The sequence below is a fragment of the Nicotiana tabacum genome, chromosome 13, assembly GCF_000715075.1.
Source record: "Nicotiana tabacum cultivar K326 chromosome 13, ASM71507v2, whole genome shotgun sequence".
Lineage (NCBI taxonomy): Eukaryota > Viridiplantae > Streptophyta > Magnoliopsida > Solanales > Solanaceae > Nicotiana > Nicotiana tabacum.
In genome coordinates, this window is record NC_134092.1 from 121783247 (window position 1) to 121855335 (window position 72089).

Below are 72089 nucleotides of genomic sequence, written 5' to 3' on the forward strand. Positions count from 1 at the left end.
AAATCCGAAATTACTCCCCAAAAATCACCTGTGGGACCCACGTCTCGAAATCTGACGAAACTCACAAAAATACGATAACCCATCCAATTACAAGTTCAACCATACTAATTTCACTCGAATCCGACTCCAAATCGATATTCAAACTTGAAAAATTCATTTTGTGACATTATAGAAATTTCCTTCTATTTCTCTTGAAGATTCAATAATCTTACATCAAAAATGAAGATTAATTCATGGAATATAATCACAAGGGAGTTAAGAACACTTACCCCAGGTTGTGTGAAAACTTTTCTCTCCAAAAGCGCCCAACCTGAGCTCCAACATCCGAAAAATGGGTGAAAATGTCGAACCCTCGAATTTAAGGTTCTGCCCCAGCGATTTCCGCATCTGTGGACAAGATTTGTGCACTTGCGCATCCGCTTGTGTGAGCAAAATGTCGCATTTGTAGACTCCACTCGCCTGCCCAGTTTCTGCTTTTGCGCGCATCCGTCCGCATCTGCGCTCACGCAGGTGCGGAATTTTCTCTCGTACCTACGACCAATGCCTCATAGTCCTCTGCCCGCATCTGCTCTCCTTCTCGCGTAGATGCGATTCCGCACCTGCGAAGCACCTTCTGCACCTGCACATCTCGCTTCAGCGCACCCATGCTCGCACTTGTGAGCTCGCACCTGCGACTACTTTTTCGCATGTGCGATTACACCAGAAGGCTTCAGTTCCAGCAGTCTTCCAAATTCAAAAATCAATCCGTTAACCATACGAAACTCACCCGAGGCCCTAGGGTTCCCGTACGAACATACCAACAAGTTCCATAACATAACACGGACCTACTCGAGGCCTTAAATCATACCTAACAACCTCAAAAATACGAACTACACACGGATTCAAACCTAATAAATTTCCAAATTCTACAAACAGCGTCGAAACCTATCAATACGTCAGATTTACCTCAAATTTTGCACACAAGTCACATTTCACATTACAGGCCTATTCAAATTTTCAGAATCAGATTCCGACCCCGATATCAAAAAGTCAAACCTCTAGTTAAACTTTTCAAAAATTCAACTTTCGGCAATTCAAGCCAAATTCCACTATGGACCTCCAAATAATTTTCCGGACACGCTCTTAAGTCCAAAATCACCATACAGAGCTATTGGAATTATCAATTTTCGAATCCGAGGCCGTTTACACATAAGTCTGCATCCGATCACTGTTTTAACTTAAGCTTTAAACATTGGAACTAAGTGTTCTAATTCCTTCCAAAACCTCACTGGACCCGAACCAATTACCCCGGCAATTCACACAACAACTATAAAGTACAATTTGAGAAGTAAATGGGAAAACGAGGTTGTAATACTCAAAATGACCGGTCGGGTCGTTACAAGCACCAATTGCAAATCTCGTCGATGTCAGTTCACATGTCACCCTAAATGCAAATTAGGGCGTTGATCCCAAAGGTAGTGTACACAGGGAAGTTCGATCAGGTGGTCAAGGTACGCAGGGAGGAGAAGATGGTGGAGTTAGCCTCCAATTGATATTCGAAATGTTACAGGATCAACAAGTCGCTATAGCACAACTACAGGACAGAGCCTGTGCCGGAAAGGTCAAACGCCAATGAATCGGGACTGACCCCGCCATTATGAAAATGCTCGAGGATCGGGAGAAAAGAAAATCGAGGAAAATGACAAGAAAATAGAGACATGCAACTCTCGGGTTGACCAAATAACGGGGGCATCGTCGATTCTAAAGGGTATGAATTCAAAGAAATTCATACAGAAGCTTTCCCTCCAAGTACGGCTCTGAAACCCATTCCGAAGAATTTCCGAATGCCGGAAATTCCTAAGTACAGTGGTACCACCGACCCTAATGAGCATGTCACTTCTTATACGTGCGCAATAAAATGGAATGACTTGGAAGACGATGAAATTGAATTTGTTTTACTGAAGAAATTCGGAGAAATCTTGTCGAAAGGAGCAATGATATGGTACCACAATTTGCCTCCTAATTCCATCGATTCTTTCGCCATGCTTGTAGACTCCTTCGTAAAGGCACATGTTGGAGCAATAAAGGTTGCAACTAGGAAGTCGGACTTCTTCAAGGTGAAACGAAAAGACAACGAAATATTGAGGGAATTCGTATCTCGATTCTATAAGGAACGCATGAAACTACCACCGGTCACAGATGATTAGGTTGTTCAAGCCTTTACTCAGGGATTGAACGAACAAAGTTCGGTGGCATCACGATAGCTAAAGCAGAATTTAATTGAATATCCAGTGGTAACCTGAGCCGATGTACATAATCGGTACCAGTCAAAGATCAGGGTCGAGGATGATCAATAGGGGACCTCTTTCGGTTCCGTTTATCCAAACAAACCCGTTGGCAGAACTCAAAGGGATATCGACAGAGAACCCCGGTCGAATAGAGATTGGTATCAACCATACAACGCAGATCGTAGAAATAGCGGACCAGGATGCAATCCCGTCCGAAATGATCGAAGGAACGATCGAGGATAGAGCTCTCGAAGGCTCATGAGAAAAAGTGGCTTCGATAAACATGTTGATCCCACAAAAGCACCACTATTATCAGAATACAACTTCAGCATCGACGCATCAGATATTGTGTCAGCCATTGGGAGAATCAAAGATACTAGATGGCCCAGACCCCTACAAAACGATCCATCCCAAAAGAAACCCCATTCAAATATGCAAATACCATGGTACACATGTTCATAGAACCGAAGACTGCAGAACACTAAGGGAAGAGGTGGCATGTCTATTCAACGAGGGTCACCTTCGAGAATTCTTAAGCGACCGAGCTAAAAACCATTTCAGAGACAGTGATACAAACAGGAAAAACGTGCAGGAAGAGCCACAACACGTGATTCACATGATCGCTGGTGGGGTCGATATTCCACAAGGGCCCTTGTTCAAATACACTAAAGTATCAATCACCAGGGAAAAATGAACTCGAGACTATGTGCCAAAAGGCACTTTATTATTCAATGATGAGGAAGTAGAAGGGATCTCACAACCCCACAATGATGCTTTGGTAATATATATCCTTATGAATATAATTAAGGTAAAATATGTTTTGATTGATCCAGGAAGCTCGGCCAATATTATTCGATCGAGGGTCGTGGAGCAACTCGGCCTACAAGATCAGATCGTACTTGTAGCTCGAATTCTCAATGGCTTCAACATGGAGAGTGAAACAACTAAAGGTGAAATCATCCTACCAGTAAATGTAGCCAGAACTATTCAAGAAACAAAGTTCCATATGATCGAGGGCGATATGAGATATAACGCACTACTCGGAAGACCCTAGATTCACAACATGAGGGCGGTCCCCTCAATCCTTCACCAAATACTGAATTTCCCAACACCGAATGGAGTAAAATGGTGTACGGGGAACAACATGTTGCCAAATAAATATTCGCGATCGACGAAGTAATACCGGTATCGGCGCTTTCGTCAACAAAGGGATCGGAGTCCAAAGGAAAACACGAATCTAAATAGCAACTACAACCACCAGCCTCGACTCAATCGGAGAAGAAGGGAACAGACGAGGATGGTGACTACTGGATCCCTAAATCCTTCATAATCCCCGAGGATTCCGACGCCACCAAATCAACAGTCGAAGAGCTAGAGAAAGTCATACTGATCGAGCATCTACCCGATCAAATGGTATACCTGGGTACGGGGTTAACCCCCGAGCTCAGGGAAAAACGCATTAAATTTCTTATCAATAATATGGATTATTTTTCTTGGTCCCACCTAGATATGACAGGGATCCCGCCAGAGATCACTACACATCGACTAAGCTAGGATCCGAAGTTCCGCCCGGTAAAACAAATGAGAAGGCCCCAGTCCGAGGTAAAACATGTATTCATCAAGGACGAGGTAGCCAAACTTCTCAAAATAGGATCCATTCGGAAAGAAAAATATCCCGAATGGTTAGCAAATGTAGTCGTAGTCCCTAAAAAGGGAAACAAACTTATAATGTGCGTAGACTATAAAGATTTAAACAAAGCATGTCCTAAAGACTTGTTTTCTCTGCCGAATATCAATCGCATGATCGATGTCACGGCCGGCCATGAGATCCTTAGTTTTCTCGATGCCTATACGGGTACAATCAAATACAAATGAACCCGGAGGATCAGGAAAAGACTTCGTTCATCACTAAGTATGACACCTATTGTTATAATGTAATGTTGTTTGGACTAAAAATATTGGTGTCACTTATCAACGCTTAGTAAATCGAATGTTCGAAGAACAAATAGGTAAATCAATGGAATTTTATATTGACGATATGCTAGTTAAGTCCCTGCTAGAAGAGGACCATTTGACACATTTGCAGGAGACCTTCGATGTACTAAGGAAACACTACATAAAACTCAACCCGGAGAAATATGCATTCGAGGTCGACTCGGGCAAGTTCCTCGACTTTATGGTATCAAATCGGGGGATCGAAATCAACCCCGATAAGATCAAGGAAATCGAAAACATCACAGTCATGGACAATGTTAAAGTCGTACAAAGATTAACAGGGCACATAGCTGCCCTAGGCCGATTCATCTCGAGGTCTTCAGATAGAAGTCACAGGTTCTTCTCACTGCTCAAAAAGAAGAACAATTTTGCATGGACCCCAGAATGCCAACAAGCATTGGAAGAATTAAAAGAGGTACCTCTCGAGCCCGCCACTGCTTCATACTCCTAAAACGGACGAGCAACTCTACTTGTACTTAGCAGTCTCGGAAATTGCGGTAAGTGGGGTCCTAGTTCGAGAAGAGCAAGGTACACAATTTCCTGTTTACTATGTTAGTCGAACTTTAGGTGAGGCCGAGACCCGGTACCCGCACTTAGAAAAATTAGCAATTTCCCTAATAAGTGCCTCTAGAAAATTAAAACCATATTTTCAGTGTCACCCGATCTGTGTGGTGACTACTTATCCCCTTTGCAATATTTTGCATAAGCCCGAACTTTCGGGTCGATTGGACAAATGGGTCATCGAGATCAGTGGGTACGATATCGAGTATCAACCCCAAACGCCCATCAAGTCTCAAATATTAGCGGACTTCATGGCTGACTTTACGCCAGCCCTCATACCTGAGGTCGAAAAGGAACTATTATTAAAGTCGGGTACCTCATCGGGGGTGTGGACCCTCTTCACAAACGGCACTTCGAACGTGAAGGGGTCCGGGCTAGGCATCGTTTTGAAATCACCCACGGGTAATACAATTAGACAAGCTATCAAAACTTCCAAGTTAACTAACAATGAGGCCGAGTATGAGGCCATGATTGCAGGTCTCGAGCTAGATAAAGGTTTGGGAGCAGAGGTCATTGAGGCCAAATATGACTCCATGCTTGTGGTAAACCAAGTCAATAGAACCTTCGAGGTTTGAAGAGATCGAATGCAGAGGTACTTGGACAAACTACAGGTGACTCTGCATCGGTTTAAATAATGGACCCTACAACATGTGCCTCGAGAACAAAACAGCGAGGCCGATGCCCTTGCAAATTTGGGGTCATTAGTCGAAGACAATGAGATTAGCTCGGGGATTGTCGTACAACTTTCAAGGTCAGTAATCGAAGAAGGCCACGCCAAAATCAACTCCACAAGTCTGACCTGGATTGGAAAAACAAATATATAGAGTACCTAAAGAACAGGAAGCTTCCATCGGATCCTAAGGAATCGAGGACTCTACGTACTAAGGCCACACGATTCACATTGGCCGTAGATGGAACACTTTATAGAAGGATATTCAAGGTACCATTGATAATATGTTTGGGACTAGGAGATACCAACTACGTCCTATGAGAAATCCACGAGGGCACCTGTGGAAATCATTCTGGTGCTGAATCATTGGTTCACAAAGTCATCAGAGCATGATACTATTGGGCCGATATAGAAAAGGATACAAAAGAGTTTGTTCGAAAGTGCGACAAATGTCAAAGGTATGCGTCGATGATTTACCAACCCGGAGAGGCCAATGCTCCAGCATCAGCTTCATACTCTCTAGCCTTTATTATCTCGTCACTAAGATCGAAACCTTGAGCATGGATCTCCTCGAGGGTTTTCCTCCTAGATTGGCATTTGGCGAGTTCAGCAATCCAATGTGCTCGAGTTTGAGCGGTCTCGGCTACCTTTCTTGCTTGGACTTGAGCGGCTTCAGCATCGGCCTGGTAGACGGCCACGATCACCTCTACCTCGGCCTTTGCCTTTACGGCTTCAGATTTGGCCTTTGCAAGTTCATAAGCCAATCGAGCCTCGAGCTCCTCTATTTTCTTTGCCCCAGATGAGCCCTTATCCTTCATGCCTCGAAACTGACTTTCGACCGATGACAATTGGGCTCGAGCAGCCTCTTTTTTAGCAGCAAAGCGATCCATACTTTCTTTCCACCCCAAGGTCTCCGCCTTCATCATGTTGACCTCCTCGCGGAACTGCTCGATCCTCTCAACCTTCTGCTGTAGTTGTGAGATTGAAATGTTAGCCACCGTTCCCGAATCGAGCCCATGAGCTTTTAAGATTTTCATTACATGCTCGATCAGGTCGGTCTGATCTTGGTAAACCTTGGCCAACTCGGCTCAGAAGTCCTTGATCTCCTCTTCTTTTTTCCCACTGAGAAGTTTAAGGGCATTCCTCTCCTCTGTGAACCCTTGGAGGTCGGCTTCACATCGGCTCAACTTTGCTCGGGACTTTGAAAATGCCTCCTGATGGAGTGCCAAAGCCTATACGGAAAAAAGAAAGGAAATTAGACATGAAGAGAAGAAATAAACTAAGTATGATATCGACAAAGGGAGTTGAGACTCACCTGATTCAAGGATTGTTGAGTCTCATCAAAGAGACTCGATGCTTCACTCAGGTCGGTGGCATCCTCGATCCTAATAAAGTAACCATGGAAGGGGTCCTCCCTTTCATGGGCCTCGTCTACTTCGGGAGTCCTCGTAGCTTGGGCCTCCTGAATTGCCTCATCGAAAAATGTAGGGAAAATCGACGAGTCTCCAATATCTATTGCTCCAAGTGAGCCACTCGGGGCATTCTCCTCGCTGCGAAGGGCCTCGGAGCCGGCCTCTTCAGACATACCCACATTCTTCTCATCTCAGCGGGAGGCATCTTCGCTCTTCGACAACTCGAGGACTTTGCCCGATCCCTTTTCCAAGACCCCCTCGGCTCGAAGCAGAACCTTCTCAACCACCACCGACTCAGGGGACTTTGAGGCCTCAATGGAATTCTTCACTCGGGCCACCAGTTCCGAGCCATCGTCTTCATCTTCTTCTTATTCCCCCCTTAGCCGTTGAATCACATCCGCAGGCAGGGCAACAATGTCTTTCTTTGGTTTACAAACCAGATTCTTCTTAGGCTTTGGATCTTCGGAGGATGAGGTCCTTTTCCTTTTCTTATCCTTTGCCGGCTTCTGAACCGGGGTTGAAGTCTCCTCCTCACCAGACGAGGGCCTCATGACCGCATCCTTGCCTAGGCCTGTACACGAGAGAATTGAATAAGTAGAAGAAGGTCATCTTAATCAAATCATCAAATACATAAAAAAGTGGGATTACTATGATTCTTGCCCTCCTATCGGCCCTTTTCTAAATAACGCCATGAGCGCTCGACGTATGTAGAGGTCGAGGCCAGGTTCCGAACCCAACTCTCGAGGTCGGGAATCTCACGGGGCATCCAAGCGACCGCTATATCATGGAAAAAGATATCAATGAGAAAAGACAGAGGAACAAATAATACATGGAAGCTAACAGTGAGACGATACTTACGATTCATGTTCCATTTCTCAGGAAATAGCATCTTTTCGGCTAGGATTAGGTCGGAAGTCCTCACTCGAACGAACCGGCCCATCCAGCCTCGATCCTTATCCTCGTATATGCTCGAGAACAGTACTTTGGTAGCCCGACGTTGGAGTTTTATTAAACAGCCTCGATAGAGGCGGGGGCTATACAGTCTGATAAGGTGATCGAGGGTGAAAGGAAGCCCCTCGACTTTGCTCATGAAGAATCAGAGCAGAATAACAATTCGCCAGAAGGAAGGATGGATTTGGCCTAGGGTTATTTGATATTGACGGCAAAAATCAACGATGACAGGGTCGAGGGAGCCCAGCGTTAAAGGGTAAGTGTAGGCACTTAGAAACCCTTCCACATGAGTGGTGATGTCTTCTTCGGGGGTCGGGACCACCACCTCTTTGACCTCCCAGTTGCAGTCTTTCTTTACCTACTTAAGGTATCCCTCACTTATCGAGCATATATACCTCGAAATTGGCTCGCATCGACCAGGAATCGACGGGGCTTTATCGATCTTGAAATCGGAGTTTAGCGCTCACCCCCCAGGAATACATTCCTCAAGACGGGGTTCCACCGGCATTTTCCCGCCCGCCGGTTAAGAAGATGTAGCAACTTCTTTTTATGGTACCGTTTTCGATGTTTTTGCCATTTTTGTGTTAGTTTGAAGAAGAGGGAGATAATAGTACTTGACGTTTGAGAAAGGATTAACAGCAAATGTAACGACCCGACTTGTCGTTTTAAGAATTTAAGCCCCGCCTGGCGGCATAAGGCCCTGAGAAGCTTCTTATTATGTGTACTGACTTGCGTGCATGGTTGAATTCAGTTACCAAATGATTTGGAGTGATTTGGGACACTTGGTCCCCAAAACGGAAGCTTAAGTCTTAGAATTTTTACCGTAGTCGAAACTGTATGAAGACGACTCCATAATGGAATTTTGATGATGTCAATAGCTCCGTATGGTGATTATAGACTTAGGAGCGTGTCTGGAAAATTATTTGGAGGTCCGTAGAGGAATTTGGCTTGAAATGGCAAAAGATGAATTTTTGGGAAGTTTGACCGGGGGGTTGACTTTTTTATATCGGGGCCGGAATCCGATTCTGAAAATTGGAATAGCTTCGTTATGTCAATTATGACTTATGTGCAAAATTTGAAGTCATTCCATATTGATTTGATGTGTTTCGGCACAAGATATAGAATTTGAAATTTTAAAGTTCATTAGGCTTGAATTGGGGTATGATTCGTGGCTTTGATGTTGTTTGATGTGATTTGAGGCCTCAAGCAAGTTCATGTTATGTATTGGGACTGGTTGGTACGATTAGACGGGGTCTCGGGGACCTCGGGTTTGATTCGGGGTGGTTCCGGATCAAGTTTGGGTGTTTTGATGCTGTTGGTTGCTGGTTCTGGTATTGTTCTTCGCATTCGCGAGGAGCCTCTCGCGTTCGCGAAGAACGATTTTACTGTTAGGACTTTGTTCTTCGCGTTCGCGAAGAAGGGAATTTTGATGTTCGTCGTATGACTTTAGAGGCTCATATATCACAATCTATAAGGAATTTAGAGACGATCCAAATATGAAAGTTGTAGCCCTTTGTGTTTTTCAGAAAGGTAAACTATTTATAATTTGGAGTTGTGTACAAAAAGTTATGGTAGATATACTATAGGCTATCCGGGAAGAGTTTGGAAATCTCTGTTGCACAAGGCTGACTTTGGAAGCTTATATCTCGTAATCTATAAGGAATTGAGAGATGAGAAATGAATGAAAGTTATAGCCATTGGACTCTAGTTTTCAGAATATTAAACCATTCATCATTTGAAGTTTTGTACAAAAAGTTATGACCATTATACTAGAGGCTGTCTAAGAAGAGTTTGAAAATGACCTTTGAAGAATTTGTTAATCGCGAACGCGAGGGGAGTCTCGCAAACGCGAAGAACAAACCCCTGGGCAGTAGAATAAAGTTCAAATTCGTGTCATTCTTCTATTTTTGGACCAAGAAAGCTCGGGTGAGGCGATTTTTTGAGAGTTTTTCAAGAAAAATATTGGGGTAAGAATTCCTAACTTGATTTTGGTTAAATTACATGAATCTATTCTTGTTTTTATCACTAAATTAGTGAATTGGGTTGCAAAATTTAGAAAATCCTCTTGGTTTAAATTTAAGATTTGGAGGTCGATTTGTTATTGGAATTCAATAAAATTGGTATGGTTGAACTCGTATCGGAATGGGTATTCGGATTTCATGAAAATTATGTCGGGTTCTGAGGGGCGGGCCCCGTGTTGACTTTTTGGAATAAATTTCTAAGTCGATGTTTTATTATTCAGAATTGTTTCCGATGAATTTTAATGAAGTTATACAACTGATTTGAATAGATTTGAGCGGTCCGGAAGCCAATTCAAACAAGAAGGCGATTTTGGAATATCGGCATAACTTCAAAAAGGTAAGTGTCTTGCTTAACCTCGAGTGGGAAAAGTACCCCTTAGACATCGAGTCTTATGTGCCATTTGTGAAATGTGAAAAGTCGTGTATGCGAGGTGACGAGTACGTACTCGGCTTATATGTGTAAATTTTATTGAGTTAAAGTTCTGAGCATATTGTGTGGTAAATTGGGTAATTGATTGGTATATATTTAATCATCTATTTGTCGTGCCTAAATCCTTGTTGTTGTTGAATATGTTGTTATATGAGAATTTGATGTGATTGTTACTTGAAATATTTATGAAATTTCGTGAGTATTGTTGGTTTAATATTTCTTGGAAATAAATTCCAAAATGAATTTTCTTATGCAAATAATTAATTTAAGCGAGCTTAAGAATAAGTGTTAATATAATTATCTAAATTTGCATTAATGAAGGTTTTGCTTTATGCTGAGTAATTTCTATCTCTATTAATTATTTTTGGGTGTTATATACATTGTGTGGAGCCTTGGGCTATTTGTTGTGAAATTAATTAATTTTGTTATATCTTTGGAATTTGGTTGTGGCCATTGGGCAAATTGTGATATGAATTGATTTTATTATGTTGTTGTGATAATTTTTCGTGTAAATTGTTGTGTTGTGTGAGTTGTTATTTTGGAGAGATAAGGGTGGCATTCCATGTATTCAGTTAGAGTTCGTGACTCAGTACTACCAGTCTTGGGAGGTTGTACATTCATATTTGTTCCGCTGTTAGTTTTGGTTACTTATTTAATTAAAAAAAAATGGCACCAAAAATATAATTAAAATCGGCTTACCTAGTCTTAGAGACTAGGTGCCATCACGACGCCTGTGGTGGAATTTTTGGGTCGTGACAGCAAAACCTGAAGATTTGTAGAAGGAAAGAACTTAAGAGATATAAAAGTTTTAGAGATTAGAAGGAAGTAAAAGTAAAGTTTGAATTAATGATAAAGGGGCCTATTTATTGGATTCACGGCGACGGTTCAAAGACACTAGTGGCCGACCGCCAACTGACACTCATTAATGACTTGGAAAACTGTATCGACGGGACGTTCCGGTCACTTCCGTCACGAGGATGGCGTCATGACAGGTCGAGGTAGAAAATCGAAGGCTCAATTCGTTTTCTTGTCATTACACTCCAAAAAATGAGGGGACTATCTATATACTGTTGAATCCAGGCCCACCCGATTCTACTATTTGACCGAGACTGGGAGGTTGCATTGAAGGATGGCCTGGTAACGGAATAGACTAAATCACGAGGATAAGGTACCGAGTTCAGAATCGAGGTACCTGTCAAGATCGAGGCTAGTAGCGATCGAAACCAAATGAGACAAATATCGAGCAAGATCAAAGATAGCACAATAATAGAAAGGCGAGATATCCGTGGCTGGTCTAGGATCATGGCATAAATCTCGGAACAGATCAAATCAGAAATGGTTAATTAGCTAATCATGGGATTTCCTTCTGTAATTAGAATTATACCATAAGTGGAATTCCTCTACTATATAAATAGGAGTTCTAATCATTTGTAAAGAACATTGTTCATAGATATAAAAAGCAATATAATTCTCTTTCTCGTTTATACTATTGTTCATCAACTTATTATATTTTAATTGTTCTTGCATCAACCAGTTCAAGGGTATCCAAACTTGAGGGCTGAGTTCCATTCTAACACTGATTTGCTTTACTTTATAGTTTATTTCTATTATTAATCTTCATATTTATCAATTGATATTAAGTGAAATCTCGTATCCTTAGAATCTCATTATAAGTTTAATTGTTATCCAATTTTAAGGGTAAACAAAAGGTTTGTTTTATTTCAATATAATACTACAGAACTCATCCGAGAATATCATTCAATTTTTGAAAAGAAAATGTGATTATTTAAGAATTATTCATAAGTATATATAAGTGAATATTTTTCTAATTTCAAAATAATGACATATATTTGTTCGCAACAAGAATTATTTTTGGTAATATCCATACACAAGTGTTAACATAAACTTACATGATTTCAATGACAACGGCAGATATAGCTCAATATTTCAAAAAATTTAGCCCAAAAAAGTATTTATAATTGTCGGATGTAGGGAGCTTTAATAACCAAGAAAACAATTAAAGCAGCTAAATTTAACTAAAAACCATGCTAATATTAGGTTCACACGAAACATTTTTGCAGCACTAGAATAAAGGGATAATTATAATGTAATCATGGAGCAACAAGCTATTAATCCATTCATTTAAGTAAGATTAGGCTTAAGCAAATATATTAATAATAATAGTAGAAGATAATGTAAATGCAAAATGACGTTAGATTTTTGAAATATTAAATTAAACTTGTTTGCGCATTTTAATTATTTATTTTAGTTCATGAATTGGAGATGAAATGTATTGATTTAAGAGGCGCATATATTGGTGGATGGTTTTGTTCATGTTACTTTAAAAAAAGTGAATTCTTAAACTAAATAAAGGTGCATGTATTCTAGGCTAGATGTATGGTGCTATTCATGACCTATAAATACCCATGTATTCTAGCCATTTTGAGACATTCAAGTTGTGAAATAGAATCATCTCTTCCCCACCTCTTTCCTTGAAATTTTTGAGGGTTTAAAGGTGTGTTTGGTACGAAAGAAAATATTTTTCTATAAAATATTTTCATGAAAAATGAATGGTTTTATCACTTATTTTATCTTGAGTGGGTGGTGGTTTGATAGGGAAAATATTTTCCTCCAATTGGAGAAAAATGAGTTAATGAGAAAAATATTTTTCAAAATATTTAAACCAACCAAACATGAAAAAATTAGAAAATATTTTCCGAAAAATATTTTCATTCATACCAAACATACCCTAAGTGTTTAATTGTTATCTTACTATAAGAAAATTTCTAATATTTTCTTCCTCATGTTGTGTGTTATATAAAAGTAGAGTTCTTAAGAATGATATAATTATATTTATGTTCTTTTGGTGACTTTATGGTAGTACAAACATCTCACATAATATTTTAACAAGTGGTATCAGAGTGTTTATCCAGTAAAATTACTTCTTTGGATTTAAAGATTTGTGAAGAAATAACTCATCGAGAAGGTGTGATTTTTAAAAGACTACACGAGATAAGAAAATTAGACAATATAAGTCTTCTATGGGGTTTTGATGCAACAATCAAAAGTTAGAAAAGGAGGGATGATAAATTACTTATATTTGAGACTATTTAGTTTAAATCGAGATCACCAAATTAATCCTCACTCTAGCTAGGTATAAAATAAAAACGTTTGCCTCTAATCTATTAGGAATATACAAACTACCGTCATGCCTCTCTATAACAACATCTCTATATAACAACACTTCACTATATAAAAGCCAAGTTTTTTTCGGAATCAATTTTAATGTTATGTTATAATATATATTTTCTATAACAACACTTCTGTATAACATACAAAAATATTTGGAACAAACGAACCTGTTAAAAAAAAAAGGTTTGACTGTATATAATTTATCATCCATTCAAAATATATCTTTTACATTTGCACTACTTATAAAAGGAAAGAAAAAAAAAGATTAATTCCAAGCTGGTAACCTACGAACAAAAAGAAAAAGATCTGAGTACCCTACGAAAAAAGCAAAAAATCCGAGGGTATTATACAGAATCTTGAAAAAGGTGCCTTTTGAGTTTTGATTGGAAGATATAAAACGCCAAAAAATGGAGAAAAATATCACTTAAAAGTTAAAGTACACTGTACACTGATTAAATAAGTTTGTTCACAGTTTTCATTTCCACTGCTCAACAGTTTTATATTACACTCAGATTCATATTCCTCTCTCTGCTTTTTCCATTAATTTCCCAATGAATTGCCTTCAGAATCTTCCCAGGTTTGAATTCGATTTTCTTCTGCTAAATTCTAATTTTTTTTCTATTAATAATTCAATTTAATTTGGTTCTCAGATCCTCTGGTTTATCACTGAGAAACTTCACAGGCACTACAAAAAAGCCTTATTTCCCCGTTGTTTCACTGGTAATGATCTCTTGCATTTCTTTAATTGCGTCATTTTTAATTTTGATACTCTCTCTGTTCTACTTGATGACTGGATTTGATTGGACAGACGTTAATTTGATTTGTATATTATATTAGTTAGTCATATTGGAAGAAAAATATATTGGGTCCATACCATCCCCATTTGGTAGTAATTGACTAATCGGGCCAGCTTCCGCACATGCCAAGTGAAGAAATCACCTAGAATTTTTTTGTTCGTTCGCTAAAATTTGAAATTGAGACATGATTATCCTCCCACTTCATTGGCCATTAGGCCATAATATTGAGTGGGACCAAGTTTGGTTTGTGTGACAAAGTCTTGGAATTTTTCGTTTTCCTTTTCTACTAGTTAGAGATCACACTTTTGCCATTTGTTTTTGATGAAGTGAGTAGAATATATCATAAAAGGCATCAAGAAGATGCAAAAGTTACAAAAGAAGTGAGTTTGGCAGCTCATTTACAATTAAGCGCTACAAAACTAGAGAGCTGACAAAGTCCAAGAAAACATCAGAGTTATTTACAGTAGTAAGGTTAGCCCAGTGAAACAAATTAACCAAACATCTAGCCTTTAAGCAACCTATTGAAGTTGATAATTCATCAAAACATCTACTATTCCTTTCGACCCAAATACACCAAAAAATGCTTGCAGGTACCATATTCCAGAGATCACACTTTTGCCATTATAAAAGGGGCAGCTCTTCTCATTTCACTACACATACAGTGAGAAAGAAAATAGTCTGTCAGAAAAATTGAGAAGGTGAGCGATGTTATAATAAGTTGTGTAATTCAAAAGAGAATTATTTCTTTTAAGTGTATTGTGGTCTATTAAGTATTTTACTCGAGATTTTGAAGTGTAAATTTGTTACTGTAGTGATATTAATTTGCTGGTTTTTCCTTTATTGAGAAGGTTTTTTCACATTAAAATCTTAGTGTCCTTGTTACTCCTTTTTATTGTTGTTGATTATTGTCTCTTGTTGCTAGGTTTAGATTGCTATTATTTGCCGTGCATATATTTTCTTGTGTGCTAAATTTCACAATTAAATATTTAAGTAATGGTTGTAACGTTTGTTTGATAGAGAAAACATATTTTCAAAGTTGTGAATGTAGTATGTAAAATGAATGGTATCAAACGTTTTGGGACATCAGGAAATGTCATACAAATTGAAAAGGAAGGAGTGGTGATCTGTAATTTCTACATGTGATCAATATTGAACCTTATCATTTTCATTTACAGGGGATGACAAAATTTGCTGATCAGCGTCTAAGTATTGTGGCACAGGTAAGATTTGAATCAGCAAATGATGACTTATTCACTGGTAGTTCCTTTTTACTTTACATTTTTTTGGATTGATCAGATTATTTATATGATTAACCTACTTCCTTTTACATTCTGGAGTTGTTGTTAACCATCTATGTACCTAACAGTAAGTACCGGACGAATCTAGATTTTGTCATTTCCAAAATTTACAGCAATTTTGCTAGTATTATCCATCATAGAAATGGATTTTTTGCAGATAACCGAGGTGTCTGGGCCAGCTTGCGAGCACCTCGACTAATTCCATGGGGTACCTGCTACCTCCCACCAGCACAAGTACCGGGTAACTCAGTCCACCAAGGCTTGGACAGATTGGAAGAAATCACCTAGTGATTTTGTCTTCCGCTCGGATTTGAACCTGAGGCCTCATGGTTCTCATCCCACTTCATTGACCACTAGACCGCAATCCACACCCTTGGGTGCCATCATAGAAATGGATATTGATGTCAGATATTCTTGTTTTATAAACTCAACAAAAGAAATAAGACAATAGAAGTAGCAATTATATGCGTGCTAATACAAAAAAATCTTATTTGCTGGCATGACCAGTTGTGGATAATGGATGTGAAAAAGGACATGATTTACTTTTCGTGACAAGGCAAAGTGTTGCTTTTGTTTTCATCTATTAACATATTTTTTTAAAGGTATAGTCTCCAAGAATGCTGCTCTCCAATCTAAAAGTTTCTATGAGGTGGAAGTATAGATTTGAACTCGATCCAACATTTCATATTTTCATATCTTAAAGCTAGTTTGTGAAGTCCTAATATGGCCAAAAATTGTGAAAAAATTGGAACATGCTTTCTGCTTCTTGTTGAAATCAGATATGTTATAGGAGTAGCATTTATTAAGTGTTCACTGCAGCTTCTTCTCCTCTCTCTCGCTGTCTACTCTTTCTTTTATCTATGAAATCCATTTCTGAATTGGCATTAGCTTTCTTGCTCTCTTTCTAGGTTGTATCTGGTTCTGAATCTAGTACAGAGAAGGGTGAAACAGAGAAGGATGCAGGAAAATCTGATACATACAGCAATGACATGACTGCAGCCATGGGAGCTGGTTCGTCTATCTTTCTACACATTTTTTGGTTTGTGAACCTTATTTTCTTTCACATTGAGTATTTTTCTGGTGCATGCCTTTCCGATATGAATAAGAAAGCTATTAAACTTATTAGTTTGACTTATCAAGGAAAACTTATTAGTCTCCCTGCCCCTGGCAATTTTATAAAGCTGCATTACATGCTAGCTGAATCGGTTAAGTTATGTACAATCTTTTTCTACTATTTACTTTTCTTTGTTTCTCCTTCTTGCCTTGCCCTTTGTTGAAGATCCTTTCCTTACGCAAACTGCAACTCCAAGTTTGCTCCTGATTCAGTTGTATTAGCATAATTTCCGGATCATCTAACTTAATGACATTCTCTTTTATTTTTTTTTTGAGAAGGTAACATATTTGTATATTAATATATAGACTTCACTAAATTTGTGAAGTCACCCATAATTACAAAATGAGTGCCCAAAAAGGAAATTAAAACACTTATAATCCTTGTTCTTCTCACAAGGAATAATGACATTCTCTTTTAGGCAGTAATTAATCAGAAAATTTTGCAGAGTTCTATTAACTAACTACTACGTGTGACACTCATATCGTCACTAACTTTCTTAATGCAGTTTTAACCTATAGGCATGAGTTAGGAATGAACTACAACTTCATCCGTCCAGATTTGATTGTTGGGTCATGTCTACAGGTGACGAGTAATTCCTTTTTCTTAGAACATATTATCCTTTTCTTAAGGTGATCTTTTGACTTCTTTTTTTGACTCCAACAAAATTGACAGACTCCTGAGGATGTGGACAAGCTTCGCAGCATTGGAGTAAAAACTATTTTTTGCTTGCAGCAAAATCCAGATCTCGAGTATCCGTAAAATATGTCATGATTATTTATTTCATGTTGGATCAACCAATCTATTTCACCCTCAATCTACGACATCTTTTTACAAGTCCTTAATTAGTGTTCTCTAGATATTTTGGGGTTGATATTGGTGCAATTCGTGAATATGTCAACAAATGCAGTGATATTGAACACTTGCGTGCCGAAATAAGGTTAGTTTAGCAGAAGTTAAAAAAAGTGCAGCAGTGCCTTGTTTTGTGAATGTAAACACACTGTCTCTCTCTGTATCTCTATCTATCCCTTTTCATTTGTATGAAAGTTAACCACTTCTTTGATGTTACAACTAGTGCAGGAGTTTATGCAATTGAGAAAGGCATGTTCTTCTTTCTGTTACTTTTTAGGTTTATACGGAAATAAATTAAAGGCTAGATTTGGTTTGAACTTTGAACATGAAATAGCAGGTTAAAGGACAAGAAAGAAAACATTTATTACTGTGCTAAGTTTTGCATTCATTTGCAAAAGATTTATTTTCCATATCGCCCATGAATCAGTTCCTTTCTTCCTTCAATTGCAAGAAATGCAATCACTAAAGTAAACACACTTGTTTATTTCCTAGTCGCTTGGTTGGCAGTTGCGGAAATCTTTTACAGATACCAAAATTGTTAAACTTTTTATTATGGCTGATAAATATAACTGCAAGAGTGTATGCACTTTTTGTGTCAAGTACATTAGGTCTACAAGACTTACGACATAATATTATACAATGTGAAATTATTTTGTTTTTGCAATCTTGTCTTAAACCCATATGAAGAAGGAATAAACAGGATTGGAATTTGATTCCGAGCAGCAATATGCTTGTATTATCACAGCATATGTGCACAGTACTAAAAGATGAAGTTATTTTCATTTTGAGAATATTTGCTAAATGTACTCTGCCTTATCTTGCTGATGTTAGAAAAGAGGTTCTTCATTACATGGTCTGACATGTCTTGGCATTCTCATTCTTACCCCAAGCTAAGGTGAAAACAGAAAAAGTTTTTTCCAAAAATTGGACAAGCATCTTGCTAATGTGTATTTATAAAATTTTATAATCTCTAGAATATGTGATGCCACGAGGCATTTCCAAAAGTTAATTCCATGATGCTAATTCCTAATTGTGTTGATGCTTGGTGACGCAGGGATTTTGATGCATTTGATTTGAGGTTGCGGCTTCCAGCTGTCGTAAGCAAACTGAGCAAGGCCGTCAATAGAAATGGGGGTGTGACTTACATACATTGCACCGCTGGACTTGGCAGAGCTCCGGCAGTTGCGGTAAGTGCTTATGAGTTTCTCTATGTCGCCTGACAGATGCAATGGCATTAAAGTACTAATTAAACATGGAAGTTTCCCCCTCTTGCTTGTATTTTTAGGATCATTTCTCAACACTTCAATGACATAGAGCACAGTATCCTTGCTCCTGGAATAATGACCTTTTCCCAGTCAACCTTGAATTGATAAATGTAGATTTGGCTTCTGGGAAGATCTGGAATTGTGTTTTTGTGTAGAAGAAGGTTGCTATCACTTTAGCATTTCCTTGTTCTTTTCTTCATTTACTTGAGTTTGTTCTTTGTTTATCCATAAACAGGGGTTTTGATGCACTAATATACGTTACTTGTGCTTAATGCAAGACCTTAAATATCTAAGTGGCCTACATCCTCTTTAATATGAAATGATGCAATCAATTTCCCTTGTCTGAATAAGTGTGTTTCATACATTATTATCTTCAGAGTAGCAGTCTTTTCCTGTTGATGGTCTCTGCTCCTCTCACCTCATCTCCCTGTCTCTTCGTCTCCAACATTCTATGTCACCTGGACCTCCTCTCAATTTGTGCCTGAATCAATTCCCATCACTCCTTTCCAAATTTAACACTCATTGCTGCCCTGGAGCATTGCAGCATTACACATCAAGTTCTTGCAATAACAGAATCAAACTCCATGATAAAAAGTTTCCTTTCTGCACTCCCCCTCCCCTCATCTCCAAATCCCAGTCCTAACACTTTCCGTACCCATCTCCAATTTTCAGCCACAATTAGGAAAACACCTGATCCAAATTCGTGAATTTGAGCAGATTCTGTCTTTACTTTGATTTTCAATTAGCAGTTCAGTGCCTTTGCTTTGTGCTAGAAGTCCATTGTGACTGCTCTATTATACTGATCTGGTGATTGTACTTGCATTTGATCTTTTGTTTTTGCCACTTTGTGGTTTTTGTAATGAACTAATGATTGCAAGAGCCGTAGAAGTGCAGTGGAAAAGTTCACCGAAATTTCATCATTGTCTGGGGTCCCTTCTGTGTGCATTGGTCCATGTTCTGCCTTCTTCTAAACCTCAAAGATGTCGGGTGAATCGTCTTGGACAATGGCCTCTCTGGTGCTTGCAGGCTGCACACAAGTAGGAGAAGAGACCATTCAATGGCTGGTCATACTTCAAATCAGACCTTTTGGCCGATTTCATGTGTTGAGTCGTGGGATCACCTCATTCAAAAGTTTAAGCAGTTAGAGATGACACTTTATCTACTCAAGTATATCTTCAACACACCCCTCACGTTCTAATTAAATTCTCTTTCACGGTTCAAGCATGTGAAAACTTCTTTTCAATGAAGGATGCTAGTGAGACTTGAACTTAGTACCTCTGCCCACTTTGATTCCATGTTGAATTGTATGATAACCTCATCTAAAAGTTTAAGTTGTTAGAGAGGTACACTTGTTTACTTAGTTATGTCTTCAACGTGTTAGTTGTTTGCTCGGATCAGGAAAATATTATTTTTTGCATAACTATTCTTAAGTGGTGAACCATGCATTTCATTTACAAGTTGAATTTGTGCGCTTGGGACATAGCCTGAAGCTTTTGCGGCAAAAGCTCTTTCATAGTCATTTCGGCAGTCCTCCTTGTACGTCCTCCTTAACGAACTAGGACTTACTGAACGATTCCTAAGGACTTCTCCTTCGCTTTTGACTCGTAACAATTCTTAGCAGGAATGAGAGTTTTTCAGTACTGAGGTTTGCTTGCAAACAAAAACATGTGTTAATGTAGTACTTAAGGAGAACGTGATCTTTGATAAGAAATTGCAAACTGTGTCAGATTTCTACAGATATTCACCTTCCTGGAACTATATTTTGTTTTATTTATCTAAATTGCGTTGTGATTGAACTTATATTCGTTTGGAACTTTGAATTGCAGTTGACATATATGTTCTGGGTTCAAGGCTATAAGCTTGGTGAAGCTTTCAATTTACTCATGGTAATGTTTCCCTGTTATGTTGGTATGTAGTTTCACTTTTTGCAAATATTATTATTGCTCGCTGGCTTGCTAACTCCAAGTGTTCTCTGAGAATAATTGCCTTAAATTATGGCCCTTGACGAAGAAGAGTTTGTCTTCTAGGTTCCTGTAGCCAAACTTTTGATGGTGATATCATTTGTTGAAGATAGAGTAATAATATGTTTTATTGGTCTTTGCACTAAAGTACCTTATGGTGATGACTTGGGGAAAGAGTTTATGTGGATCGCTTCTGTAGCCAAAGTTTTTGAAGTTGATTATTACCTGTTGTAGATAGAATTATACCATGTTTTATTGGTTTTTGCAATAAAACATTCCTCGGAATATTATATGTGAACCATAACCACTGAAACTAGGCTGATCCCTTTTTCTATTTTTTCCCTTTTATAAACTGGAGTTTACGTATCTTCACCAAGTTTTTTCTATTATTTTGCAGAGCAAGCGCTCCTGCTTTCCAAAACTAGATGCCATCAAAAGTGCCACAGCAGACATTGTGAGTTTTATTGTTGTTTTAACAATTTATCATTCCCATAGTTCCCTTGTGGCTTGTGGTGTTGGTGTGGGATGCATGGTAATATATATTGCACTTTATCACTTAGTAAATTGAATTGAAAGGTCAATCCTGCTATAATGTGCAGAAAAGAAACTATGTTTTATAGTAATATTTGTTGCATAATGTACGTTTAGTTACATATTTAGTTACAATATTTTACAACACCACAAAAGGCTTTTCATCTTTGTTTTAGCTAGATATGTCTTCTGCAAACAGTGTTGTTTCCCAGCTACCTTTACTTCTATATTTCATTTCACGTTCTTCTTTCCGATTATGCTAGGTGGTTATTCTCATAGATGCTTTTCTGTTCCTGACTAAGTATCTTCCTCTTTAAAGCTTACAGGCCTTAAAAGGAAGCCTGCCACATTGACATGGTCTGGTGATGATTGTAGTACAGTGGAAATATCTGGACTTGATATTGGCTGGGGCCAGGTAATAGTCAAGTCTCACTAATAGTATTAGTCATTTTCTTCAGAATGTATGACAGTTCTTTTAGCTGACTAGAAAATATTGAAGTTCATCTTTTTCAAATTTCAACTTCAGTTAAGACACTAGAATATGCTGCTGCAGTTTTATAATGAAGCCCGATAATCCTAAAAATAAAAATATATATAAATTGTCAGATGAGAGTTACCGTATATTTTTGAGAAAATTGTCTCAATAAATTTGTCTTTTAAATTATCAAAGATCAGTTCACCGGTTACAATGTAGAATTATACCATAACAATCACATTCCCTATCCTCAATTTAGTAAGAGCTCATACTACTTTGGAAGGACATTTTTACGAATAACGGGTTTCCATTATTGTAGCAACTTTGCATTATTTCATGCTTTATATTAGAGCTCATTTAAGAACTCTTATTATAATGTTTTCAGAGAATATCCTTGGAATTTGATGAGGAACGAGGTTTGTGGACTCTCCAGAGGGATTTGCCTGTAAGTATGTTGTTTTAGGCTTGAAGTGTTTCTTCCTTTCTTATAATGATGAAAATAGAATTATAGAAACACCACAACCTACTGAATCTTTTTAACTTCAAACATGCCATATATCCCATGGTTCATCGTGTTAGAATGCTGGCACTAACAATCAATTTTCACGAAATTATTCCAAAACAATCTAAAGAATATACTATTATTAATTATTAACAATTAAAAGTACATATTGTTATAAATCAATTGGAGAACATACAACAAATGTTTTGTAAAGGTTGTCAATCCTAATTTCTCTCCATTAACAGGAAGGACACTATGAATACAAGTACATTGTTGATGGTGTATGGACATGCAATGAATTTGAGCCCATCACTTCTCCCAACAAAGATGGACATATCAACAACTATGTAAAGGTAAGGAACCTATTTCGCTTGGTTTTAGAGAAAGAGGTGCCATGTTCTATCATTTCTTCCTACTTATGCCTTTGTTATTTTGGACTTCTTGTTTCATTAGTCGGTGTGTTACTATATTATTCTCGTGTCAAAATGTCTTTATCTGAGGCACAAGATATAAACACTGACTAGAGCAGATCTAAACCAGATATTGGAAACTAGATAGATAGTATTATCCATACTTTTCACTGGACATCTCATTATACATACATATGCTGCAGCAGTTCTCTATACTTGTAACTGCTCAAAAAGTCAGTGTCTATTTTTTCTCCAACCTTTCAATAGAGCTTCTATCCTTTGGCTTCACGGTTATTGTCTGTTGCGTCTAATCAATGTTCAACTTGGATGTGCCAGCAGGTTCTTGACGACAATCCAGACAGCATCAGTGCAGCAGTTCGGAATAGGCTCACTAGTGATGACCCTGATCTTACTTCAGACGAAAGGCTAATAATTAGGGAATTTCTTGAAGCTTATCCAGACGAAGAATGAAGTGGATGCCACTGCATATACTTACTATATACATGTTATAATTGTAACAAGCCAATAATTTGCTATAAGTGATGCAATGTTAGATGTAGTTGTTTGTAGTATGACCACACAAGTTGTATGATACGTTTATAGGAATAAACATTAGTTATATGTTGTAGTGAAGTAACTTACTCCACCACTGCTTCTCTTCCTCTTTTTCATCTGTCTTTTATGGGTTTTCTCTTGGTGCTTAAATAAGCTTTGCTTCATTTCAGAAGCTGTGATTTTATTGTGCAATGGCAGTCAATTTAAGCACAAGAGTATATTATCTTTCTTATTATCCATTTACTAAATCTTATTCAACTAGAAGTGAACCATGCAATAAGCAGCCATTAGTTTGTAATACTCCTATGACTTATCTAATTAGAGCACATCTAATGGTAAAATAGTTTGACAAAATTCTGTTAACTCACAAGATTATTCTTAAAAAAATCTAGATGCAACATTAAATCTCAAATAAAAGGTCAAAAGGTGGAGCGATAAATTTTTGATGCGGTGAAATTACTAAAGAAGATAACTAAAAGTACGGTAAAGTTGTCTCCGTGTGATCTATAGGTCACGGGTTCAAGCTGTAGAATCAGCCTATTATACTTGCATTAGAATAGACTTACTATATTATACCCTTTAGGTACAGCCCTTCCCGGAACCTGCGTGAACGCAATATGCTTTGTGCACTATGCTGCCCATTTCATTCCACATTTCTTTGTATTCCACATGTTAAATCTTGAGTGAAGTAGATATTTGCAAATAAAAGTTAAAAAAACTGAAATAAAGTACCCGAGGGAAAAAAAGGATAGATAGTTATTGAGATCCTAAAAATGGTTAAAAGCTTTAAATTCCTTCATGTGACATCAATTTATAATTACATAGAAGTTAGTAAAGTACTTTGAATAATTAATGCATAATCCAAGTGTCAAACAGTAATAAGCAGAGAATGATTTTCTTTTCAAGGACACATGAGACTCTAAGAGAAAGCATAATCTACAATGTGTCGATGAGAAACAGTCACAATCCAACACTAATCTAACTTCTTATATTCCAAATCACATGTTTAAGCATTAAGGCTCAGGGTCATTTTTTTTTTTTGAGAAATATGTATTTTTAACCGTTCCCAAAAATAATAGCGGCAAAATGTGTTTTTTTATATATGCGTATTGTATACATATAATATACATATTTTATAGTATATTTTTTTTATTAGCGAATACAATTAGTTTCAGTTGTCCGGTCAATATTGTATTATACTCTATCTTTTTCCCTTGTGATTCATTAAGGCAATCTTTTGAGAGGATTGAAAAACAAATAAAAGTACCTCTTTATGTATTTTTAAAGAAATTTATTTTGTATTTGTTACACGAAATTGAAAATACCCCAAAATATTCGGCAATCTAATAAACTGAATCACAAAAATCGTCTATAATATTTTGAAATACGCAACATTTTTCCATGTTATGTTTTCCTGTTATAATTTTAATGGTGTTTTCTTCCAATTATTAATGGCAAAAGTACTTTCTTTTTCACATTAAATGTGACAAAAACAGAACGTAAATGGTATTCACGTTTTTTAACAAACTATTATCATGATATGGAAATAACGAAGGTCCATCGCTATTAAATTGTTGACTAAAATAACACAAAAAATTTAACTTCAATTGGAACCCAATAATTGTACTAAAATAAGCAATTTAACACTATGAATCGCAATAATTACTCCTTTCATTCTAATTTAAATCTGTACAAGAAAAGATTAATGATCATTTTCTCTTTATAGATTTTTATTTAGACATCTTTATTCTTTCTTTTTCCTCATTTACTACATCTATTCCGTAAATGGTAATTCTATAACTTTTCAGTTATACCCATTTAATAATTCTGACCATAATTTCCCGCCGGCAAAGCGCGTAGAGCCCACAGATCATCTCATCACGTTGTTTGTTCAATTCAAACAAAAGAAGAAACTAAAATAAAAAGAAGAAAATCAGAAAACCCCCTATAAAATATAAAATAAATTATATTTTAAAAAACTACACTTAACATAGAAAAATAAACAAAATATAGCAGAAATTAGTCAATTACATTTGCTATGATCCATTTTAATTGTGTGTCTTTCTTTTATATATCCTTAAAAAATAATTAATAAGAAAAACTTTTTAATTATAATTATTTATATCTTTAATCATTCAATAATGCTAAGGCAAGATGGAAAAAATAATAAACTATACCTGAATTTCTAAAATGAGATCAATTTTGGACCAGATATATCTAGTAACTACGACAACTAATATGCGAAGAAATTTCGAACAAAAGGGTCGGAACTCGCTGATAGGAAAGGAGAGAAAAACAAAGCAATGCCAAGAGCTCCGTCAATCCGCTGTTCATCGATAGACTAATATGGACCGGAGAAACAAAAAAAATTGCACTAGAAACATAAATAAACTAAAAATACAAAAGTAATCTCCAAATATGAATTTCCAATAAATCTTTTATATTTTGGAGTTTTTTTAAAAGTTAATAGTTAAAAGTTCTCACTTTTAACAAAGGAGGCCTTTTTTGTCATTTTCTCAGCAAATCACAGTCAGATACAGAAAAACGAGTGAAGAAGTTGTGTAAGCAAAACGAAAAACAGAATTCTAACATTTCACACTTCGCCATTTATCCGATTCAAATCACTCACTCTTTTCAATGCCAAATTCCAAATACAACTCACTGAATCAAATACTCGCCGATTAATTAACAATGACAATGGGCCGTTGCTCGGCGAGTTCCGGCGACGACAATAATAACGATGACAATGCCATCAACTCCAGCGGTGGATTTCACTCGATCCGTGACCGTTTTCGCTTCAAGAGAAATTCACATAAACCGGCACCTCCGCTGCCGTCGCCGACGTTATCTCCGGATCGGCAGTGGAAAACAGCGGCACGATCTCATCATCATCATCACCATCACTATAACCGATCTTACTCTAGGAAGCTGATTTTTTATTGTTTTAAAGAGAGATCGTGGTTATATTTGTGCATATTTTTGGTTATTTTTGTGTTTGCGTTAGCGTCTATGGTGTTACAGAGTTCAATCATGTCGGTGTTAAAGCAAGGGAATGAGAGAGCTCGTTGGCGGTGGTCCGTTAGAGATGATTTGAAGTTAGGGAGTTCATTGGAGTTTGTTCAACAGCGGAGCTTTCAGCTTCGTAATGGCTTAGACTTGCTCAGGAATCAGCCTAGAATTGGTGTTCGGCCTCCTCGGATTGCGCTAGTAAGAAACTCTATATTGCCTTGTGTTTATGTTTAAGTATGCGAATTGCTTATTAGTTATTTTAGAATTACTGTAGAAGAACTCAGGAAGCTACAGCGATCACTTAAAGATGTGGAAGAAAGCAAGTTTAAATTTAACCAGATAACTAATTTGTGGTAAAATTCCAAATGAAGATTTAGGAAGTCAATGCAGAAGTTGATACTTACATGATCGTGCTCAATTGTTGGATAAAATTAGAGTTCTCTTCTTTGATACAACATTTTTATGTCTCGGAAGAACTCCCGCTGCTCATGCACACTCTGTTAGAGCTGGGATTGAAATTGTTCTCTTCTAATTCCTCCACCGAACTGTAGTACAGAAGGAATAGAATAGCTATGATGCGGTCTGTCCCCAAGCCCACCTCTCTCTCTCTCTCTCTCTCTCTCTCTCTCTCTCTCTCTCTCTCTCTCTCTCTCTCTTCATAGATCTTTGGTAACCCTATCATTGTCCATGTTTGGGCTGAATCCGTTAGGAAAGAGGCCCCTACTGATATTGACTAGCCTGTTGATAGGCTATAAGTTGGCTGTTTGCAATTGCTATATAAGGGCTACTAGATGCGAGAACTCTGATGTCAATCTATCTAATAGTATAAAGATTACAACAACATAGCAAGAGACTGAAACTTATTTTTTAGTATAGGCTAAGCGCTTACATAAACATATGGTAATGCAACCACCTTAGTCAATGATTACTAAGCTAGCATTAAGAGTGTGGTCTAGTGGTCAATAAAGTGGGAGGAAAACTATAAGGTCTCAGGTTCAAATCCCAGTAGAGGCAAAAATATGCCAGGTGATTTCTTCCCATTTGCCTAAGCTTTAGTTAGACAGAGTTGCTCGGTACCTGTGCTGGTGGGAGGCAGAACGTAACATGAAATAGTAAAGGTGAGCGCAAGCTGGTCCCGGCATCACTGCCATAAAAAAAAAGAACTTCCATTGCTCATTGTATTTCCGAAAGAGAGTAACTAAGGGGAGTAACTGAATGATAGAGCTTGGACAAATTTATATGAACCTGATATTTTATAGATATGGTTTTTCACGTCAATGTGAAAGCAATTGGATGATACGTGTTTAAAATTTCAATTTAAAATATGTTTTACAGATCAGTTTGCTTCATGAATACGAAATGCTTTATTTTGGTAAGTATGAGTGCTATCACATTCATGTTTACTTACAAACAATGCATTTGGAATTATTCCTCTGACTTGTAACCTCTAGTCGCACAAATGTAATGGATGGAAAACCAAAAAAAGTAAAAAAATAAATAAATAAATAAAAAAAAAAAAAGAAATTGGTGTCATGCACATCAAATCAATGATTTAATTGCCAATAAGCATTACTTGTAGATTGTATTTCTTTTTTCTTTTTGGTTGAACCTGTAAGATCTAGATGCATGGAACTGCAGTTTGTACTAGAGATTTAGAGATCTGGAGATGATGGCAGATGATTCAAACTTAAGAAATTCATACCGTCGCGTGAATTGTGATAGTGGCACCATTTCTTTACTAGTCTGGAACTATAATTTTAGTGTTTTCTTGAATTTGGGGGATATCCCATCACTTTTTATATATCGAGGAAGATGAGTGAAATAAAATATGAGAAGAACATTTTGACATGTTTAAGAATATATAAGATCCCCTCTTGCTCAATATTCACGACCTGTGATCTTTACCTGGTTTCTGCTGTTATTCAATCTTAGCAGATATGAATGAATTTATTTTACATGGATTATGCCTTTCCGGTTGCTAATTTTAAAATGCATAGAGAAAAGACTGTGGGTTTAGAATCCCTTCTCAAAAATAAAATGGTTGAGAATCAAGCCTCCATTTTTTAGTTGGTTTCCTTCATATTCTATTATATTATCCTCCGTATTGCTTCCTATATCGAGATGCACTTTGCCATTGGTCTCTCTAGCTTTCACAAATTTAACCATGCTTCAATTTGATTGTGTAAGGTCTTAGGAAACATGAAAAAGGACCCACTGTCATTGATGCTGTCTACTGTGGTGAAGAACTTACGGGGACTACGGTATATGATTAAGGTAATTTCTGGAAACTTTAAATTATAATATCTGTTTGCTGTATCCTATATATATGTACTATCTATAGAGATTAAAACTTGAAGCATACATTGCAACTATTCTATATTTCAGATGGTATTTCAGCTAAAAAGATTGTTTTTACCTGAAAATTTTATTTGAGATTCATATATGACCAACTTTTATTTACGATTGAGTGAAAATTTGGATGTGAAGTAATTGGGCTGAGAACTGGGTTAACGTGCCCCATTGAGATTAATACACTTAAAGTTGGGGGAAATAGAAGTAGGTTCTTCTCTTGGAGCTGGGAGGGGACTGATCTGGCATATTTGTGGAATTAGGTTTTAAATGGAACCATACTATCATTTGTTCTCCCCATTTACTTTACAGTTTCTAGTTTGAGTTATAAGGACAAATTTTGGGTTGTTTTACTCTATTTCAAACGCGTGGGTTGCTCTAGTGGTGAGCACCCTCCACCTCCAACCAAGAGGTTGTGAGTTCGAGTCACCCCAAGAGCAAGGTGGGGAGTTCTTGGAGGGAGGAAGCCGAGCATCTATCGGAAACAACCTCTCTACCCCAGGGTAGGGGTAAGGTCTGCGTACACACTACCTTCCCCAGACTCCACTATTGGGATTATACTGGGTTGTTGTTGTTGTTGTTGTTGTTTCTAATTTGAGTTATAGTCATTCTTATTTTTTATGGTTACTTTTCTTTCTCCCATCTGTATCTTCTAAATGAAAATTGCATCACGTATCTAATTATGGACATTTTAATATGTCTATAAGACATTTGTTCTATCTTAAAACTTGGGATTAAGCTAAGATGGGCGCGAAATATGGTCTCCAGATCTAAGTTGTGACGCACCTTGTTTGATAGTGGTGCATAATGCATATATCCCACTTAAAACTCTTCTTTGCAGATATATGCTGTGGAGGATGGCATTGCGAGGTCCATATGGGAAGAAATAGGAGGGCAAGTATCAATTTTAACCGCTGAACGATATGATCTCATTGACTGGTCAATGTAAGCATGCTTTGCCATCTTGGATCCTCATGACAGTCCAGTTCCGTAACTTTCTATCGCTACTCTTAATTAGCTTGGTATATATTAGTTCCTACATTTTCATTTGTGCAGTTTTGATGGTGTTATTGCCGATTCACTTGAAGATAAAAATGCTATATCAAGGTATGGCTAGCCTGTTAGATGAAGCTTACTTTTCATTACTCTAGCAGATTATTCGCTAATCATGCATATTTCAATTGAGAAGTGGTTATTTTAGGTGACTTGATATGTCCAACTTCTCAAAAAAGCGAGCTGATATGTCCAATTATTAAAACTAAAAATGGTCAGAAATTCACAATTGGAATTACCTAGAGTTGGGCTTGGAGCTTGGAAATTTGAAGACTTGCTTTGTTCTGGATAACTTTCACTCAGTTTATCTGCAAAATAAAAGGAACTTCTTGAAAATAGAAGGTCAAACCCACAATTCTGTTTGTTATTGGTAAATAGTGCTCACATGATATTCACTTCTGAATCTGATGCTATTACGGAAATCTTAGCTATTTTAATGTGACATGTACGAGCAATGAGTGCTCTTTACAGTATCCTTGTCCTCTATTCTGAAGTTTGTTCTCTTGCAAGAGTTTTAAGCATTACTAGTGCATATGCTGACTTGTACAACCTAAAAGAAAATATGCTTGAACCTAGTGTCACAATAACGTTTGAAGGAAGAACGCTTCTATAAGATGTCAGAATAAATCAATCCTAATGGTCAAACGGACTTTATATTATTATCAGACGATGTCAGCACTAGTATGTCCAATTTTTAACGCTACATTCTTGATGTACTCTAAATGATGCATACGAAGTACCATATCCATGTCACTCCTGCCTGACATGGGTATGTCTAGGCAATACAGGGAGGCCACATAGCAAATATGAATCTAGATCTTGAACTTAAATTTTTTTTTGCATTCTCTATATTTTGTTTGAGATATTTTGGTTTGTGAGTTCTATATTTATGCAGCCTTATGCAGGAGCCTTTTTGCTCTGTCCCCCTCGTATGGATAATTCAACAAGATACTCTAGCAAGTCGCCTTCGTCTCTATGAAAACATGGGCTGGGAACGTCTTATTTCTCATTGGAAAGATGCTTTTCGCAGGGCTGATGTTATTGTATTTCCAGATTACTCTTTGCCGGTATATGCAATATTCTTCTCTGTTTTTTGTTCTGAGTTCTTTTTTCTTTTCAGAATTCTTAGTGCTCATCAAGCTTTTCATGTACTCAACCATTGCATTTCTCCTGTTCTAGATGTTATATAGTGGGCTCGACTCTGGAAACTTCTTTGTGATCCCCGGATCACCAAAAGACAGTTGGGCTGCTGACAGTTATAATAGGAGACATTCAAAATCTCAGTTAAGGGAGGAATATGGTTTTGACAAAGATGATCTCTTGGTTTTGGTGGTTGGAAGTTCCATTCTCTACAATGAGCTGTCTTGGGATTATGCTTTGTCTATTCATGATATAGAACCTTTGCTACTCAAATTTGCTGGAAGTAGCGATGTTGAAGAGAGACTGAAGTTCGTTTTCGTGTCAGGAAATTCCAGTGATGGGTATAATGAGGCATTGCAGGTAAAAGTCTTGAATGTTGTGCAGTGTTGTCAAAGGCGCGCTTATTAAGCCCTGAAGCGAGAGGCTCAAAACACGTTGAGCGCTTCGCCTCTCTTTGTGGGCGCTTTAGTGTCGCATCAAAGCTCTAAGGCATACTTTTCCTTACCAATGAGTGTAATCCTGAAAAGTCGACCTTAAACAATTGATATTTCACTTTATCGTGAATCTTTTTTCATTTTCTTTGTCCATATATTTGTTATTCATGCTTATAATGATTAGTCTTGGACTACATGCATATTTTAACTTTTTTCTCCCGTTGCGCCTTTTTTCATTAAAGCCCACGCTTTATTTGCGCTTAAAGCCCCAACGGACCTTAGACCTTTTTTGCGCTTTTCGCCTTTGATAACACTGATGCTGTGTTAGTAATTCTTAATTTCTGCATTCTGTTTCACTCTTTATTATGGCTTACCTTCGCCTTTCTCTGCTTCACTATTGTTTCATTTCGATGTTAAAAAAGTTTTGTTGTTTGAACTGTAAAAAGGATAAAGCTTCTTAGGTATACGTTAGCATAACAACTGAAACTCTTTTAGCTGAGGAAATTCTAAATCATTTTCTCTTGAGTGTACACTTTAAAGTGCTTTGTTCTTTTAGGTGCCTACCTGAAATTTTCATCCTTCTTTTCATCTATAAGATGCATTTTCCATTTTTCTATGTCTTCATTTCTTGCAAGTGCTTTACTGTGTTATTTGTTTGGTTGAGATGAAAGTTCTAGTGACATTGAGTGATGCTTCACTTCACAACATTTTGTGGTAGCAGTAATGTGTGGTTTACTGACTATTATCTTATGCCATAAAATAAAAACAACTATATGTCTCAAAATTTGTAGGATATTGCTACTCGTCTGGGACTTCGTGAGGGATCTCTTTCACACCATGACATGAAGGGTGATGTTAATGGTATTATACTGATTGCTGACATTGTCCTCTATTCTTCCTCTCAATACGAACAAGAATTTCCTCCGATCCTGATACGAGCTATGTCATTTGGGATACCAATTGTTGCACCGGACCACCCTGTCATTAAGAAATATGTAAGTAGATTAATCTTATTATTGACAACCTTTGTAAGTCGATTAATACTTTGCTACTTATTTTGTCTTTTCCTGAAGAACTTTCTGTATCCAGGTTGTTGATGAAGTTCATGGAATCATCTTCTCTAAACACAAGTCCAATGCATTGGTGCAAGATTTCTCAGTACTTATATCTAATGGAAAACTCACGAGATTCGCTCGCACTATTGCATCTTCTGGGAGGCTGCTTTCCAAGAACATGCTTGCAGTTGAATGCATTACAGGGTACGCAAAGCTGCTGGAGAATGTCATAAATTTCCCATCTGATGTCATCCTTCCAGGAGACACTTCTCAGCTTAAGCAGGGCTCATGGGAGTGGGGTTATTTTCAAAAGGATGTAGAGAAGAGTAATGACATAGAAGATCTTCAAGTAAAGGATGTGGATCCAATAAATTCCAGTGTTGTTTATGACCTTGAAGTAGACATGACAGGTTTTGTTCCTTTGATGAATGTCTCTGGAGATAATTCAGAGGCTTTAGAGGACTTTCCAAGTGAGTTGGATTGGGACATCTTGAATGAAATGGAGCGTTCTGAGGAAGTAAATAGACTGGAGATGGAGGAGGTATGATAATACTTTCTACTGACAAGTAGTCTTCCCCGGTCCATTCCACACTACCATAACTAAAAAAAAATAGAGAAGGCAGATCTTTACTTGTCTATGGTTTTATTTTTCTTGAATTCCCTTTGATGCAAGATCTGTTGAGCATGTTTTTTCAATATGTAGATTGAGGAAAGAATGGAAAAGGACATTGGTGAGTGGGATGAAATATATCGTAATGCTCGAAAAGCTGAAAAGCTTCGTTTTGAAACTAATGAGAGGGATGAAGGAGAGCTGGAAAGGACTGGGCAACCAGTATGCATTTACGAGGTTTATAATGGAGCTGGAGCATGGCCATTTTTGCATCATGGCTCTTTGTACCGTGGATTGAGCCTAGTGAGTTCCTGTTGCTTATTCTCTGTGTTTCAGTTTCTTACGGTTTCCTTTCCTTTTTATTGGTCTCTTTGTACAGAAATATTAAATGAAGTTTCTTAGAATACAATGATATATGTTATTCATATCGGCTAATGCAGATTAAGTACATTCCCTTAGCTTTTATTTACTTCATTATGTTACATCTCTAGTTTCTTTGGTTCTAACTATGGTATATTCTCTTAGTCAACTAAAGCACGGAGATCGAGGTCAGATGATGTTGATGCAGTTGGCCGGCTTACCCTTTTGAATGAGACCTACTATCGGAATATCCTCTGTGAGATGGGTGGCATGTTTTCAATTGCAAACCATTTAGATAATATTCATAAGCGACCCTGGATTGGATTTCAGTCATGGCGAGCTACGGCTAGAAAAGTATGTTATTAGTTCTTGATGAATCTTTGATGCGTGAACTTGTACTTGTTGTAATGTTAAACTTGGCCTTGTCATATTCACACACAATCTTCTATGTACTCTTTTCTTGTTAATAAGTTTCATATTGGCTTCTGTACTAATGTATCAGGTTTCATTATCTAAAAATGCTGAGCTGGCCCTAGAAGAAACAATACAGGCAAAGGCTAAAGGTGATGTAATATACTATTGGGCACATTTGGATGTGGATGGTGGGTTTACAGGAAACAATGATGCCCTTACTTTCTGGTCAATGTGCGATATTTTGAATGGAGGCAACTGCAGGTATTACGTGGTGTACAGTGGGATTTGAACAGACTGATTTATTTCAACATTACTCATTTCTGCTAGCACTTTCTCCTTCCCTTGTTGGTGGATAGATTTCTTGTATTTTGAACAATCTAGATCTCTGTTACAGAAATTTGGATGAATGATCCATTTATTTAGCTTCATCTAATATCGAATACTATAATAGAATTCATATTCTGAAATCCAAGAAGCTGAAAATTGGAGATTTCAGAAGTTCATGTCCTAGAATGTACTATGTTAAAAGAAGAGAGTTAAACAGGAAACTGGAAATTTTGCACCCTGCACTTCTGAATAAATATCTTCACCTTATGTGCAGAGAGACGGGTGTACTTTTTCTTTTAATGGAAATTGTCCTTTCAAAGTTGTCTCAGCTAACTCTCATTCTTTAACATTCTTTCAGAACTGCTTTCCAAGACACATTTCGTAGAATGTATGGCTTACCGTCACATATAGAAGCTCTCCCACCAATGCCAGAAGATGGTGGGAGATGGTCAGCACTGCATAGCTGGGTTATGCCAACCTCTTCGTTTCTGGAGTTCATTATGTTTTCCAGGTAATCTAGGCAACAAACATAATTAAGCAGTGGGTCACATTACTTGCATAAATTATTATATATTCGAGTTTGAAATATGAATTGTATATTTGAACTGAAATGGTTTGAATTCCAGGATGTTTGTCGATGCTCTGGATGGTTTGCACGTGAATTCAAACAATAGGACTCATTGTATACTGGCAATCTCGACATTTGAGGTAAGCCTATAGACATAAGTTGCATTAGTATAAGTTTACATTTGGTACAAAGTAATGCAGGTTAGAAGGATGACTTCTTATGTTTGATTGTTTCCGACCAACAGAAGCAGCACTGTTACTGTCGGGTTTTGGAACTGTTGGTGAATGTCTGGGCCTATCACAGTGCACGGCAGATGGTTTACATTAATCCTCACTCAGGCGTGCTGGAAGAGCAGCACCCCATTGAGCAGCGAAAAGGATATATGTGGGCAAAGTATTTCAACATAACATTGTTGAAGAGTATGGATGAAGACTTGGCAGAAGCTGCTGATGACAATGTCCATCCATATGAAACGTGGTTGTGGCCTTTAACGGGAGAGGTATATTGGCAGGGGATATATGAAAGGGAGAGAGAAGAGAGATACAGGCAAAAAATGGACAAGAAGAGAAAGACAAGAGAGAAACTACTCGAAAGAATGAAACACGGATATAAACAAAAGACACTGGGAGGATAACACATCTTGGCTAGAAGAACTTTTTGACACCATTTGTGAACCACTTGGCTCTAACATGGCAACCAAGCTCATTTTTGCTCTGGGCTTGTGGATGAAAGAGAAGGACGCCAACAAAGGAGTGGTTATAATTCTTTCTAACTGCATCAACATACGGACACTGACATACTAGACTGACATAACTACATATATTCATATGGATGGAGAGCGAGTTAGGCTTAGCAAGAGCGAGTACATTATATGTGGCTCGCAAGCAGTTTTGCAAGCTTTTGTAACGAATATCTTATGTGGCTCGTTACAAGTCTCTGATTCCAAGAGGCGCATTCTCTAGTGGAGATTTCATTTCTGCAATATTCGAAACGCGCAGAGCATCTACAGAAACTGTATTCTTTCGACAATGTATATACATTTTTATGCAATAAAGCAAATGCAAATTCGTATTACTATGCTCGGGAAGAATCTCTCTCAACAGTTTCTCAAGGGTTCTCTGAATCTTTTTGCACTTGTGTTGGGGAGACGGTTCCTGCCACAACAGTGTTTGGTTTTTGTTTTTTCACAATTTTGTTCGTACCCCTGACTAGCTGGAAATATGTAGAATTCAATCTAGACAGTCAAAGTGAGCTCGTAATTTTTGCCCCATGTATAAATTACTCCTAAAACAAACCAAAAAAAAAAATCTTAATTGCTTTATAGAGTTTTAGAAAATTCTCTATTTTTAAGTGATTTGTTTGGCATTTATTTGCATTTTTCACGCATTTAGAAATACTTTAAAAATCATAAAAAAGGGGGGACAGAAATATTTTATCTTATTAATTACATTTCATACTTTGTGGCATCATTAGCACCTAGTCACATGTTAATTGCATTCATAAAATAAAAATCCTAAAAAATACATTTAGCCATTCTTCTTTCTTTTCACATCTGTAGTTTCAATTAGTTAATCAATTTGTTAATACAAGTAATTTAATTAGTTTAATTTCAGGTTGAAACAAATGGAGAGATTAATCTTGCAAATTACGTTTGATGTGTTTGTTTAATTAAAAGTGATTAATTGTGCAAAAAGCCAAAAGGAAGGTGAGCTTTTAGGCATGCATTTCGTCTGGGCCAGACATTTTCGGTGGCCCAAGTTCCATATCCGCCCCAAGCCCAGTCCCTATATCCAGCCCATCCCCTTTTAGTACCAAACGACCACGTTTTGTCCCTAATCAATCCCAGTCGTCCCTCAAAATCAATCTAACGGCTCCGAACTCACTGATAGGGATGGCAATGGGGCGATGCGGGTACGTGGCAGTGCAGCTTTCAGCTTATGTGGGGCGGGGCGGGGGTGGGTTGAAATATTGTTTTTGTTAAACTCAACGCGGTTGCGGGGCAGTTGCGGGTTTTAGGAAAATTTGAGCAATCCATAGTATCTGGTTATATAATTCTTCCGCTAACTTAGTTGGGTTCACATTTGTTCAGAAACGATCCTAAAAGATTTTAAATGATCAGTAGGGTAATAACAAACATTTTACCCCTTTAATTTTCTGGATTTGCTTCCGTTCTAATAATGCTTTTGATTCTAGACTTTAATAGCCCTAAAATAAAGAAAATGTTATAAAATAAAGACAGTAAAGTAAAGACATGTATAAAGAGAAACTAATATATTATTCAAACTTAAAACTTATGTACATAATGAACTGAATTCTCCTCTATTTATAGAAGAAAGGAAGTTGTTGTGTAAGCTGCTACTGCAAGCTGCTGTGTAAGCTGCTGCTGCAAGCTGCTGTGTAAGTTGCTTGTAAGCTGCTGTGTAAGCTGCTACTCTAAGCTGTTGTGCCAGATATAGATAATCTTCTACCATGTGTAATATTTATCCATAACGGAGTACCGAAAGGATAAGCTTTTTCAGGAGGCTTATTTTCAATAGAGTACTAAATAGATAAACATATTTACGGCGGAGTCTCATATGGATAAGCTTCTTCAGGAAGCTTATTTTCAACGGATTACTAAATGAACATCCATAATATAATATATTTATAACACTCCCCCTTGGATATTCATTAAAAGATAATGTGCCTCATTAAAATTCTAGTGAAGAAAAAAGAGTACACATATTTAGTAATACGCATTGTTAGCTGCCTCATTAAAAACCTTATAAGGAAAACCATGTGGGAAAAACCCTTAGTAAGGAAAAAAGAGTACATCACGTATTTTACTCCCCCTGATGAAAACCTTATTTCAAATATTTAAGTCTCTGCATTCTTCTTGTATACCATCTTCTCAAAAGTTGAAGTTGGTAAAGATTTAGTGAATAAATCTGCCGGATTGTCACTTGAACGGATTTGTTGCACATCAATGTCACCATTTTTCTGAAGATCATGTGTATAGAATAATTTTGGTGAAATGTGCTTCGTTCTATCTCCTTTTATAAAATCTCCCTTCAATTGGGCTATGCATGCAACATTGTCTTCGTATAAATTAGTGCACCAATTGCACTGAGATAGGGTACTTCGGGACCAAGGAGTTTCTCATCCTCTTCTGGAGGTCAGAACAAATCTTTATTCACTTCAAGTGATTGAACAACCATTGGTGTACTCAATGGGTGTGCTTTGTCCATGTAAAAGCGTTTTAAGACCCTTTCTGTATAAGCAGATTGATGGATAAAGATCTCGTCTGCTAAATGTTTAATTTGCAGACCAAGACAAAGTTTTGTCTTTCCAAGATCTTTCATCTCAAATTCTTTCTTAAGATATTCAATTGCCTTTTGAAGCTCTTCTGAAGTTCCAACAAGATTTATAGCATCAACATAAACAGCAAGTATAACAAATTCTGAAGCCATTTTTTTTTTATAAAAATACATGGAAAAATAACATCATTTATGTAACCCTCTTTCAGCAAATATTCACTGAGGCGATTATACCACATGCGCGCCCATATTGCTTTAAACCGTACAAAGATCTTTGTAATCTGATTGAGTACATTTCTCGAGATTTTGAATATGCTTCAGGCATTTTAAATCCTTCAGGGATTTTTATGTAAATTTCATTATCAAGTGACCCGTACAGATAAGCTGTAACTACATCCATTAGATGTATTTCAAGTCTTTCACGTAAGGCTAAACTGATGAGATATCGAAATGTTATGGCATCTATAACTGGTGAATATGTTTCTTCATAATCGACTCCAGGTCGTTGTAAGAATCCTTGTGCAACAAGGCGAGCCTTGTATCTTTCAACTTTATTTTTATCATTTCTTTTTCGCACAAAAACTCATTTATGACCAACTGGCTTTATACCAGTAGGTGTTTGGACTACTGGTCCAAAGACCTCTCTTTTAGCAAGTGACTTCAATTTCGATTGAATTGACTCTTGCCATTTTGGCCAATCAGATCTTTGTCGACATTCTTCGACAGATCAGGGTTCAAGATTCTCACTATCTTGCATAATATTAAGTACAACATTATATGCAAAAATATTATCCACCACTATTTCAGATCGATTTAAATTAATCCCATCACCAGTAGAACTTATTAAAAGTTTATCACTCATTTGAGTCTCGGGTTCATTGATTTCTTCAGGAATCTTAGAACTAATCATATCTTGGGTCTCTTCAGGAGATCCCTTCATAATATCATTTTTATCATTTGTCGATTTTCTTTTTCTAGGATTTCGATCCTTAGAAATCAAAGGTCTACCACGCTCCAGGCGTGCTTTAGGTTCACTAGCTCTCATGCTAATAGTTGGTCCTGCTGGGACATCAATTCGGATAGGCACATTCTCTGCAGGGATATGCGACTTAGTTATCCTTTTCAAATTAGTAAATGCGTCTGGCATTTGATTTGCTATATTCTGTAAATGGATGATCTTCTGGACCTCATGATTACATATAGGGGTACGTGGATCAAAGTGATATAATGATGAAACTTTCCACACAATTTCTCTTTTGATTTCCTTTTTCTCTCCCCCTAATTATGGAAAATTTATTTCATCAAATCGACAATCTGCAAATCGAGTAGTAAATAAATCTCCCGTCAATGGTTCAAGATAGCAAATAATAGAGGGTGATTCAAACCCAATATATATTCCTAACCTTCTTTGGGGGCCCATCTTACTGCGCTGTGGTGGTGCTACTGGCACATATACAGCACATCCAAAAATTTGTAGATGGGCAATATTTGGTTCATGACCAAAAACTAATTGTGACGGAGAATATTTATTATAATGTGTTGGTCTGAGACGGATAAGTGATGTTGCGTGCAAGATAGCATGGCCCCAAACAGTAGTGGGCAATTTTGTTTTCATAAGTAGTGGTCTTGCTATCAATTGCAGTCGTTTAATAAATGACTCTGCAAGGCCATTTTGAGTATGAACATAAGCTACCGGATGTTCAACTTTTATTCCAACTGATAGGCATTAATTATCAAAAGTTTGAGATGAGAATTCTCCAGCATTATCAAGGCGAATAGTCTTTATAGGATAATCTGAGAATTGTGCCCTTAATCGAATTATTTGGGCTAATAACTTTGCAAATGCCAGGTTGCGAGATGATAGTAGGCACACATGAGACCATCTTGAAGATGCATCTATTAGGACCATAAAATATCTAAACAACCCACTTGGTGGGTGAATAGGTCCACATATATCCCCATGTATATGTTCTAAAAAGGCAGGGGACTCAATGGCAACCTTCATTGGTGATGGTCTAGTGATCATTTTGCCTTGATAACAAGCATCACAAGAAAATTTATCATTTGTAAGAATCTTCAGGTTCTTTAATGGATGCCCACTCGAATTTTCAGTAATTCGTCTCATCATTATTGATCCAGGATGGCCCAAACGGCCATGCCAAAACACAAAAGTATTTGAATCAGTAAACTTATGGTTTACGATAGAGTGTGCTTCAACTGTACTAATCTTTGAATAGTATAAACCAGAAGATAAAGTTGGTAACTTTTCTACAATGCATTTCTGGCCAGAAATATTCTTTGTAATACAAAGATATTCCATGTTCATTTCATCTCTTGTCTCAACATGAAACCCATTTCGGCGGATATCTATAAAACTCAACAAGTTTCTTTGGGACTTGGGAGGAGAACAATGCATTATCGATAATAAGTTTTATTCCCTTAGACAAAAATACAGTAGCTCTTCCGGAGCCTTCAATCAAACTTATATTACCAGAAATTGTTGAAACATTTGCTTTTTCCTTATGCAAATAAGAAAGGTATTTCTGATCTTTGAATATGGCATGAGTTGTTCCACTGTCAATTATACAAATATCTTCATGATTGGTCTTTGATCCAAACATAATTTGAGGATTATCCATATTCTTCAAAATGACATAAACAAAATAAATATGATAGTAAACATCATTTTTAAAGTATAACTTTTATTTATGTACAACAATTACATAACCATACTATCTACTACAAACAACAAAAATTAAAATATTTATATTTCTACAGATTCACTACCGATCACATGACTTGTTTCTCCTTCTGGGAGTGCAAAATAACCAGCTACATCCAAATGCATGAAGTCTAAATTATCTTCAGAAATTAAATTTGCTTCAGCATTTTTCTCTGTCTTCTTCAGGGAGGCTTGATAGAGCTCAACCAGGCGCTTTGGCGTACGACATGTACGTGACCAGTGCCCTTTTCCTCCACATCTATAGCATGCATTTTCTGGCTTTGCTGCTTGCACCGCTTCATGCTTTTGTTCCTTCCTTTTCCACTGCTGGTGGTGAGGAGGGTTCTTTGGTGCATTGTTATTACCACGATTAGAGTTTCCTCCCCGACCACGGCCATGACCACGACTGGGGCCACGTCCTCTTCCACGCTTAGCTTGGTGGAAGTTCGTCTCATTCACTTCAGGGAATGGACAAGAACCAGTAGGTCGGCTTTCATGATTTTTCATTAATAGCCCATTATGTTGCTCGGCTACAAGAAGATGTGAGATAAGTTCAGAATACTTTTTGAATCCCATCTCTCGATATTGCTGCTGCAGAAGCATATTCGAGGCATGAAAAGTGGTGAAAGTTTTCTCCAACATATCATGATCAGTAATATTGTCACCACATAGTTTCAATTGGGAAATAATTCTGAACATAGCAGAATTATACTCACTGATAGATTTAAAATCTTGTAGCCTTAGATGAGTCCAATCATAACGTGTATGTGGAAGAACGACCATCTTCAGGTGCTCATATATATCTTTCAAATTATTCCGCAGTATGACTAGATCTTTAACAGTAAGATATTCTATTTTCAGGCCCTCATCAAGGTGATGGCGTAGGAATATCTTTGCTTTGGAACGGTTTTGGTTTGATGTCTGATTTTTATCTTTGATGGTGTTTGCCAAACCCATCGCATCAAGATGAATTTCGGCATCAAACACCCAAGACATGTAGCTTTTGCCCGATATATCCAGGGCTACAAACTCAAGTTTAGAAAGATTTGACATTATTTAGAAAAAGAAAGTTCGTACCTCGGATACTTTCAAAGTATTTTCTCGAGATGGAAAAGTCTCGTGCTGATAACGTATTATAAAATAAAGACAGTAAAGTAAAGATAAGTATAGAGAAACACTGGTATATTATTCAAACTTCAAACTTATGTACATAATGAACTGAATTCTCCTCTATTTATAGAAGAAAGGAAGCTGTTGTGTAAGCTGCTACTATAAGCTGATGTGTAAGCTGCTACTGCAAGCTGCTGCTGTGTAAGCTGCTACTCTAAGTTGCTGTGCCAGATATAGATAATCTTCTATCATGTGTAATATTTATCCATAACGGAGTACCGAAAGGATAAGCTTTTTCAGGAGGCTTATTTCCAATAGAGTACTAAATAGATAAACATATTTACGGTGGAGTCTCATATGGATAAGCTTCTTCAGGAAGCATATTTTCAACGGAGTACTAAATGAATATCCATAATATAATATATTTATAACAGAAAACAACTAGTTCTAAAAATACAAGTTAACAGAAAAATGTTTGGGGAAAAGGGGAAAATGTTTACAATGAGCAACAATTTTTTTTTCCTTCTAATTGACGAATTCATACATGATCAACAAAACATCTTGAATTTATTTTTATTTAACTGAAAATTCCATCCAAAATCTCAAAATAAAATAAACAAACAAAATGAAGAAAAACTTATGTGGGGCGGGATGGGTGGACGCGGATGTTGGTATGGGATGGGTGAACGCGGGTGGAAATGCTATGCGGGGGGGCGGGTTGAAATCCTTGCAGGTTTATGCAGTTTTGCCCCGCAACCGCACGGCACGGCACCGTTTGTCATCCATACTCACCAAACCCCCCTTATAGTTGTCCTAACAGACCCCCCTAAACCCTAGAACCCCCATTTCATTTCTTCATCTCTCACTCCCTCTCGCCATCAGCCACCCCCAAAGACTGTTTTCGCCAGCTGCACCACCACCAAGCCTCCCTAAATTAACACCCCACAATCCCAGAACCTCCTCATCTATAGACCATCATTAGTTTTCCCAAAATCCCTACCAAATTCGTTGAATTTTAAATCTAAGAAACCACATGAACCCTAATTTACCCCTTTTTCAGTTTATCCCTAAATTCCGGCTCGGTTGAGATCGAAACCCACACTAGTCGACTTCTCTTGACGACTACAATTGATTTGTGACGGTATTCACTTATTTCATGGCCGTCGGAGTCCGGTCAAGTTCTTGTTGGCTGATCAGTTGTCTCCGAGTTGTTCAATTCATCTCCTCCGGCGTGCTAGAGTTATTGGTATATATAGCACTAGCCAGTGTGATCAAATTACGGCCAGTGCTCGTGTAACAATTACTCCTGCTTGCCAGAACTTTCTTTGGCCATCCCGTTTAGCTCCAGTAGGTATATTGCTATGTTTCTTTTGTATACAACTTTGTAAGTTTTTTTTGTCCCATGCTCTGATTCTGTCAATTCCGATGACTTTTAGTTTTCATTAATTGTCAATTAGTCAGATTCACATGTCTTTTTTAAGTGTTAATTATTGTTGCTTATTGTTAAATCATGGAATTACAATTTCATTTAGGTGAATTGTCGTTTTACTTTGTTTTATCAGGTTTTAGTTAATTTAGGCTAGTCTAATTAGGTTATTGATAGAGTTGGTAAAATTGGGCTTGGGCAGTGTACCTGAACTTGTTCGACCCAAGCCAAATACATTGGCATCCTACTTTAGGTTAGGAAAATGTTAAAATATCAGGAAGATAAGGGGTATTTGGGAATTAAAACTTAAGAAAATCTTAGTATGTAACTGCCTAAGAAGGTTCTAGAGATAGGGGAAGGGATTAAAATGCAATAAGATAAGGAAATTAGGTCAAATTTGGGGCTGAAAGGGGTAAATACAGAAGTAAAAGGGGCTGGAAAATAAGGAAAGAATATCTGAAGGGGGACAACCGTCCAAATCTGTTAAAAAGATGCATTTCCCCCTATTTTTCAGGGCTAACAGATTCTTTGGACAGTCCCTTATTTTTTCTGCATATAAGACATACTCACACTCTCATTTTAGGGACTCCATCTGCATTTTTCAGAGAATCGACTCTCCTCTCAACACTGATTATGCATTTCTTTAGAGAATTCCTTCATTCACTCATCACTCTTTAATTCTCTTCTCACACACATTCTCCCATCACTCTTTCTTCACAGACAACTCACACGAAATAGCCGAAAACAATCTATAGAATTAAAACTTCAAGTTTTAGACCTGAAGTAGAAAAATTCCAAAAAAGCAAAAGAAAAACAAAAAAAAGGATGAAACATTGATTTCTACAATTGTTGAACTGTTGTTCATTATTCTGGGTTTCCAAAGCTGCTTGATTTAAGGAATTGCTTCGTTTCTGCTATTCTCTTCTTGCTATGGCTGCGCCTAGGAATTCCAAGCATATATTATTGGGATTTTAAGCTTGTGTAGATTAAAGAAGGTGAATGAGAAATGAAGAAAAAATAAAATATTTGAGTTTCCCTTGGGAAAGGGACATTATCCCATATCGGAGAAAGAAAAGGCTTTTGATGGGTATATATATAATTGCTCTTCTTCTAGCTCTTAAAGAGTTAAGAAAAAAGGCAAGCCTCGCGCCGTCGTCGTCGTCGCTCGCTCGGCTTTGACTTCGGCTTCGGCTTCGGATTCGGATTCGGTCAAAGATCGATTGATTGATTAATCTTTCTCTTCTTGCTATGGCTGCGCCTAGGAATTCCAAGCATATATTGTTGGAATTTTAAGCTTGTGTAGCTTAAAGAAGGTGAATGAGAAATGGAAAAAAAAATGAAATATTTGAGTTTTCCTTGGGAAAGGGACATTGTCCCATATCGGAGAAAGAAAAGGCTTTTGATGGGTATATATATAATTGCTCTTCTTCTAGCTCTTAAAGAGTTAAGAAAAAAGGCAAGTCTCGCGCCGTCGTCGTCGTCGCTCGCTCGGCTCGGCTTCGGCTTCGGCTTCGGCTTCGGCTTCGGCTTCGGCTTCGGATTCGGATTTGGTCAAAGATCGATCGATTGATTAATTAATCTTTCTCTTCTTGCTATGGCTGCGCCTAGGAATTCCAAGCATATATTGTTGGGATTTTAAGCTTGTGTAACTTAAATAAGGTGAATGAGAAATGGAGGAAAAATGAAATATTTGAGTTTTCCTTGGAAAAGGGACATTGTCCCATATCGGAGAAAGAAAAGGCTTTTGATGGGTATATATATAATTGCTCTTCTTCTAGCTCTTAAAGAGTTAAGAAAAAAGGCAAGCCTCGCGCTGTCGTCGTCGTCACTCGCTCGGCTCGGCTTCGGCTTCGGCTTCGGCTTCGAATTCGGTCAAAGATCGATTGATTGATTAATCTTTTTGGACAAAATTTCTTTCAATTATTTAATTAATTAATTAAATAATTAACGAAAAATTTAATCCGGAATAACCCATGACCCGCGACCCGGTTCGGTCAAACACCCCTTTTCAACAGCCATGGCTGTTTCTGGAAGGTTGCAAACCTTTTCAGAAACAATGCCAGCAACTCTATAAATAGAGTTTGAATCCCAGAATCTTTCCTTACGAAATTTTCTGAGCTTCTTCTTCTTCTTCTTCTGCACAATATTTTCCAGTGTGTTTTACGACCATTGAGTGGTTCGCAGTTCATCAGAGTTTTAGTACCAATACACTTGTGAGTTAAATCGTTCTATCCTGGGAGGATATATTCCAGCACCTCGGGTACTTGAGGGGAATAATTTCCTTAAGGACACACTGTGTATTCAGTGGGCTCGATTTATTCCTATACTGTTTTTTTTTTGTTTTCCAGAATCTATTTCGTTAAACAAGTATTACTAACTTTCTGTTTTGTTTTTCCAGAAAGTTTAATTGTTTATTACAGCAATACAGAATAATAACATATATTTGGTTATCTACTGTTATTTTCAGCTAATAGGTATGTTAAATTCTATTTGTACTCCTTTTGAGCTTGAATGAAGATTCACCTTGTTGATGTAATTTCCATGTGCAAATCTGTGTGTTCCTGGTGTTTTGATTACCATATCTGCTTACAGCTTCCCTCTATGTTCATTAATGATTTTGTTTGTTCGTCTTAGATTAAAAGCATAAACTGAAATCGTTTTAGGACTGATATGGCATCTATTGAAGAGAGTTATGTTTCAAAAATCTGACAATCCATGTTCAAAATGATTCTGCAGTAATAACTAATCATAATCTGTTGTTTTACTCATTTGTTGCTGCTCATGGCCAATTTGATACACAAGGAAAGTCTAGTGTCTTTCTCCTTGTAAATCAAGGGGACTGATTGGAGAAACGGATAATACACATCCCAGGAGTATGTTGAATAATGGTTGGTGTTCGAACAGGAGTTGTAGGAAGCAGTAACATACATATTTGGTTCACTAGTTATAGCTGAAATCAAAACTCACTAGTTGTACTTAGTTAGTAATGGTGGATTTTGAAATGTTGAAGTTTAAGTCTCAAGACAAATGAAGATTCGATTTCTGTATTTTTATTTGTAAAACAAGCTAGTTAAATTAGAAATTAACATTGTTGTAATATTTTATCTTGTTGTAGTTGAATACATGCGTGCTTGATTTTGTAATGTTAAAGTGGTTACTCGAGATTTTGATTCTGCAAAACATGTTTATCTCCTGCAGTCAGAAATGCATTGGGCCTGGCAAACATTCAGGTTTTAAATAAATTAAAAGCGGTAACACATCTTTTAATTAAAAGCGGTAACACATTTTAAATATCTTGTTGTAGTTTAAATAAATTTCATAATGGTTTAAAATAATTAAAAGCGGTAACACATAAAAGGTTTTAAACATGTAATAATTTAGATAATTAAACCAAATATTAATTGTTAAGTGACCGTGCTAAAACCACAAAACTCGGGAGTGCCTCGCACCTTCTCCTATGTAAACAAAATTCCTTACTTGGTCTTTTGTGTTCAAGGACCATAAATAGAGTCAATTTTCTCGATTTAGGATTTTAAAATAAACCGGTAACTTGGGACACTATGATAATTATTCCAAGTGGCGACTTTAATTAAATAAATAATCTCATTTCGAATAATATCACTTTAATTGAAAAAACTCTTTATTTTTGAAAAAAGGAGGTGTGACAGTCAAAATTTTAGTAAGCATCTGCATGAGACCATTAATAGAGGCTGGATTTAGGGTTGGTTCTGTGAGTTCAATTGAATACATTATTTTAGGTTTGAACTATGTATACATATGATGAAAAAATCTATAAAATATATACATATACCGAGATCAACGCACTGAATTTAGATCTTGAATTTGCCTCAAGCATTTGAATAGCTACATTTGAAATGGGTGGATTGGATTAATGTATTAATATCTATACAACAAACTCTCCGAAATTTATGGTTAGCGATTCTTGAAGATTTTCATTCATATTCTTTTTAAGAATTGTAAATTTTCGATAGAAGAGGAGAGAGTTATAAAAGATAACCTGTAAAATTGCATATTTATATTGCTCGGAGCGGAAGTTAAAATATTTGAATTGCACCTTTTCAGGAATTTTATTTTTCCTATTAAAAAAAATAAAATGTTCACATAAACTCATGGCGGAATCCCACACATACTAGTGCAATTTTGCAAATATCAAGTGTTATCAAAGACTTAATATTACAACAATAACAATAATTAGACTGCAGCGGCTAAGAATTAAAGAAAAATACTGATTGGGAGTGTGTTCTGTGTGTGGCAACAGAGAAATCAAAGAACTTTTACCCTTAGTTGATAGTTATTGTTTTACTTGTACATATTTTTCTTGGCATATAAAAGCTGGAATTAACCACCCCCACCCCCACCCCCAAAAAGCTTGCATCCCCAGTTGAGGTTGTTATACTTTGATTTAAAATGTCACTCTTAATAATGCTTTTAAAACCTTTATAAAGTACTAACTATTTGACCCAAAATTTAGATCCGGGTTCAACCAATTAGATTTAAATAAAGTAGAGTCAATCTTAGCTAATATTAATATCCAAAAGACAATAACCGATTTTGTAATAGATAATATATATGTTTGACTGAAAGGCAATAAATGTAGACAACACTAACAATATTCAATGACCTAAAAGGTGAAAGATAACATTAAATAATAATAAATAGCAATTTTAAGTAAATAATAATATGCGAGTCACCCGAAAATGCGTGAGATTTGCGGATATTCCTTCTGACAATGATGAATGATTGATAGCCTTCGAATATTCAAGTAGTTCTTGGATCAAGTAGAAATATTATGCAGGAATCTTAGTAGAAAGGTATTTCTTGTGTGCTTGCAATAAAGCGAGATTCTCAAGTCAATGTGTTTTCTTTCAAGTGAATATCTTATGTCCCCTATCCTTGTGTCTCTTTCTATTTATAGGGAACATATACATATAATATCCTTATAGTACAGGTACAAAGAATATTCACTGTACCTGTACTAGAATATTCTCCTTTGATGTCTTATCCTAAAACTAGCGGTTATTCACTCTATTTACGGTGAGTGCTCGACCTCGACCCTAATCTTCGCTGACTCTTCGATCTCGATCTTTGTTGACTCTTTGACCTTGGTCTTCAATAGCTTTATCGGCCCTGCCATTCACTTCTTAAGAGATCATTTCCACATCGGACATGCCTTTATCAAAGTCGTATTGGCGACACGTGGCAGTCTGCGAGTGCCTCTTTAATGTTAACATGGTTTGATCATGTCAAAGAAAATTTTAACCCATACATTTAGTCCCTCCGCTTATTGAGGTCGTCCTCGCAGGTAAGCTCAATGAGCGGATAATGTCATTCATGGTCGAACTTATCGAGTAGGCTACAAGATTCGTAGTCAGCGTGGCGAACAGGCAATGTGGCCCTCTGTGGGCCGCATATTTCAAATACTTTAGGTTTCCTAGGTAATTTGTTGGAGTTATCTTGTTCAAGGGTTAGAGTGACGTAATGAAATCATGCGTCATTATGACGCATATTCCCGATGTGTGGCTTCGATTCGTGCATGACCCTTGATTGGATCTGTTGTTTCGATACCAGTGCCAATTATGATGAGCCGTTTTCGGGTTTAGTGCCATGATCTCTATAAATAGAGGTTCTTATACCTGAATTTGAAGTTTGTTTCTTCTAACTTTTTGGAGCACCAACCTTCATCTCTGCATTTTTGTTGCCCTACATCATTCCCCATTCTCTCACTGTTTGTTATTCTTCTTCACTACCTTGAATCATGTCAAACTTACCCTCAGATGTTAGTGAATGGAGTCATGTTGCTCCTTTGGCAGTTGTGTTTCCCTCCCATGGGGGCAGTGTTTCTGCCATTGTTGAGGATGAAGCTTTCCCTTCGGTGGAGAAAATAATCCCTCGTAACCCCGACGTCAGGTCTGATCTCACCCGATCACCGGACACTGCACCCGGGATTTTCATATTGATGATGACATCCAAAGAATTAGCGGAATTCAAGGCCAAGTTCGGTCTTCCAAATCACGTCGAATTAATCCCGACTGAAGGAGACGTGGTGCAGGTTCATCGCCCTAGATATTACGGTCTATATGCCTACCATTTCCTCATTGGTTATTCGTTCCCACTTCTTCCGTTTGTGAAAGAATTTTGTCATCACTATGGCGTCTGCCTTGCTTGTCACACCCCTTTTATACCCCCAAAAGATATATAGTTATGGATTGCGGGTTAAAGAGTTTCTCTAATTAAAGTGACAAACTTGAATAGGGATTATTTTATTTACAGAGTCGCCACTTGGAATTGATTTTTTGGGTGTTCCAAGTCACCTTTTATTTGAATCCCTAGTCAAAGGAAGATTTGACTCTATTATTTTTGGTCTGCGAAAATAAAGTTCGGGTAAGAAATTCTGTTGACCGGGGAGAAGGTGTAAGGAATTCCCCGAGTCCTGTGGTTCTAGCACGGTCGCTTTATTGACTTAAACTTGGCTTGAATTAATTTTGGATAAAATTATGTTTTATATGATTTTTATGTTTTACCTATTCGCTTTTACTTCTTGATTATTAGAATTATTAAAAAAATGATTGGGATAACATTATGTTGTCATAACCACGCTACGCAAGCGAGTGCTTGATCGAATAACAAAATTTATTAACTTGTCATAACTGCGCCTCGCAAGCGAATCCGAAATCATGACAATCAATTATTTGTAGTACTTTTGAGAAATTACTACATTTGTGATTAAAAAAATTAGTTTTAGAAAATTAATAAATGACATTATCGCGCTACGCAAGCGAATCCGCAATTAGAATAAGAGATTAATTAAATTAGGAAATAATTAAGCTATGGAAATTATAGAATTAATTTACTAAATATTAAACACCACGCTACGCAAGCGAGTCCGTGAGTAAAAAAAATGAAAGTGCGCCTACTAGTTGCCTAGCTATATTGTTAATTATTTTTCCTAAACTAATTTTGAGATTATTGTAAGGTCATAAATTATGAAAATTATTGTAGAAAAATATAAAGTTTAGCTTTTATGAATTACTAACGGGACCAATTGTATTGCTAAACTACTAGAGATATCTACAACTTAACAAATTGTTAACATTCTCTATCTTGAAATCATTCAAAGTTTTGTGACTATTTTCAGAAAGTATGTTTGGCCCCTTTACACATTAACAACCAAAGCCCAGTAATGTTGATAAGTTTCAGCCCAAGCTATTTCATAAATAGTTTACATCACCTTCCATTTTTAATTTTCAACTTTACAAACTAGTTAAGCTCAAATAAAAGCCGATCTAGTGAGATTAAGATACCCGTTTACTTTATTAATTAGTTATATTTGCTCAACCAATAACAATTTATCTTATTCACTCTAAACAACTAAATTCAACATAATTTCTAAGATAAATGCATCTACATTCAGTCATGCCAAACAAAATTCAGATTATTCACAAAAAAGCATGCCAAACAAACCTCACATACATATAAGATTAAAAGGAACCAAAAGACAGGTAAAGAATTTGGACCTTTATTGCTGCATATTTTTTGCCATATACAGCGAAATAAGATCTCAAAAACAGCAAACTAAAACAAACGAGCTACTGGCCTGAACCTCGAACCTGCAAAACTCGAATGCTACCTCACTTTGACAGCGATCGTAATAATGTTTTGGTGGTGGTTTTCAGCAGTGATTTCATGGCTTATGGAATGAAATGTTGGTGTATTTTTACGGTGGTTTTTTTTTTGGGTGAAAAATGACAGCGATTTGAGCTGATGTTGTGGGTCGTTTTGGGTCTGTTTTGCTAGTGTTTCAGCAGTGCGTCGGGGTCGTTTTAAGTGGAGGAAAGCAGCTGGTTTTGGAGTGATTTTTGGTGGTCTCCGGGCTGATTTTTTGGGAGGTTTTCCGCCGGGTTTTTGTTGTTTTTGAGCTCTGTTTTTTAGAGGAAGAAAAAATCGTGAGCAAGAAAAAGAAGAGGGCCCCTCGTTCTTCTCTTCCTCTCTCAATGTCTTCCTCCTCCTTTTTTTGTGTGCTTGTCCGTTCCTTTTAGGGAATTGGGGAGATGTGGGGGGTTGTGAGTGGGGACAAGCATGGGGGACAAAGAAAAGTGGAGAGGAGACAAAGTGTGGGGGGACAAATATGGGGGACAAAGAAAAGTTGGGTGGGGACACGCGTGGGAAGATGGGAGCGGAAAAGATGGAGTGAGAAGTGAGGTATTGGTGAGATGAGTGGAAAAAAATTCAAACATGGTAAAAAATTAGGTTCTCACATTGCTCACCTTGCGCCATACTTATACAAGATTATTAGAATCCTGACTAAATTTTCCAGGCTGGACGGTGTCGAACTGATGCTGCAGCATTTGGTGCATATATTATCCCCTAACTTCTATAGGGGAATGATGCTAAACCTTCGCCACCGTGGAGGCAAATGCTTGGTGGTGAAGACGGGCAATAAGGCCAGTCAGTTCTGGATCAACTTCTTCTATATCAGAATTAAGGATGTTGTGGCTAACGTCGATGGCTTTCCCGAGGCTTGGAATTGCACACGTAAGTGCACGGTTTATGTTTTTATTCTTTGACTTGTGTTGAAGTATTTTCCTTTTCTTGCAGCCAACAATCAGCCTCCCCTTTTAGTTACGCGCATTTTCGATTGGGTCGAGAAAATCATCCCCCATGTCGTAGGAATTTGTGACTGGCTGAGCTTATTCAAGAAGTTCAAACCGGCTCTTCCTTCGACAAGTAACTTTTTCTCTTTTGCCGTGGTCGTTTCACTTTCCGTTGTGAGTCAATTTGTTCTACTAACTTGACGTTTTGTCTCTTTCCAAGGCAAGTGGTCTTTTTGGAGGAGCCGGGCACCAGTTCCCTCTTTTCAAAGGAAGGCTGATGCGCCTTTATCTTCTGCCCCTGTTGCGATAACTGCACCTTTCATATCGACCCCTACCTTGGTTGCCACAGTCCGAGAGCCTATCACCATTCCGTCTATTTCTTCTGCTCCTCAACTCTTTTTGTTGGTTGATGAGGACGATGTCTCCCCTGATGATGGTGGTCTAATGCTCCGTAAGAGGAGAGTCATAGACGAGGGAGGAGAAAGGCCAATTGCCATCGATTTTGATGAAGGCGGCTTTGTTCTTCGAGAGACGGTCGTAGTGCATGTTTGAGAGAGCACTGCGGTGGACTCCGATGCCCTGCGCTTGTAGGAGATGAGTGTGGATGCATCGGTGCATCCCGCGGGGGAGACGATTTAAGGGGGGATGCCTGATGATGGCCTCGCACTTTCGAGGCAAGATGAGGCTTCATCCTCTAGGGCTGCAGTGGATGTCCCATCGTCTGTTGATGACAGAGGGAAGACCATTGCTGATAAGGATGCCGGATCTGACTCTGATATGGATCTGGGCGAGTTGAGGATGATCGATGAGGAGATAACTCAACTTGAGGTGAGGTTGGAAAGGGGCTTTAGGACTATTACTATCTCAATGGATCGTAATCTACTTGTAAATGCTGAGGATGTAATCCCTTCCCTCGGTCCTCTTTGTTCTGATATTGAGGGTATGATCCTCGAGATGATATACGATGGTACCCTATCGAATAACATCGTTGGTCTCGCTCTCAGGGTAAGTACGACTATCATCTGTTCCTTTCCTTATGTCTTAGTTTCTTTGCAAGTTCTAACACCTTTTCTTCATTTCGTTAGACGGTTATTCTAGAGATTGAGAGTGCTCGGCGGGAGAGGAGGCGTAAATAAATTTATGTGAAGCTTAAAGATAAGTATACAATGTGCCTTAGAAAGTATCAGGAGTTCCGGGGTCGATTTCGCAAAAGCGACGATGTGCGGGTCCTGAGGGAGGACTTGAAGAAGCGGGATGAAGAGCTAATGCAGGCCGTAGAGAAGTGTAGCATCCTTGAAGGGACGTTGAGGAGCAAAGAGGAGGAGCTCAAGATTAGTAGGGGTGTAGAGGCCCAATGCAACGATCTCCAAACCCAAGTGGTCCAGTTGCAAGGCCAACTTGAAGAGTGCCAATTCAAGGCGGAGGCTCTGAGCATCGAGGTTTTTGAGAAGTAGGAGGAGCTTGATAAGGCAGAGTCTGCTCGGTCGGAGGCTCGGAGGAGTGTGGAGTTCCTTGAGTTGGCGAACCGAACCCTTCGTGCTGAGCAAGAAAATGACCCATCGATAGCGAGGGTTAAGGAGGAACGACTTGATTAGAGGATTGGAGAGTCGGAAAAAGAAACCTTTGATCTTTATGATCGAGTTCCTGCTTTGGAGGCCGAGAAGGCCCAACTTCTTGCACGACCTTCTTCGTCTACTGCTTCTGGCTTCCCCAACGTCGCATGTGAGTTGTATGAAGAATGGATTCATGCCGAGGCCCGACTAGATGTGCTTTGCAAGTTGCATGCTATGGGCACTATTTTTGGGACGACCTTTGAGGATGCTCGGGTCAAGGTTCGTGAGGCTCGGATTGCTTGTGGCTACGACCGTGCTATGCCTCGTCCTGGTGAAGAAGATGAGAACGGGGAGGATGCTATGGACCATCTTAAAGAGGATGCCTGGTACGGTCCTATTTACCCTCAGGGCGAAGATGGAGAGGATGCTGAAAGTCAGTACGGTGATAGTGTCGATGGTCAGGGAGGCGACGTTGCTGAGAGTTGGTATGGGGAGGACACTGTGGGTCGTGATGGCGATGACTAGAAGTTCCTTAGAATTTTATGTGTATATTTTTCGGCGTCTTCAAGAGCCTTTGTAAAAACCTTTTGTCTGTGAATATCAAAGTTTATTTTTGCTTTCGTCTCTGCCTTTCTTATTTGCCGTGATTTGTTTCTGTACTTGTATGTTTTGCTCCTTCATATTTTTGTTGTCGTCCTCAAGCATATTGTAGTCCTTGGGCTGAATAACCGTAGGTTGAATAATCCATTTGTCTATATAGATCAAGTATGTCTCCTTAGTTGAGAATCGATATGTTAAGTTCGAACTTGGTCGATCTTAACTTTTTGTCAAATCGCGGCCGAGGGCCGATAGGTGTTGTTCGAACTTGGTTGAACTTGACCTTTTGTCAAATCGCGGCCGAGGTACGGTAGGTGTTGTTCGAACTTGGTCGAACTTGACCTCTTTTCAAATCGCGGCCGAGGGCCGGTAGGTGTTATTCGAGCTTGATCGAACTTAACCTTTTGTTAAATCGAGGTCGAGGGCCGGTAGGTGTTTTTCGAGCTTGGTCGAACTTGACCTTTTGTCAAATCGCAGTTGAGGGCCGGTAAGTGCTATTCGAGCTTGATCAAACTTGACCTTTTTTCAAATCGCGACCGAGTGCCGGTAGCTGTTGTTCGAGCTTGGTCGAACTTAACCTTTTGTTAGGGCAGTTTTCATAAACATAAATTTATATTACTTTGACGTTGTTCTAATTACATAATTGGAGAAAGTTACAACTTTGGGCATTGGCTGGCGTTCCAGTCCCAGTCCCGGTATATCTAGTCCCTTCATTGTTAGAGTTAGAGAGTATTGAGGAGTCGAGCAATGAAAAAGAAACCAATGCGTTCTTTGCATACTTTGACTCGAAGTGTCCCTTTTGTCACTTCATTAAAAAGCTCCTTGAGAAAATCCTAATGGGACAAAACTCAAGTGAGGGAAAAAGAGTATGACTCGGGGGTGCCTCTTCCTTTTTAGAAGTTGAAGTATTTGAGGTGGCTGATATTTCAATTGTTTAGTAGTTGCTTTCCTTCCATTGTCTCTAATTGGAATGAACCCTTGTTTGCTTTGGCTATAATTTTGTACGGACTGTCCCAGTTTGTTCCCAATTTACCTCCAGTGGATCTCTGCTTGCTTGGGTTTTGGCTTTGAGTATTTAGTCTCCGACTTTGAGCGGCCGGACCTTTGCTTTATTGTTGTAGTAACGTTCTGATTGCTGCTTTTGAGCGACCATTTTTATGTACACCATATCTCTTTGTTCGTCGACTTCGTCGAGCTCTTGCCTTCTACTCTCGTCATCGCTAGTGTCGCTTTTATGGGAGTACCTTAGGCTGGGTTCTCCAACTTCGACTGGTATGACTATTTGAATTTCGTAGACTAGATAATAGGGCGTCTCTCATATGATTGTCTTCGGGGTGGTTCTATATGCCTATAATACTTCTAGGAGTATTTCCGGCCACAGTCCCTTGGCGTCTTCGAGTTTTTTCTTCATGATGTTTAATATGGACTTGTTGGAGGATTCTGCTTTCCTGTTACCCACTGGGTGATAAGGGGTTGAAAGTATCATCTTAATATGCCATTTGTCAAGGAATTCAGCGGTTTTCTTTCTCGTGAACTGGGGACTATTGTCGGAGCTGATCTCTTTGGGTAGGCCGAATCGGCAGATGATGTTTTTTCCATATGAAGGTGATTACCTCTTGTTCGCGTATTTGGGCGAACGTTCCTGCTTCCACCCATTTAGAGAAATAGTCAGTTAAAACTAAAAGAAATCGTACATTATCTCTCCATGTTGGGAGGGGCCCACGATGTCCATTCCCCACTTGATGAACGGCCATGGAGAGATGACTAAGTGGAGGTGTTCGCCAGCTAGGTGAATTATTGGGGCATATTTATGACATTGTTCATATATTTTCACAAATTCTTAGGCATCTTTTTTCATGGTGGGCCAGTAGTATCATGCCCATATGAATCACCTAACGAGCGCTCGATCGCCGGAATGAGCGCCACAATGGCCTTCATGGACTTCTTTGAGGACCTCTTGTATAAGTCGTTATGGAGGAGGTGGTATCTGGCTGCCTACATTCTTAGTTTTTTGGCTTCCTTTTTGTCGTTTGGGAGTGTGCCGTCTTGTAAGTAGGCAACAATACAATTGTGCCAATCCCAAGTTAAACTTACATATCTTACCTCGATTTGGTCCAATGACGAGTTGAGGAGGTTGACTACACTTATATCCCCGGGTGTGATGCTTTTGGTGGGTGCGGCCAATTTGGCGAAACCATCCACTTCGACATTCTTGGCACTCGGGATATGGTCGAGCTGGCATTCATCGAACGTGGGCAGCAGCTTATAGATCTTGGTCTGATATTTTTGCAACCTTTTTTCTTTGATTTCGAAAGTCCCTATGACTTAGTTGAGTACGAGTTGTGAATCACAATGGAGTTTCAACTGCTTCGCCCCAGACTTGAGTGCTAGTCTCAATCCTACAATTACGGCCTTATACTCGGCATCGTTGTTAGTCATATCTGGGCATCTTATGGACTGACAAATTACTTCATCGGTAGGGACTTCGAGTACGAGTCCCAGTCCGGATCCGGAATCATTGTATGCGTCGTCGGTGTATAGGACCCAAAGGTCTTGTGTTTGAAGAGAAAACTGGATGGCCTCCTTCTCGACCTCAAGCATTATCTTTGCTGAAGTTTGCGACAAAGTCGGCGAGCACTAGCGACTTTATCATTGTTCGCTGCTGATATGTGATATAGTACTTGCTTAGCTCAATGGCCCACTTGGCCAACTTCCCCGACAATTCGGGTCTATGTAAAATTCTTCTTGGAGGAAAGGTGGTAACGACCGAGATAGGGTGGCACTGGAAATTGGGTCTAAGATTTTGTAAAGCTACGACCAGTGCCGGGGCCATTTTCTCGAGGTGTGGATACCTCGTCTCGGCGTCGACGAGTGCTTTGCTAATGTAATAAATAGGATATTGCGTACCTTTACTTTCTCGGATCAGGACTACACTTACTGCCACTTCAGAGATGGCGAGGTAGACGAGGAGTTGTTCCCGGGTTCGGGCTTTGAGAGCATGTGTAACGACCCGCTCGGTCATTTCGAGAGTTATAATCCCGTTTTCCCCATTCCTACTTCTTTTTGGTATTATTCAGCTATATTATATTATATCGGGTTAGTGGGTTCGAGTCCAGAAAGAACTCGGAGTGAAATGAGACACTTAGTCTTAAAAAATAAATTGAGTTAGAAAAGTGGACCGGATATGGACCTATGTGTAAACGACCTCAGATTTGAATTTTGATGATTCCAATAGCTCTGTATGGTAATTTTGGGCTTAGGAGCGTGTCCGGAATATTATTTGGAAGTCCGTAGAGGAATTAGGCTTGAAATGCCGAAAGTTTTATTTCTAAGAAGTTTCACCGGGGGTTGACTTTTTGATATCGGGGTCGGAATCTAATTCTGAAAATTAGAATACCTCTGTTATGTCATTTAGGAATTGTGTGCAAAATTTGAGGTCAATCGGACTTGATTTGATAGGTTCCGGAGTTGTTTGTAGAAATTAGAAATTTCAAAGTTCATTAGGCTTGAATTGGGGTATAATTCATGATTTTAGCGTTGTTTGAGGTGATTTGAGGATTCGACTAAGTTCGTATGATGTTTTAGGACTTGTTGGTATATTTGGTTGAGGTCCGGAGGGCCTCGGGTGAGTTTCGAATGGTTAACGGATCAAAAATTGAACTAGAACAGCTGTTGTAATTTCCTTCTGCTGGAAATTGCTTCTGCCCAGAAATCGAGCCCAAATGTGAGCCCAGATCGAGCTCAGGGTCGAGGGCCACGATCGAAGCCCAGATCGAGCTCAGGGTCGAGGGCCACGATCAAAGCCATAATCGAGCCCAGAGTCGAGGGCCACGATCGAAGGCATGATCGAGCCCAGGGTCGAGGGTCACAGCCAAAGGCCTGGTCGAAGACATAATCGAGGGCCAGGATCGAGAATCAGGATCGAAGGGCAGGAACGAGGACCAGGATCGAGGACCTCGATCAAAGGCCAAGATCGGGGCAGAACCGAGGATGTCTGGGCAGAATTATAAAAACAGGGACTTCGTCCCATTTGCCATTTTTGACAACTTGTAGCTTGAGGAGAGGCGATTTTTGATATATTTTCAAGAAAAACTTGAGGTAAGTCCCTTGTGATCATTTTTACTCCAGAATATTGAATTATCATCGAATAATCCGACTAGATTACATGATTTTGAGGTGTAAATCGGAGATTGGAACTTAGAAATTTGGAAATAAGATTTGTAGATTTGAGGGTCGAGTCAAGGTCGAATTTTGGTAAAATTGGTATGGATAGACTCGTGGTTGAATGGGCTTTCAAATTTTGTAACTTTTGTTGGGTTCCGAGACGTGGGCCCCCACGGGCAATTTTGAGCTAATTTTCGGATTTTTATGGAAAAATCATTATTATCTTGTGGAATTAATTCCAATAAATTTTATTGACTGAAACGAATTATTTGTGACTAGATTCGAGGCATTCGAAGGCCGATTTACGAGGCAAAGGCATAGCAGAGTAAAAAGTTTCAAGTTTTGAGGTAAGTAACGATTATAAATCTAGTCCTGAGGGTATGAAACCCTGGATTTTGTATCATTCTACTATTTTTAGTGACGCACATGCTAGGTGACGGGCGTGTGGGCGTGCACTGTTGGGGATTTGTGACTTGGTCCGTCCCGTAGCAACTGTAAAGTTGCATACTTTGTTGAAACTGTTGATACTTATATGTTTTAGAAAGATTTTCTGTAAATTGGGTTGAATGTCATGTTTGGGCCTTGCGCCAATGCTGTTTGGACCCTTAGGGGCTGTTTCTTACCATCCTCTCACACTTTTCGATTGAAAATCTATACTCAGTCATGTTTATACTTGTTTACCGCATAACTCAGTTTTATGACTCTATTTTGATGCATATAAATGTTTTGGGCCGAATGCCCTGTTTTACTGAAATGCCCGAGTGGACTGATTTGTGAGGAAGAGTATGGATCGGGGCTGCCCGCCTGCAGCATACTTTATGACTGAGTGAGGCTGAGGGCCTGATTTGTGAGGATGGGTGTGGATCGGGGCTGCCCGCCTGCAGCATACTATATTATTATCGCACGTGAGTTGTCCGTGCAAATTATAGCGCTTGGACTGAAAGAGCCCCTCCGGAGTCTGTACACACCCCTAGTGAGCGCATGTACCTACTGAGTGCAAGTGCCGAGTGTTGACTGACTGAGAGGCAAGAGTGATTGTGAGGTATGCCCGAGTGGCAAGAGTGATTGTGAGGTATGCCCGAGTGGCACGAGTGACTATGAGGTTTGCCCGAGGGGCTGTATATGAGCGATGTTTTGCCCGAGGGGCTGTTTATGATTTCATAATGTTTGCTCACCTTTGTATTGAGCCTTTGTTTGAAAAACTGTTGGAAAAAATATCTTTAAATGATTTTTACTGGAACTGGGTTTAAACGAGATGTTAGATTCAAATCCTGATTTTTTTAAGAGCATGTGGCATTTTACTGAGATTTCCTGATATGAACGTTATATGCTTTATTGCTCGTCACTACTGCTCAGTCTTTATTTATTGTTGTTACTTACTGAGTTGGCGTACTCACGTTACTCCATGCACCTTGTGTGCAGATCCAGGTGTAGCTGGACACGGTAGCGGTTATTGAGTATTCTGGTTGCAGATTTTCTTGGAGATAGCAAGGTAGCTGTTTGGCGATCGCAGCCCCTACTCTTCTCCCTCTTATCTTCCTCTAGTTGTATTTAGATATTTTCCGGGCTGAGTTAGCCTTGATATTGTTAGACAGATTGTAGTATATGCTCATGACTAGTGACACCCCGATGTCGGGCTTTTCTTTCCGCACTTCTATTTTTCTTTGATTTGAACTCTTTAAATGGAGGTTTTATGTTAAATAACCTTGAAATTATCTTTAAAATAAAAATATCATTTTGTTTTGGAAATGAGTCGACTTGCCTAGTTCCACAATAGGCGCCATCACGACAGGGGTTAGTTTTGGGTCATGACAGATTGGTATCAAAGCCTAGGTTACATAGGTCTCACGAGTCATGAGCGGGTTTAGTAGAATCTTGCGGATCGGTACGTATACTTCTGTACTTATCTTCAGGAGGCTGCAGAACCTTTAGGAAACTCCACATTCTTGAATTCTTGTCGTGCGAATCTGTTGATTCTAGTAACTAAACATCTGTTGTTTCATTCTCTCACATATGGTAAGGACTCATACTACCGGTCAGGAGGGCCAGCCACCAGTACCACTAGCCAGGGCAGCGAGAGGCTGAGACCTCGGTAGAGGCCGTGGTAGGGGCATAGGTGCAGCCCGTACAACAGTTGGGGCAGTACCTACAGATCCACCGGCTGTCCCAGATCAGGACCAAGTTCCAATTGTTGATGCACCAGCTCAGGCACCACATGTGCCTATTGTGATTCCAGGCCTTCAGGAGGCCCTAGCTTAGATTCTGACAGCGTGTACTGGCTTTGCTCAGGCGGTCTCTATTTCGACGGTCGCAACCACTTCTCAGGCCAGGGGAGGCACTCAGACTCCCGTCGCTCGCACACCCGAGCAGGTTATTCAGGGACTTCAGACATCAGAGGCACCACCAGCCCAGCCGGTTGTTGTTGCTCAGGATTATGTGGTTCCTACTATGCCTGAGGATGATCAACGTAGGTTGGAGAGGTTTGGGAGACTTCAGCCACCACCTTTTAGTGGAACAGAGAGAGAGGATGCTCAGGACTTTTTGGACAGGTGTCAGAGGATACTCAGTACTGCTGGTATTTTGGAGACTTGTGGGGTCTCATTCACTACCTTTCAGTTTCTGGGGCTGCACTCAGATGGTAGGAGATTTACGAGAGGCATAGGCCTGTTGGCGCAGCACCCCTTACTTGGCAACAGTTCTCCGTGGTCTTTTTGGAGAAGTTCGTGCCTCGATCCTGCAGAGAGGAGCTGCATAGACAGTTTGAGCGGCTCCGCCAGGGTGATATGTCAGTGATGCAGTATGAGATGCGGTTCTCCGAGTTGGCACGTCATGCTATCTGGTTGGTTCCCACGGACAGAGAGAGGATCATGAGGTTTATTGATGGCCTTACTTATCAGCTACAGTTGCTCATGACCAGGGAGCGAGTTTCAGGTTCTACCTTTGATGAGGTTGTCGACATTGCTCGGCAGATTGAGATGGTTCGCGGTCAGGAGAGGGTTGAGCGGGAGGCCAAGAGGCCTCGTGGTCAGGGTGGATTCAGCAGTGCTCCTTTTGGGGGTCAGTTCCAGCACGGTAGAGGTCGTAATTTCAGACAGGCTCAGTCAGCTCGACCATTTCATCGGGGTGCATCATCTGGCCATGGTTTTCACAGTTCTCATCAGGGCCACTCATCACTTAGTACCCTTCCAGTTCAGAGTTCGTCCCGTGCTCCACCTGTTCAGGGCTCTTCCATGCCAGGTTCTTCTACCAATCATCTCGGTGCTAGAGGTTCCCTTCAGTTTCCGCCGCCATCACCAGGGAGTTGTTTTGAGTGTGGGGATCTTGGGCATATGTGGAGGCAGTGTCCTCATCGTCATGGAGGTCTATCTCAGCAGAGAAGTCAGCCTCCGACTACAGCACCAGCTACCTCACCATCCGCCCAGTCAGCTCGGGGTAGAGGTCAGTCAGCTAGGGGTCGCCCTAGAGGGAGGCAGATCAGGGGTGGGCAGGCCCGTTTCCATGCTCTCCCTGCCAGACCAGATGTTATTGCTTCAGATGTTGTGATTACAGGTATTGTCTCAGTTTGTCATAGAGATGCCTCGGTACTATTTGACCATGGTTCCACGTATTCGTATGTTTCCTCGTATTTCGCTCATTTTATGGATATGCCCCGTGAGTCCTTAGTTTCATCTGTACATGTATCTACTTTTGTGGGCGATACTATTATTGTGGACCACGTATATCGGTCATGTGCGGTGACAATTGGGGGTCTGGAGACCCGAGTAGATCTATTGTTGCTCAGTATGGTTGACTTTGATGTGATATTGGGTATGGATTGGTTATCTCCATGTCATGATATTCTAGATTGTCACACTAAGATGGTGATATTGGCTATGCCGGGAATTCCTAGGGTTGAGTGGAGCGGTTATGTAGATTATGTACCAAGTAGGGTGATTTCATATTTGAAGGCTCAGCGCATGGTTGAGAAGGGTTGCCTATCTTATTTGGCTTTTGTGAGGGATGTTAGTGCAGAAACTCCTGTCATTTATTCTGTTCCAGTGGTACGTGATTTTCCGGATGTGTTTCCTGCAGACCTACCGGGCATGCCGCCTGACAGAGATATTGACTTTGGTATTGATTTGGTGCCGGGCACTCAGCCCATTTCTATTCCACCGTATCGTATGGCACCGGCGGAGTTGAAGGAATTGAAAGAACAGCTTCAGGAACTCCTTGATAAGGGGTTTATTCGGCCTAGTGTGTCACCTTGGGGTGCACCGGTTCTATTTGTGAAAAAGAAGGATGGTTCTGTAAGAATATGTATTGATTACAAGCAGTTGAACAAGGTCACAGTCAAGAACAAGTATCCTTTGCCTCGTATTGATGATTTATTCGACCAGCTTCAGGGAGCGAGGGTATTCTCCAAGATTGATTTGAGGTCCTGTTATCACCAGCTGAAGATTCGGGATTCAGATATTCTCAAGACTGCTTTCAGAACCCAATATGGCCATTATGATTTCTTGGTGAGGTCTTTTGGGTCGACCAATGCCTCAGCAGCGTTCATGCATCTGATGAACAGTGTATTCCAGCCCTATTTGGACTCATTCGTCGTTGTATTCATTGACGACATCCTGGTGTACTCTCGTAGCTAGGAAGAGCACGCTCAGTATTTGAGGGTTGTATTGCAGAGATTGAGAGAGGAGAAGCTTTATGCAAAGTTCTCTAAATGTGAGTTTTGGCTCAGTTCAGTAGCATTCTTGGGACATGTGGTGTCCAGTGAGGGTATTCAGGTGGATCCGAAAAAGATAGAGGCGGTGCAGAGTTGGCCCAGACCGTCCTCAGCCACGGAGATTAGGAGCTTTCTTGGTTTGGCGGGTTACTACTGTCGCTTTGTGGAGGGATTTTCATCTATTGCATCGCCATTGACCAAATTGACCCAAAAGGGTGCTCCATTCAGGTGGTCGGATGAATGTGAGGAAAGCTTTCAGAAGCTCAAGACTGCTTTGACCACAGCTCCAGTGTTAGTTTTGCAATCAACTTCAGATTCTTATACCGTGTATTGTAATGCCTCGAGGATAGGCATTGGTTGTGTTTTGATGCAGGAGGGTTGGGTGATTGCCTATGCCTCGCGCCAGTTGAAGACCCATGAGAAGAACTATCCTATCCATGATCTTGAGTTAGCAGCCATTATTCACGCCTTGAAGATTTGGCGTCATTATTTGTATGGGGTTCATTGTGAGATCTATACTGATCACCGGAGTCTGCAGTATCTGTTAAAGCAGAAGGATCTTAATTTGCGTCAGCGGAGATGGTTGGAGCTTCTTAAGGACTATGATATCATTATTTTGTACCATCTGGGGAAGGCCAATGTGGTGTCTGATGCTTTGAGTTGTCGGGCAGAGAGTTTGGGGAGTTTAGCATATCTTCCAGCAGCATAGAGACCTTTGGCATTAGATGTTCAGACCTTGGCAGGCCAGCTTGTCAGATTGGATATTTCGGAGCCTAGTCGGGTATTGGCTTGTGTGGTCTCCAGGTATTCTCTTTATGACCGTATCAGGGAGCGTCAGTATGATGACCCTCACTTGCTCGTTCTTCAGGACAGGGTTCAGAGAGGTGATGTTAGGGATGTGACTATTGGTGATGACGGGGTGCTGAGAATGCAGGGCCGGATATGTGTGCCTAATGTAGATGGGCTTCGAGAGCTGATTCTTGAGAAGGCACACAGCTCGCGGTATTCCATCCATCCGGGTGCCGCTAAGATGTACCAGGATTTAAGGCAGCACTATTGGTGGAGGCGGATGAAGAAGGATATATTTGGGTTTGTGGCTCGGTGTCTAAACTGTTAGTAGGTTAAGTATGAGCATCAGAGACCGGGTGGCTTGCTTCAGAGGTTAGAGATCCCAGAGTGGAAGTGGGAGCGGATCACTATGGACTTTGTAGTTGGGCTCCCACAGACTTCGAGGAAGTTCGACGCTATTTGGGTTATTATGGATCGGCTGACCAAGTCCGCGCACTTCATTCCAGTTGGTACTACTTACTCTTCAGAGCGGTTGGCTGAGATTTACATCCGAGAGGTCGTTCGCCTGCATGGTGTCCCAGTTTACATCATTTCAGATAGGGGTACTCAGTTCACATCGCAGTTTTGGAGGGCCGTGTAGTGAGAGTTGGGTACTCAGGTTGAGTTAAGCACAACTTTTCACCCTCAGACGGACGGGCAGTCCGAGCGCACTATTCAGATATTGGAGGACATGTTGCGTGCTTATGTCATTGACTTTGGGGGTTCATGGGACCAGTTTCTACCACTTGCGGAGTTTGCATATAACAACAGTTATCAAACGAGTATTCAGATGGCTCTGTACGAGGCTTTGTATGGGAGGAGGTGTAGATCTCCGGTTGGATGGTTTGATCCGGGTGAGGCTAGGCTCTTAGGTACAGACTTAGTCCAGGACGCATTAGATAAGGTGAAATTGATTCAGGAGCGGCTTCGCACGGCGCAGTCTAGGCAGAAGAGCTACGCGGATATGAAGGTCTGTGATGTGTCTTTTATGGTTGGGGAGAAGGTTTTGCTGAAGGTATCACTCATGAAGGGTGCTATGAGGTTTGGGAAGAGGGGCAAGTTGAGCCCCCGGTTCAATGGACCTTTTGAGGTGCTTCAGAGAATAGGGGAGGTGGCTTATAAGCTTGCCTTGCTACCCAGCTTGACGAGTGTGCATCCAGTATTTCATGTTTTCATGCTCTGGAAGTATATTGGAGATACGTCCCATGTTTTGGATTTCAGTACGGTTCAGTTGGAGGGTGATATGACTAATGATGTGGAGCCGGTAGTTATTTTGGATCGGCAGGTTTGAAGGTTGAGGTCAAAGGATATAGCTTCAGTGAAGGTGCAATGGAGGGGTCAGCCTGTGGAGGAGGCCACCTGGGAGACCGAGAGGGAGATGCGGAGCAGATATCCACGCCTATTCGAGACTCCAGGTATGTTTCTAAACCCGTTCGAGGACAAACAGATATTTAAGAGGGGAAGGATGTAACGACCCGGCCGGTCGTTTCGAGAGTTATAACCCAGTTTTCCCCATTCCTACTTCTTTTTGGTATTATTCAGCTATATTATGTTATATCGGGTTAGTGGGTTCGAGTCCGGAAGGAACTCGGAGTAAAATGAGACACTTAGTCTTAAAAAAAATAAAAAAAATAAAAAACATTGAGTTAGAAAAGTGGACCGGATATGAACCTATGTGTAAACAACCTCGAATTTGAATTTTGATGATTCCAATAGCTCCGTATGGTGATTTTGGGCTTAGGAGCGTATCCGGAATATTATTTGGAAGTCCGTAGAGAATTAGGCTTGAAATGCCGAAAGTTTTATTTTTGAGAAGTTTGACCGGGGGTTAACTTTTTGATATCGGGGTCGGAATCCGATTCTGAAAATTGGAATACCTCTGTTATGTCATTTAGGACTTGTGTGCAAAATTTGAGATCAATCGGACGTGATTTGATAGGTTCCGGAGTTGTTTGTAGAAATTAGAAATTTCAAAGTTCATTAGGCTTGAATTGGAGTGTAATTTATGGTTTTAGCGTTGTTTGAGGTGATTTGAGGATTCGACTAAGTTCTTATGATGTTTTAGGACTTGTTGGTATATTTGGTTGAGGTCTCGAGGGCCTCGGGTGAGTTTCGGATGGTTAACGGATCAAAAATTAAACTAAAACAGCTGCTGCAATTTCCTTCTGTTGGAAATTGCTTCTGCCCAGAAATCGAGCCCTGATATGAGCCCAGATCGAGGTCAGGGTCGAGGGCCATGATCGAAGCCCAGATCGAGCTCAGGTTCGAGGGCCACGATCGAATCCATGATCGAGCCCAGGGTCGAGGGCCACGGTCGAAGGCCGGGTCGAAGACATAATCGAGGGCCAGGATCGAGAACCAGGATCGAGGGGCAGGACCAAGGACTAGGATCGAGGACCTCAATCGAAGGCCAAGATCGAGGCAGAACCGAGGATGTCTAGGCAGAATTATAAAAAATGGGACTTCGTCCCATTTGCCATTTTTGACAAATTGGAGCTTATTTTGATATATTTTTAAGGAAAACTTGAGGTAAGTCCCTTGTGATCATTTCTACTCCATAATATTGAATTATCATCGAATAATCCGACTAGATTACATGATTTTGAGGTGTAAATCGGAGATTGGAACTTAAAAATTTGGAAATAAGATTTGTAGATTTGAGGGTCGAGTTGAGGTCGGATTTTGGTAAAATTGGTATGGGTAGACTCGTAGTTGAATGGGCTTTCGGATTTTATAACTTTTTTCGGATTCCGAGACGTGGGCCCCACAGGCAATTTTTGAGCTAATTTTTGGATTTTTATGGAAAAATCATTATTATCTTGTGGAATTAATTCCAGTGAATTTTATTGACTGAAACAAATTATTTGTGACTAGATTCGAGGCATTCGAAGGCTGATTTGGGAGGCAAAGGCATAGCAGAGTAAAAAGTTTCACGTTTTGAGGTAAGTAACGATTGTAAATCTAGTCTTGAGGGTATGGAACCCCGGATTTTGTATCATTCTACTATTTTTAGTGACGCACATGCTAGGTGACGGGCGTGTGGGCGTGCACTATTGGGGATTTGTGACTTGGTCCGTCCCGTAGCAACTGTAAAGTTGCATACTTTGTTGAAACCATTGATACTTATATGTTTTAGAAAGATTTTCTGTAAATTGGGCTGAATGCCATGTTTGGGCCTTGCGCCAATGCTGTTTGGACCCTTAGGGGCTGTTTCTTACCATCCTCTCACTGTTTTCGATTGAAAATCTATACTCAGTCATGTTTATACTTGTTTACCGCATAACTCAGTTTTATGACTCTATTTTGATGCATATAAATGTTTTGGGCCGAATGCCCTGTTTTACTGAAATGCCCGAGTGGCCTGATTTGTGAGGATGAGTGTGGATCGGGGTTGCCCGCCTGCAGCATACTTTATGACTGAATGAGGCCGAGGGCCTGATTTGTGAGGATGAGTGTGGATCGGGGCTGAACACCTGCAACATTCTTTATTATTATCGCACGTGAGTTGTCTGTGCAGATTATAGCGCTTGGGCTGAAAGAGCCCCTCCGAAGTCTGTTCACACACCCCAGTGAACGCAGGTACCTACTGAGTGTGAGTGCCGAGTGCTGAGTGACTGGGAGGCAAGAGTGATTGTGAGGTATGCCCGAGTGGCAAGAGTGATTGTGAGGTATACCCGAGTGGCACGAGTGACTGTGAGGTTTGCCCGAGGGGCTGTCTATGAGTGATGTTTTGCCCGAGGGGCTGTTTATGATTTCATCATTTTTGCTCACCTTTGCATTGAGCCTTTGTTTGAAAAACTGTTGGAAAAAATGTCTTTAAATGATTTTTACTGGAACTGGGTTTAAATGAGATGTTTGATTCAAATCCTGATTTTTTTAAGAGCATGTGGTATTTTACTGAGATTTCCTGATATGAACGTTATATGCTTTATTGCTCGTCACTACTGCTCAGTCTTTATTTATTGTTGTTACTTACTGAGTTGGCGTACTCACGTTACTCCATGCACCTTGTGTGCAGATCCAGGTGTAGCTGGACACGGTAGCGGTTATTGAGTGTTCTGGTTGTAGATTTTCTTGGAGATAGCAAGGTAGTTGTTTAGCGATCGCAGCCCCTACTCTTCTCCCTCTTATTTTCCTCTAGTTATATTTAGCTATTTTACGGGCTGAGTTAGCCTTGATATTGTTAGACAGATTGTAGTATATGCTCATAACTAGTGACACCCCGATGTCGAGCTTTTCTTTTCCGCACTTCTATTTTTATTTGATTTGAACTCTTTAAATGGAGGTTTTATGTTAAATAACCTTGAAATTATCTTTGAAATGAAAATATCGTTTTGTTTTGGAAATGAGTCGGCTTGCCTAGTTCCACGATAGGCGCCATCATGACAGTGGTTAGTTTTGGGTCGTGACAGCAGGGGTGGTGACGATAGATACGCCTTTAGTTCTCGCAAGTCTTGTACACAATCGGGCGTCCACTCAAGGGAGTTATCCTTTTTTAGCACGCCAAAAAACCTATGACATCTATCGGATGATTGCGAGATAAATCTCGATAAGGTGGCAATTCGACAAGTCAATCTTAGGACTTGCTTCAGAGTAGTCAATTGCTACGGTATCCCTTAGACAGCTTTGATTTGGTCTGGGTTGACTTCGATCCCTCGTTATGAGACTAGGAAACCCAAAACCTTCCCCGAGGCTACGCTAAACGTGCATTTCTCTGGGTTTAGTTTCATTCTGTACCATCTTACTATGTTGAAAGCTTCCTTCAAATGGTCGGTATGGTCCTCTGCCCATACGGATTTGACCGTCATGTCATCGATATATACCTTCATGGTCTTGCCAAGCTGATCTTTGAACATTGTTGTGACCAATCTTTGACAGGTAGCTCTTGTGTTCTTCAACGCGAATGACATGACCCTATAACAATATGTTCCTCGGTGGGTGTGTTTTCTCCTAGTCCTCTTCTTCCATAAGTATCTGGTTATAGCCCGAGTACGCATCTAGAAAATTCAGCAGCTCGTGCCCGGCTGTCGCGTCGATTAGTTGGTCGATATGTGGCAATGAGAACGAATCCTTCAGGCATGCTTTATTTAAGTCTGTGAAGTCTACACACATCCTCCATTTCCCGTTTTTCTTTTTGGCCATCACTACATTGGCGATACACTTAGTGTACGTTGACTCCCTAGTGGAGCCATTTTCTAATAGCTTCTCCACCTCATCGTGGACAACATCATTGATGGCAGGGTTAAATTTTCGTCTGACATGCCTTATCGGGAGATATAATGGATCGACGTTCAATTTGTGTATGGAGATCTCCTTGGGGATGCCCGGCATATCTGCATTTGCTGAAGGCAAACAAATCCACGTTAGTTATTAAAAATTGGCTAAATTTACCTAGTTCTCGGAGTTTGTAGCCGATGTAGGCCTTTTTGCTTGAGTCGCTAGTGTGGGCACCTAATGTTTTACTATATTTGAATTTTTATCACTTTCTACTGTGTAAATATTTTTAGAAAGTTAATATATATTTTTTTAGCTTTGTGATATTTTTTTTTATATATATGGTTAAAATTAAAAATAATTTAAAAGGTCAATTATTACTATTACTATTATTTTTATTTTTATTTTTATCTTTATTTTAAATAAAATAAATTAAAAACCCGAAGAAAATTAAATATTTTTTTAAAATTTTAGGATTTGAATAAAAAAAATAGGAAAAGTAGAAGTATAGAATTAAAAAGTAAAAGTAAAAGTAGGTGAAAATTATTTAATAAAAAGTAAAAGAAAGTAGAAAATTTAAAAAATAAAAGTAAAAGAATGTGAAAATTTTAAAAAATAAAAATAAAAATAAAATTAAAATTAAAAAATAAAAGTAAAGATAGCAGAAATTTGTTTTTAAAAAAAGTAAGAGAGAGTGGAAATTAAAAAAAAAGTAAAATATGTGGAAAATAAAAAAAGAAAAGTAAAAAAAAGTGAAAATTTAAATATAATAAAAGTAAAAAGTGATAAATTAGAAAATAAAATTAAATGAAAGTGGGAAATAATTTTTTTTTAAAAAGAAGAAAAATGGGAAGTGGGAATTCTTTTTAATTAAAAAATAATAAAATAATAATAATAAAAAACAAATCTCAAAAAATTTTGAAATTTTTTCTATAAATAGAAGCGAAATGTGAGGAGGGAGAAAAGTAGAAAAAAATAGGGAGGAGGAAATTGAGAGAAATGTTTTTGCTTATTCTACGCTAAGGGAATTTCTATTCGTGTCATTCTTTCTTCGACTTTCTTTCGAAAAAATTCAGCAATCCATCACCAAACTCTAACCCCGAAATCAAATGGAAACCAAGCTGAAAAGCACGACAAAAACGAGCCGAAAACCCAGCAAAATAGTCCCCTTCTGTACAGAAAACAACAACTCCAAAGTTGAATCGTCGAGTTCGAGCTCCGTTTGTCGATTTTGGTCGAGACTCAATTTGCATCCTTGTCCATTATCCGAGCTTCAAAACAGTCTTGTAAAGGTCCATTTCTCCCATCGTTGTTTTGTTATGATATTATACTTGAATATATAATTTGATCTTATTTAGCTTCATGAAGATTGAAATATTTTTTTCTGTATTAATTGTTAGGTCTCATTAGCTTTGTTAAATTTTGTTACTTTCTTGTTTGATTAACATGAAGATTGATGAAAAGATGATTTTTGGGTACGTAGTGAATGTTTGAACTTTGGGGATAAAATCCATGTCTGCTAGTTGAAATTGAAAAATGAGGTTTGGACTTTAAAAAAAAAGATGATTGGGCCCGGTGGTTGGGCTTTGCTTAATGAAACATGTACTACTGCAATTGACTAATAGATAATGGAGTATTTTGATGAACTAGTAATTGGGCATACTCATTAATTGGCTTTAAAAAGTCAATTGTGCTATGATCAATTTTAAGTTATCTATGCCAGAATAATTAAGAGCAAAAGCTGATCCTTTTCCACAATTAATTTCATAATTCATGGCCTCACTAATCTCAAATCTTAGGAGAATAAATAATATCCAAACCTCGTAGCTTGCTTTAGGCACGATTAATAATAAATTATTTTGATTATGGGTACGGTTCCCGTGGTATAGTCATGATACATAATTCTAAACTCAAGTGCGTATTTCACGCGACTTGATCCCAAATTCAAATAATAAAAATCAACATGTTGTAGATTGCGGGTGAGTTTCACATGATGCGATTCGCAATATGTACAAAAACAAGCGAGTGCGCGACATCGCGACTTATTTAAATAAATTTCATAATTGTTTAAAATAATTAAAAGCGGTATAGAAGCATTAACACATAAAGGGTTCTAAAACATGTAATAAATGAGATAATTAGGCCAATTATTAATAGTTGAGCGACCGTGCTAAAACCACGGAATCCGAGAGTGCCTCACACCTTCTCCCAGGTTAACAGAATTTCTTACCTAGTCTTCTGTGTTCGCGGACCATAAATAGAGTCAATTTCCTCGATTTGGGATTCTAAAATAAACCGGTGACTTGGGACACCATAATAATTATTCCAAGTGGCAACTCTGAATTAAATAAATAATCCAATTTCGAATAATATCACTTAAATTGAAAAAATTCCCCTATCCCCCGGGAAAAAGGAGGTGCGACAGCTCTGGCGACTCCGCTGGGGACACGAATCCAGAACTTCTGGTTTAGGGTTCAGAATTCAAGATTAGATGACTTTTATACTTGGCTTTTGTTTATTATCTGATATTTTTACGTGTTTGAGCATAATGTGCTAATTGCCGCTCTTTACCGCTTTGATATTGCCGTGAACTGTTTATAAATTGTTACGAAAAACCCTTATTCTCTCTGAGTCTTCTAAATCTTCTGAGAAGTGTGGGTTTCGCGTGGCTTCTTTTCTGTTAGAGTCATACCCTTATTTTAGAACGAGGATCGAACAAGTTGCAAATCCGATGAAGCTTCTGTATTCTTGGTACATTGCCCCCCCGGCTCGAGTTGTCTGTTCGGGTAATCCAGGTCTAGAACAATACACCCAGGATTTAAACTTAGAATGACATAACCTCATGCCGGATCCCTAGTAGGTACGTTTGTTTGCATCTCGTACATTTGACTTTGGCGACTCAAAACAGAGGTTGGGTCCGTCTAGGACAGGTGTACCCAAATCAAAAGACCATCCTGATGCATTGTTACGTGCTACTTGTACATTTATTTATTTCGGCTTGCATGTTGACCGACTTCTAGAATAGGGAAAGAAAATCAAGATAAACCAAGAGTGAGGGGAGAGAGAGAAATTTACCCGATTTCTGAAAATTCAAGTATTTGAAAATCCCAAAACTCTGCCGACATTTTGAAAAAAAAAATTCAAAAATACGCCAAATATTTTCAAAAAAAGGTCATGCTTTTCTTACCAAACTACGCGGGTCTGATTCACACAGGATGTGAGATACGTAGGCAAATCTCATCGGTTCCAGCCCCAATTTTCAAAAAACAAATTCAAAAATATTTTTC

General features: G+C 38.9%; 2 protein-coding genes across 4 annotated transcripts; both read left to right on the forward strand.

The window, feature by feature from the left end:
* The first annotated feature begins 13916 nt into the window (after window positions 1–13916).
* Window positions 13917–23347, forward strand: LOC107775688 (phosphoglucan phosphatase DSP4, amyloplastic-like). Of its 3 annotated transcripts, none has more exons than XM_016595441.2 (14): window positions 13917–14076; window positions 14150–14219; window positions 15472–15516; window positions 16503–16605; window positions 17214–17290; window positions 17381–17457; window positions 17565–17645; window positions 18612–18744; window positions 20649–20708; window positions 21181–21237; window positions 21634–21729; window positions 22175–22234; window positions 22537–22644; window positions 23038–23347. In XM_016595441.2, exons 1-14 carry the CDS (start codon window positions 14051–14053, stop codon window positions 23170–23172), a joined length of 1128 nt encoding a protein of 375 aa, XP_016450927.1. In that variant the 5' UTR covers window positions 13917–14050; the 3' UTR covers window positions 23173–23347.
* A 2440-nt stretch (window positions 23348–25787) lies between these two features.
* On the forward strand, window positions 25788–35649 carry LOC107775689 (uncharacterized). The gene is made up of 14 exons (XM_016595443.2): window positions 25788–26463; window positions 28453–28539; window positions 29456–29559; window positions 29671–29721; window positions 30563–30734; window positions 30847–31167; window positions 32033–32236; window positions 32331–32837; window positions 33000–33209; window positions 33432–33620; window positions 33769–33941; window positions 34366–34518; window positions 34634–34715; window positions 34820–35649. The coding sequence occupies exons 1-14, from the start codon at window positions 25948–25950 to the stop codon at window positions 35207–35209; spliced, it is 3159 nt and encodes a 1052-aa protein (XP_016450929.2). The 5' UTR covers window positions 25788–25947; the 3' UTR covers window positions 35210–35649.
* The last annotated feature ends 36440 nt before the right edge of the window (window positions 35650–72089 follow it).

Excerpts from the sequence above, each read along its gene's own strand:
- LOC107775688 (XM_016595441.2), top strand. The coding sequence starts at position 14,051 with ATGAATTGCCTTCAGAATCTTCCCAG. Across the intron at positions 17,646-18,611 it reads CACTTGCGTGCCGAAATAAG|GGATTTTGATGCATTTGATT; the intron begins GTTAGTTTAGCA and ends TTGGTGACGCAG. Across the intron at positions 18,745-20,648 it reads GCAGAGCTCCGGCAGTTGCG|TTGACATATATGTTCTGGGT; the intron begins GTAAGTGCTTAT and ends TTTGAATTGCAG.
- LOC107775689 (XM_016595443.2), top strand. The coding sequence starts at position 25,948 with ATGACAATGGGCCGTTGCTCGGCGAGTTCCGGCGACGACAATAATAAC. Across the intron at positions 29,560-29,670 it reads GATCTCATTGACTGGTCAAT|TTTTGATGGTGTTATTGCCG; the intron begins GTAAGCATGCTT and ends TCATTTGTGCAG. Across the intron at positions 31,168-32,032 it reads GGTATAATGAGGCATTGCAG|GATATTGCTACTCGTCTGGG; the intron begins GTAAAAGTCTTG and ends CAAAATTTGTAG.